The 60,948-nt window shown below is 47.7% G+C and overlaps 2 protein-coding genes across 4 annotated transcripts; one reads left to right on the top strand and one right to left on the bottom strand.

Moving 5' to 3' along the window:
• Positions 1-20,202: 20,202 nt before the first annotated feature.
• HGS (hepatocyte growth factor-regulated tyrosine kinase substrate) lies at positions 20,203-39,212 on the bottom strand. 3 transcript variants are annotated; one of them, XM_040438706.1, is made up of 21 exons: positions 39,087-39,212; positions 35,231-35,315; positions 34,286-34,361; positions 33,910-34,002; positions 31,443-31,560; positions 30,188-30,240; positions 30,025-30,093; positions 29,756-29,880; positions 29,586-29,664; positions 29,205-29,303; positions 28,707-28,802; positions 28,597-28,635; positions 28,370-28,516; positions 26,612-26,825; positions 26,321-26,493; positions 24,818-24,958; positions 24,555-24,732; positions 24,347-24,474; positions 22,570-22,680; positions 22,364-22,459; positions 20,203-22,001 (listed from the first exon to the last, which is right to left on the bottom strand). In XM_040438706.1, the coding sequence occupies exons 1-21, from the start codon at positions 39,121-39,123 to the stop codon at positions 21,900-21,902; spliced, it is 2,259 nt and encodes a 752-aa protein (XP_040294640.1). In that variant the 5' UTR covers positions 39,124-39,212; the 3' UTR covers positions 20,203-21,899. The 3 variants fall into 3 exon arrangements, with proteins under 3 accessions (XP_040294640.1, XP_040294639.1, XP_040294638.1); XM_040438705.1 differs by having other exon boundaries at positions 26,612-26,822; positions 31,443-31,566; XM_040438704.1 differs by having other exon boundaries at positions 31,443-31,566.
• A 21-nt stretch (positions 39,213-39,233) lies between these two features.
• ARL16 (ADP ribosylation factor like GTPase 16) lies at positions 39,234-60,290 on the top strand. Its single transcript, XM_040438707.1, has 6 exons — positions 39,234-39,360; positions 45,881-45,936; positions 57,206-57,322; positions 57,449-57,564; positions 59,717-59,912; positions 59,994-60,290. Exons 1-5 carry the CDS (start codon positions 39,300-39,302, stop codon positions 59,880-59,882), a joined length of 516 nt encoding a protein of 171 aa, XP_040294641.1. The 5' UTR covers positions 39,234-39,299; the 3' UTR covers positions 59,883-59,912; positions 59,994-60,290.
• Positions 60,291-60,948: the final 658 nt, after the last annotated feature.

Raw genomic sequence — 60,948 nt, forward strand, 5'->3', positions numbered from 1 at the left:
TGCAAAACTGACATATCTCACTTTATGTGGTAATAACTTTGGAACGCCTTTATTTATCCAAGTCATTCAGAGATTGTTTTCTCGTGACACATTGTACTTCATGATAGTCATAAATTTGAGTCAAAATATTTCACCTTTATTTATGAAAAAATCCCAAATTTACCCAAAAATTAGAAAAATTCGCAATTTTCTAAATTTCAATTTCTCTGCTTTTAAAACAGAAAGTGATACCTCATAAAATATTTATTATTTAACATTCCCCATATGTCTACTTTATGTTGGCATCATTTTGGAAATGTCATTTTATTTTTTTAGGACGTTAGAAGGCTTAGAAGTTTAGAAGCAATTCTACAAATTTATAAGAAAATTGCCAAAACCCACTTTATAAGGACCAGTTCAGGTCTGAAGTCACTTTGTGGGGCCTACATAGTGGATACCCCCATAAATGACCCCATTGTAGAAACTACACCCCTCAAGGTATTCAAAACCGATTTTACAAACTTTGTTAACCCTTTAGGCGTTCCACAAGAATTAAAGGAAAATGGAGATCAAATTTTTAAATTTCACTTTTTTGGCAGATTTTCCATTTTAATCAATTTTTTTCTTTAACACATCGATGGTTAACAGCCAAACAAAACTCAATATTTATTACCCAGATTCTGCGGTTTACAGAAACACCCCACATGTGGTCATAAACTGCTGTATGGGCACACGGCAGGGCGCAGAAGAAAAGGAACTCCACATGGTTTTTAGATGCCATGTCCCATTTGAAGCCCCCTGATGCACCCTTACAGTAGAAACTCCCAAGAAGTGACCCCATTTTGGAAACTAGGGGATAAGGTGCCAGTTTTATTAGTACTATTTTTGGGTACATATGATTTTTTGATCATTCATTATAACACTTTATGGGGCAAGGTGACCAAAAAATTGGTTGTTTTAGCACAGTTTCTATTTATTTATTTTTACAGCGTTCACCTGAGGGGTTCAGTCAAGTGACATTTTTATAGAGCAGATTGTTACGGACGTGGCGATACCTAATATGTATACTTTTTCTCATTTATTAAAGTTTTACACAATAATAGCATTTTTGAAACAAAAAAATTATGTTTTAATGTGTCCATGTTCTGAGAGCTATAGTTTTTTTATTTTTTGAGAGATTTTCTTATGTAGGGGCTCATTTTTTGCGGGATGAGGTGACGGTTTTATTGGTACTATTTTGTGGGACATACGCATTTTTGATCACTTGGTGTTGCACCTTTTGTGATGCAAGGTGACAAAAATTGCTTGTTTTGACACTGTTTTTTTTTTTTTTTTTTACGGTGTTCACCCGAGGGGTTAGGTCATGTGATATTTTTATAGAGCTGGTTTTTACGGACGCGGCAATACCTAATATGTATACTTTTTTTTATTTGTTTCACTTTAACACAATAATAGCATTTTTGAAACCAAAAAAATGATGTTTTAGTGTCTCCATGTTCTAAGAGCTATAGTTTTTTTATTTTTTGAGAGATTTTCTTATGTAGGGGCTCATTTTTTGTGGGATGAGGTGACGGTTTTATTGGTACTATTTTGTGGGACATACGCGTTTTTGATCACTTGGTGTTGCACCTTTCGTGATGCAAGGTGACAAAAATTGCTTGTTTTGACAGTTTTTTTTTTTTTTTTTTACGGTGTTCACCCGAGGGGTTAGGTCATGTGATATTTTTATAGAGCTGGTTTTTACGGACGCGGCAATACCAAATATGTCTATTTTATTTTATTTTTTCTGTTTTTAATTTTTTTTTTTTATTCCTAACTTGGGAACTTTTTTTTTTTTACATGTGAAACTTTATTTTATTTTATTTTTTCAACCCTTTATTTTTTTTATTTTTTTTATTTTTTTTTACACTTTTCGTCCCCCATAAGGTCATACAAGACCTCTGGGGGACATTTGCTTCACTTTTTCTTTTTTTTTTCACAGTTGATTTCTCCTGTAACTGGGGCTGACATAGTAGCCCCAGTTACAGGACAAATGCACCCCTATAGAGGCTGTACAGCAGCAATCCTGCGCTGTACAGCCTCACAGCAGGGCTGATCGAGGTCTCTGAGAGACCTCACACAGCTCCTGCACACTCCGGTCACGGCGGTCACATGACCACCGGGCCGGAACAGGAAGCGCACAGCGCTTCCTGCTCTGCAGACACAGCGCTCGGTGAGCGCTGTGTCTGCAGCGATCGTGAAGGCAGGGACACCTGGGAACTGTCCCTGCCTTGTCTTAGGGTTGCCCTGCTGTCACTGACAGCGGGCAACCCGATCAGCAGCTGCACGATTAGCGTGCAGCTGCTATTTCTGACAGGACGTTTTAAAACGTGCTGTCAGAAATAGACGTCCACCCATAGGACGTTTATATCCTATGGGCGGACGTGAGGCGGTTAAGGAAAGAGCAGAGACTGATTAACTTGCCTCTAACAAAAACCTTGTGAGCGTCCCACAGGACTTCAGGGGATATGTCTGGGGTGTTGTTGGTTGAAAGATATTCCTCCAGGTAGGAAGTTATTTGCTGTTTCTCATTGCCCAGCAGTGACTCATTGAACCTCCAACAGAAGCTCCTACCAGACCCGGAGACTGGGCGAATGTCGCAAAAGATAGGTAAGTGGTCAGAGAGGGTCATGTCAACAATCCAGGAGGGGGGGGGGGCAGAACTGCAGATACTCCCTTGACACAAAGATGTAGTCTATCCTACTATATGAGTTGTTCACTGCTGAATAAAAAGAGAAGTCAATTAGATCTGGGTTAAGACAGCGCCATACATCAACCAAACCCAGTTTGAACAGTTTGACTTGAATTGCCTTAAGGGCTTTAGATGAGTGAGAGGATCTTTTGGAGGAAGTATCCATAAGGGGGTTGAGGGTCACATTAAAATCCCCAGCCAATATAAGGATTCCTTCCCTATGGATTTTCACCAATGAGAGGAGGGATAGGAGCCAATGGGTTTGATCAGTGTTGGGAGCATAGGCATTAACAAAAGTATACAAGGTTTTTCCCACCTGGCCCTTCAAAATAATATAGCAACCCTCCGGGTCCTGTAAGTGATGCTTATAAATAAACGATAAGCCTCTACGAAAACCAATGCTAACTCCCCTCGAGGCAGCCCCTCCTGTGCCACAATGATACCAGGTGGGGAATCTAGAGAAAGAGAGATTGGGATACTTGCCATGTTTAAAATGAGTTTCCTGGAGGAAAATAATTGAGCTATTTTCTTTTCCCAAGAGAGAGAAAATTTGGCATCTCTTGGAGGGGGACCTCAAACCTTTGACGTTATAAGAAACAAATCTTAAGTCCGCCATAAGGGTTGACTAAATTGAGGGCTAGGAAAATTTGGAGCTAGGGTGGAGAAATACTTATACCAGATCGAAGAGGAGAAGGAGTAGGGTCTGCCTCTAGAAGGGAGCACCTCATATGGCCACCGGACGAAAGGACACAGTGATACCGTCCAAAGCAACCCATGCCTAATAACAGATAAAACAGTAACAAAAACAGAAACAGGATAATAAGTAATCTGAGCGATAAACATAGTGCAATTGAATAAGAAGTATGAGAACCTCTGAAGACCTTCTTAGGGGGGAGAGAAAAGTGATCAACGTAATAGACCTGCAGGTCAATAGAGATGGTTTAAGCCTCTTAACTTAACAGATAAGTATTATTATGCTCTAGTGAATGATAGGAATAGATAGAGAAGGAAATACCAGATGGTGAAAAATAAAGTAGATGAGGAAAAGTAGTCATAAGGGCATGATGAAGCAAAAGGATAGTAAGTGTGTAACATCCCAGAGTATGTCACTAAAACTCTTTCACCCTGCTTCATAATGTTAGGTGTACATGTGTATTTCCACCTTATGTAATCTAACCGTGCATTACCAATGTATGTATTTCTATGCCTGTATTTTATATATTTGCTGTAATTCTCAATGTACACCAGCAGGTGGCAGCAGACCATAGCTAGTTAATAGACCTAGACTGGAATATACCATTCCAGGCTAGCTCCCCCCTATCTGAGGAGGAGTGGAATGTTCCCACATCCTACTTCAGAGGGAGGAAAGAAAGTTCTAGGCGGTGTACCAGCCACCCCCTGTTGGGGTAGGCTGTGTGAATAGGAGCTCCCAGAAACAGGGACCCCAACCAAGGATCCAAGCCTCTGCTGAGGCCCAAGATCAACCTTCCCAGCCTGAGTCCCTTACCTCAGCTGGTGGACAAGGAAGCAGCCAACTACAGAACTATCAGATCTCCAGGAAGCCACCATCATACCCTGCGAACAGTCCTGTAAGTAAAGATCCCCAAACTAAAGAGAAGATAAGTACCTCACCAGCTAGTCAGACCCAAACTAAGCAGACTCAAGACAGAGCAGAAGATAGATACCTGCCAGTTTCTCTAGGCATATGACCAGATACAGAATATATGTAAATTCCTGCCACATAATGCCAAAACCTGCTGGGATCCTAGACTAAAGCTGTATACTTGTATAGATCAAGAGCTGCATATCATAACATCAAGTAAAGACAAGTTGGACCCTATTATCTGTGTGGAATTCCATCATTCCTCCATTACTCCTATTAACAGCACTCATTTTGTTGCATGTGAGCCGAGATACAGGAGTCCAGCCGTACCACAGGTAGGAGACACCGTTGACACTACACAGAGACAATATCCCCCTCTGGCATTCCTCATCTGGTACGTGAGCTCATTAACATCTTAAAGGGCCCTGCTACAGTACCTGCGCAAGCTGCAACTGGCGTCACGAACTTATACACACCTAAAATTGACCCACTGCATAGATGACCCACTGACCCAGTGTCCTGCTCATTGCAAGTGTTATGAAAAGAGAGGAGAAATAGGCAATACCCAGGTAGGGCTACCAAAAAGGTAATAGCATAGATCCGGCCCACGGCTTAGGACCAGGGGAGTCAAGTGTCATTCAGAGTCCAAGAGATCCTTTTAGGAGTCAGGACGTCGTTCTTCCTCTTGACTTCCTCTGCTGTTTAGGGGTGGCAGCTTGTTCCCAAGGTTGTAGACTAGGGAGGGCCAGTAAGGTGGTCAGATCCGAGACTCTGTCCCAGTACTCTATCTCCAGAGGTGGAGTGTCCAAGGCGTTGTATGCTTCAGGGAGGTCAGCAAAAGAAGAGATAATCACACGCTTGCCAGAAATTGTAAATGCTAAACCAAAAGGGAAGGTCCAGCGTTATAGGATCCTTTTCTCCCTGAGAAGGCTTGTGAGCGGTTTAAGGGCTCTCCTCTTCAGTAAAGTATGGGGGGAGAGGTCTTGGTAAATCGATATAGAAGCATCGCCCAGCATTACATTGTCTATTGACCTAGCAGCAGTGAGAATCATCTCCATGTCTTGAAATTTCAGGAATCGGCATATAATGTCCCTTGGTGGTTCAGAGTCTTTGGGGTGTTGGCGAAGTGCTCTGTGAGCCCTTTCAATTATAATGGCGGATGCTTTATCCTCACCCAGTACTGTTGTAGCAATCTGTATAATCGCAGCAGGAATATCATTTGCCGCCACTGTTTCAGGGAGACCCCTAAGTCGGGGATTATTTCTCCTGCTGCAGTTTTCTTGGTCTACCAGAGACGCATATAAGGAGTTAATGTGAGATTGGCACAAGGTGAGAGACTGGGAGAGACTGCTGTACTGTGCTCAATACAAGATGCCTGTACATTTTCTAAAGTGTCAACCCTGTGGCCGACATGTTGTATCTCTTGGGCCACCACCGTCATCTTATGTTTAATCGGCCCCAACGCCTCCTCAAGTGCCTGTTTGATAAAGCGGCATGATACCGGTAGGCTGCGAGGCTCGGTATTTTCCTCTCCCTCTCTTTCTCCATCCGACATACCGTCTGTAGCTGTTTCCTGGGAGCGGCACTTGAATAAGTAGCAGCGCCCGGTTGTTTCTTCAGGTATTTCGTCATACCAGACGGCTGGGATGCAGTTTTGGTGGTTGCCCCCGAGTCCCCTGGCCTGGGTCGTCCAATTTTGACAATCTCTGCTTCTGTGTGCTCAATATAGCTGCCTCCACAGCAGGTTGTGATCCGGAGCTCAGCAAGACGCGGCCGTCAAGCTTGAGTGCTGGCTCCGCCCCTCTCAAATGTGTAATTTTTTAACTTTTTTTGTATTAATCTCATGTAAAAGAGCATGTTTTTTTTGCCACAAAAGTCACCCTGTTTTATCTTTGACCCGGCCTTATGTTGGCCAGAACTAAGCTCACAAGAATGTACCTATTTTGCATGTGTGCATGAACTTCACTACAAGGAGACATTTTTGGTGGCCTCCTGTCTGACAGACTGGTGGGCCAGAAACATAAGATTATGTAGTGCTGCTGAGCTTGTTATCCTAATAGAACTTTTAGATATATTTCCATACACATATTCTAATTAATTGTGGGTTGCCATTTTAAATTGGATTTAATTTAATTTTAATTTAATTGGTTCCCACCTATGGCCTACAATATACACTCACCTAAAGAATTATTAGGAACACCATACTAATACGGTGTTGGACCCCCTTTTGCCTTCAGAACTGCCTTAATTCTACGTGGCATTGATTCCACAAGGTGCTGATAGCATTCTTTAGAAATGTTGGCCCATATTGATAGGATAGCATCTTGCAGTTGATGGAGATTTGAGGGATGCACATCCAGGGCACGAAGCTCCCGTTCCACCACATCCCAAAGATGCTCTATTGGGTTGAGATCTGGTGACTGTGGGGGCCATTTTAGTACAGTGAACTCATTGTCATGTTCAAGAAACCAATTTGAAATGATTCGAGCTTTGTGACATGGTGCATTATCCTGCTGGAAGTAGCCATCAGAGGATGGATACATGTTCTCATTCTGTTTACGCCAAATTCGGACTCTACCATTTGAATGTCTCAACAGAAATCGAGACTCATCAGACCAGGCAACATTTTTCCAGTCTTCAACAGTCCAATTTTGGTGAGCTCGTGCAAATTGTAGCCGCTTTTTCCTATTTGTAGTGGAGATGAGTGTTACCAGGTGGGGTCTTCTGCTGTTGTAGCCCATCTGCCTCAAGGTTGTGCGTGTTGTGGCTTCACAAATGCTTTGCTGCATACCTCGGTTGTAGCAAGTGCTTATTTCAGTCAACGTTGCTCTTCTATCAGCTTGAATCAGTCGGCCCATTCTCCTCTGACCTCTAGCATCCACAAGGCATTTTTGCCCACAGGACTGCCGCATACTGGATGTTTTTCCCTTTTCACACCATTCTTTGTAAACCCTAGAAATGGTTGTGCGTGAAAATCCCAGTAACTGAGCAGATTGTGAAATATTCAGACCGGCCCGTCTGGCACCAACAACCATGCCACGCTCAAAATTGCTTAAATCACCTTTCTTTCCCATTCTGACATTCAGTTTGGAGTTCAGGAGATTGTCTTGACCAGGACCACCCCCCTAAATGCATTGAAGCAACTGCCATGTGATTGGTTGACTAGATAATTGCATTAATGAGAAATAGAACAGGTGTTCCTAATAATTCTTTAGGTGAGTGTATATTACTTCAATGTACTTAAATAAATGACCAACAAGCTACACATTTTACATCCTTGCTGTTCTTAAACCCAAGCAAGGAAAAATGCTGTCTGAGCACATAAAGCAGAATGTACTGGATTTTTATGAAAATGATGACTTTTCTAGACTCTAGAAAAGTCATCATTTTCATAAAAATCCAGTACATTCTGCTTTATGTGCTGTCCAGGTAGAAAGGATTGTCTGTCTGTGAGGATAAATGGTAAAAAGCTATTGAAGCAGAAAAGGTGGATCTTGTGCAACTTGAAGGAATTGTACAACATCTATCGGGACAAGCATGGGCCTGAAATTGGGTTCTCCAAATTCTGTGAGTTTCGACTAAAATGGTGTGTTACGTTGGCTCATCAGGAACTCATTCAGTCTGTCTGCACAATCCATCAAAATATCAAACTTATGCTGTTGGCCACTACACTTTCAGATGACTACAAAATGCTGACCCTGATGATACTGTTGTGGATTCACACAGATCGGGATACCTTACAAACTCAGCAGTTATCCTTAGAGGATTTCACCTCAGAACTAATTGACAAAATTTGTAACTTGACTAGACACCATTTTATTTCTAAGGCTAAAAAAAGGTGAAAAAAATAAATGCCGGATCCGATTTGCCGGATGACATCGGAAAGACGGATCCGGCATTCCAATGCATTTTTCTGACTGATCAGGCATTTTTAAGATTGATCAGGATCCTGATCAGTCTGAAAAATGCCATCAACTGGCATACGTTTTGCCGAATCCGGCAGGCAGTTCCGGCGACGGAACTGCTTGCCAGATCACTCTGCCGCAAGTGTGAAAGTAGCCTAAGGCTACTTTCACACAAGCGTTTTTACTGGATCCAGCAGGGTTCAGCAAAAACACTTCTGTTACTGATAATACAACCATCTGCATCCATTATGAACGGATCCGTTTGTATTATCTGTAACATAGCCAAGACGGATCCGTTTTGAACTCCATTGAAAGTCAATGGAGGACGGATCTGTTTTCTATTGTGCCAGATTGTGTCAGAGGATCCGTCCCCATTGACTTGCATAGGGGGTCATGAGGGATCCGTTTTTCCCAGGACGGAAATCAAAATACAACATGTTGCGGTTTGCTCTCCGGTCTGGGAACTCAATGGAACGGAATGCATTTTGGAGTGTTCAGTTCAGTTCAGTTCAGTTGACAATGAATGGGGACAAAACTGAAGCGTTTTTTCTGGTATTGAGCCCCTATGGCAGAACTCAATACCGAAAAACTTTAACGCTAGTGTAAAAGTAGCCTAAGCGCCAAAGTGATTATCTAAATGAGCTGAAACAAAATCTGGAGGAGGGACATGTAATTGTCCTGATAGACTTTGCTGAAAACTACTGCGGAAATTAGCCAGGCAGCACTTCATCCTTTTGTCGGTTACTGTTGCAACCCTGACTTCCGATGCTCCAGCATTTGCATCATCAGTGACTGCCTGCGTCATGACACAATAGCTGTCCATACATTTTTGAAAAAGCCGATTGGGCATCTGAGGGGGCATTAGCCATTTTAAAGCATATTCTCTATTTTAGTGATGGATCTGCTGCTCAGTGCAAAAACTTCAAAAATTGGATTAATCTATGCAGTCAGAATAATGACTTTTGCATCACTGCTGAGTGGAACATGGAAAATCACCTTGTGATGGAATTGGAGGAACTGCCAAACGTTTGGCCGCCAGGGCTAGTTTACGGCGTCCAGTCAATAACCAAATTTTGACACCAAAAGATCTGTATGACTTCTGCAGCAAAAATGTTCCTGGTATAAAATTTTTCTTTGTCCCAAAGAAAGATGTTGATGTAAACAGACCAATTCAAGAAGAAACCCATTGATACAACTAATATTTGTGTTAGCCAAATTACGAATGATGCAACCTCATTTATTGCAAGTGTTCTGGAACCTGAATGTCCATCTGTCCTCAAAGTATCCTGTCTTTAACCTGGTCAGTACGTACCTATGATAACTCCTGGTGGATTGGCAATATATGTGGAGTTTCAATTGAGGAGCATGATGGTTTGATCAATTTCTTGAATCCCCATGGTCCTGCAAGGTCATTTTACTGGCCTTCCTGCAGAGACACTTGCTGGGTCCCAGAAGAGCATGTCATTGCTTCCCTTAAAGCACCCACTACATCATCTGGCAGGCAATATGTCTTCTCACAAGATGTTTTGGTGAACACTGACAGGAAATTCAAAACTTTGTGCAATTTGAGAAAGATTGAAAGAGAAGTCTTGTGAAATCTGTATTTTTAGCAATTTTAGTATGCATGTTGTGTTTTTACTTTCTTGTTTGTCTTCAATAAAACTTGGACACCCTGGCATTTTGTCTGGTTGTTGGAAATTGCTCCTTGGCAATAATTCTGTTGAACTGGCAGTAGCGGAGTCGTCCAATGCAAGATATTTGGTTCTGCTGGGGCAGTATGGTTCTGCTAGAGCTGTATTTTGTGCTGCCCTGTGGTATTTGGTTCTGCTGGGGCAGTATTTTGTGCTGCCCAGATATTTTGTTCTGCTGGGGCACTACAGTGTTGCCCTGTGGTATTTGCTGCTGCTGGGGTAGTATTTTGTGCTGCACTGTGGTATTTGGTTCTGATGGGGCAGTATTTTGTGCTGACCTGTGGTATTTGGTTCTGCTGGGGCAGTATTTTGTGTTGCCCTGTGGTATTTGGTTCTGCTGGGCCAGTATTTTGTGTTGCCCTGTGGTATTTGGTTCTGCTGGGGCAGTATTTTGTGTTGCCCTGTGGTATTTGGTTCTGCTGGGCCAGTATTTTGTGCTGCCCTGTGGTATTTCGTTCTGCTGGGCCAGTATTTTGTGCTGCCCTGTGGTATTTGGTTCTGCTGGGGCAGTATTTTGTGTTGCCCTGTGGTATTTGGTTCTGCTGGGGCAGTATTTTGTGCTGCCCTATGGTATTTGGTTCTACTGGAGCTGTATTTTGTGCTGCCCTGTGGTATTTGGTTCTGCTGGGGCGGTATTTTGTGCTGCCCTGTGGTATTTGGTTCTGCTGGGGCAGTATTTCGTGTTGCCCTGTGGTATTTTGTTTTGCTGGGGCAGTATTTTGTGTTGCCCTGTGGTATTTGGTTCTGCTGGGCCATATTTTGTGCTGCCCTGTGGTATTTGGTTCTGCTGGGGCGGTATTTTGTGCTGCCCTGTGGTATTTGGTTCTGCTGGGGCGGTATTTTGTGCTGCCCTGTGGTATTTGGTTCTGCTGGGGCAGTATTTTGTGTTGCCCTGTGGTATTTGGTTCTGCTGGGCCAGTGTTTTGTGCTGCCCTATGGTATTTGGTTCTGCTGCAGCTGAATTTTGTGTTGCCCTGTGGTATTTGGTTCTGCTGGGCCAGTATTTTGTGCTGCCCTGTGGTATTTGGTTCTGCTGGGGCAGTATTTTGTGTTGCCCTGTGGTATTTGGTTCTGCTGGGGCGGTATTTTGTGCTGCCCTGTGGTATTTGGTTCTGCTGGGGCAGTATTTTGTGTTACCCTGTGGTATTTGGTTCTGCCTGGCTAGTGTTTTGTGCTGCCCTGTGCTATTTGGTTCTGCTGGAGCTGTATTTTGTGCTGCCCTGTGGTATTTGGTTCTGCTGGGGCAGTTTTTTGTGTTGCCCTGTGGTATTTGGTTCTGTGGGGCAGTATTTTGTGCTGCCCTATGGTATTCAGTTCTGCTGCAGCTGTATTTTGTGTTGCCCTGTGGTATTTGGTTCTGCTGGGGCAGTTTTTTGTGTTGCCCTGTGGTATTTGGTTCTGCTGGGGCAGTATTTTGTGCGGCCCTATGGTATTTGGTTCTGCTGGGGCAGTATTTTGTGTTGCCCTGTGGTATTTGGTTCTGCTGGGCCAGTGTTTTGTGCTGCCCTATGGTATTTGGTTCTGCTGCAGCTGTATTTTGTGCTGCCCTGTGGTATTTGGTTCTGCTGGGGCAGTATTTTGTGTTGCCCTGTGGTATTTGGTTCTGCTGGGCCAGTGTTTTGTGCTGCCCTGTGGTATTTGGTTCTGCTAGGGCAGTATTTTGTGTTGCCCTGTGGTATTTGGTTCTGCTGGGACAGTATTTTGTGCTGCCCTATGGTGTTTGGTTCTGCTGGAGCTGTATTTTGTGTTGCCCTGTGGTATTTGGTTCGGCTGGGGCGGTATTTTGTGCTGCCCTGTGGTATTTGGTTCTGCTGGGCCAGTATTTTGTGCTGCCCTGTGGTATTTGGTTCTGCTGGGGCAGTATTTTGTGTTGCCCTGTGGTATTTGGTTCTGCTGGGGCGGTATTTTGTGCTGCCCTGTGGTATTTGGTTCTGCTGGAGCTGTATTTTGTGCTGCCCTGTGGTATTTGGTTTTGCTGGGGCAGTATTTTGTGTTGCCCTGTGGTATTTGGTTCTGCTGGGCCAGTATTTTGTGCTGCCCTGTGGTATTTGGTTTTGCTGGGCCAGTATTTTGTGCTGCCCTATGGTATTTGGTTCTGCTGGAGCTGTATTTTGTGCTGCCCTGTGGTATTTGGTTCTGCTGGGGCAGTATTTTGTGTTGCCCTGTGGTATTTGGTTCTGCTGGGGCAGTATTTTGTGCTGCCCTATGGTATTTGGTTCTGCTGGGGCAGTATTTTGTGCTGCCCTGTGGTATTTGGTTCTGCTGGGGCGGTATTTTGTGCTGCCCTGTGGTATTTGGTTCTGCTGGAGCTGTATTTTGTGCTGCGCTGTGGTATTTGGTTCTGCTGGGGCGGTATTTTGTGCTGCCCTGTGGTATTTGTTTCTGCTGGGGCGGTATTTTGTGCTGCCCTGTGGAATTTTGTTCTGCTGGGGCAGTATTTTGTGTTGCCCTGTGGTATTTGGTTCTGCTGGGCCAGTGTTTTGTGCTGCCCTATGGTATTTGGTTCTGCTGCAGCTGTATTTTGTGCTGCCCTGTGGTATTTGGTTCTGCTGGGGCAGTATTTTGTGTTGCCCTGTGGTATTTGGTTCTGCTGGGGCAGTATTTTGTGTTGCCCTGTGGTATTTGGTTCTGCTGGGCCAGTATTTTGTGCTGCCCTGTGGTATTTGGTTCTGCTGGAGCTATATTGTGTGCTGCCCTGTGGTATTTGGTTCTGCTGGGGCAGTATTTTGTGTTGCCCTGTGGTATTTGGTTCTGCTGGGCCAGTATTTTGTGCTGCCCTGTGGTATTTGGTTCTGCTAGGGCAGTATTTTGTGTTGCCCTGTGGTATTTGGTTCTGCTAGGGCAATATTTTGTGTTGCCCTGTGGTATTTGGTTCTGCTGGGCCAGTATTTTGTGTTGCCCTGTGGTATTTGGTTCTGCTGGGGCAGTATTTTGTGCTGCCCTGTGGTATTTGGTTCTGCTGGGGCAGTATTTTGTGTTGCCCTGTGGTATTTTGTTCTGCTGGGGCAGTATTTTGTGTTGCCCTGTGGTATTTGGTTCTGCTGGGGCAGTATTTTGTGCTGCCCTGTGGTATTTGGTTCTGCTGGGGCGGTATTTTGTGCTGCCCTATGGTATTTGGTTCTGCTGGAGCTGTATTTTGTGCTGCCCTGTGGTATTTGGTTCTGCTGGGACAGTATTTTGTCTTGCCCTGTGGTATTTGGTTCTGCTGGGCCAGTATTTTGTGCTGCCCTGTGGTATTTGGTTCTGCTAGGGCAGTATTTTGTGTTGCCCTGTGGTATTTGGTTCTGCTGGGACAGTATTTTGTGCTGCGCTATGGTGTTTGGTTCTGCTGGAGCTGTATTTTGTGTTGCCCTGTGGTATTTGGTTCTGCTGGGGCAGTATTTTGTGTTGCCCTGTGGTATTTTGTTCTGCTGGGGCAGTATTTTGTGTTGCCCTATGGTATTTGGTTCTGCTGGAGCTGTATTTTGTGCTGCCCTGTGGTATTTGGTTCTGCTGGGTGTCACCACCAGACATCTGAGAAGCTCTGACAGATGTCCTTCAGAACCTCCTCCTTGAGGTTCCTTTTGTTTTGCTTTCATTTTCTCATCTCGTTAGCCTCTCTCAGCTGTCATGTAGTTGCACTGATTGCATCCCTTTAAATCCCTTCCCATACTGCATCACTTTGCGGTTTATACAACTTCCTGGAGTATATGAATGCTGGATGCTACTACTGAGTCTTCTACAGATAAGTTTTGTCTATTCATTTGTATTTTCCTGTTTGCTGGATCCCAGGAGACCCTGACTCACTCCGTATCAAGTGTAGGGAGTCGGTGGTCGTGTCCCCTCACTATTATAGGGTGTTCAGGGGTTATTCAGTCGAGGTACGAGGATATGCGATCTTCTACCATTGAGAATTTTGCATAGGCTGAGCAGTTTAGGGAGAGAGCCAGGTCTGTTGCAGGGCTATCCCTTTGGTTCCTTAGTTTTGGATCCAGTCAGCCGGATCTTCCTTTTGTGTCTTCTAGTTTGCTGTACACCTTCCGTGACACTGGGCCAGTGTTTTGTGCTGCCCTGTGGTATTTGGTTCTGCTGGGGCAGTATTTTGTGTTGCCCTGTAGTATTTGGTTCTGCTGGGCCAGTATTTTGTGCTGCCCTATGGTATTCGGGTTCTGCTGGAGCTGTATTTTGTGCTGCCCTGTGGTATTTGGTTCTGCTGGGCCAGTATTTTGTGCGTCCCTGTGGTATTTGGTTCTGCTAGGGCAGTATTTTGTGCTGCTCTGTGGTATTTGGTTTTGCTGGGGCAGTATTTTGTATTGCCCTGTGGTATTTGGTTCTGCTGGGCCAGTATTTTGTGTTGCCCTGTGGTATTTGGTTCTGCTGGGGCAGTATTTTGTGTTGCCCTGTAGTATTTGGTTCTGCTGGGGCAGTATTTTGTGTTGCCCTGTAGTATTTGGTTCTGCTGGGCCAGTATTTTGTGCTGCCCTATGGTATTCGGGTTCTGCTGGAGCTGTATTTTGTGCTGCCCTGTGGTATTTGGTTCTGCTGGGCCAGTATTTTGTGCTGCCCTATGGTATTTGGTTCTGCTGGGGCAGTATTTTGTGCTGCCCTGTGGTATTTAGTTCTGCTGGGGCGGTATTTTGTGCGTCCCTGTGGTATTTGGTTCTGCTGGGGCGGTATTTTGTGCTGCCCTGTGGTATTTGGTTCTGCTGGGGCTGTATTTTGTGCTGCCCTGTTGTATTTGGTTCTGCTGGGGTGGTATTTTGTGCTGCCCTGTGGAATTTTGTTCTGCTGGGGCAGTATTTTGTGTTGCCCTGTGGTATTTGGTTCTGCTGGGCCAGTGTTTTGTGCTGCCCTATGGTATTTGGTTCTGCTGGAGCTGTATTTTGTGCTGCCCTGTGGTATTTGGTTCTGCTGGGGCAGTATTTTGTGTTGCCCTGTGGTATTTGGTTCTGCTGGGGCAGTATTTTGTGTTGCCCTGTGGTATTTGGTTCTGCTGGGCCAGTATTTTGTGCTGCCCTGTGGCATTTGGTTCTGCTGGGGCAGTATTTTGTGTTGCCCTGTGGTATTTGGTTCTGCTGGGCCAGTATTTTGTGCTGCCCTGTGGCATTTGGTTCTTCTAGGGCAGTATTTTGTGTTGCCCTGTGGTATTTGGTTCTGCCGGGTTCAGTATTTTGTGCTGCGCTATGGTGTTTGGTTCTGCTGGAGCTGTATTTTGTGCTGCCCTGAGGTATTTAGTTCTGCTGGGGCAGTATTTTGTGTTGCCCTGTGGTATTTTGTTCTGCTGGGGCAGTATTTTGTGTTGCCCTGTGGTATTTGGTTCTGCTGGGGCAATATTTTGTGCTGCCCTGTGGTATTTGGTTCTGCTGGAGCTGTATTTTGTGCTGCCCTGTGGTATTTGGTTCTGCTGGGGCGGTATTTTGTGCTGCCCTGTGGTATTTGGTTCTGCTGCGGGGGCGGTATTTTGTGCAGCCCTGTGGTATTTGGTTCTGCTGGGGCGGTATTTTGTGCTGCTCTGTGGTATTTGGTTCTGCTGGGCGGTATTTTGTGCTGCCCAGATATTTGGTTCTGCTGGGGCACTATAGTGTTGCCCTAAGGTATTTGGTTCTGCTGGGGAAGTATTTTGTGCTGCCCTACTGTATGGTATTTGGTTCTGCTGGGGCTGTATTTTGTGCTGCCCTGTGATATTTCACTCTTATTTTGTGCTGCCCTGTGGTATTTGGTTCTGTTGGGACAGTATTTTGTGTTGCACTGTGGTATTTGGTTCTGCTGGGCCAGTATTTTGTGCTGCCCTGTGGTATTTGGTTCTGCTAGGGCAGTATTTTGTGTTGCCTTGTGTTATTTGGTTTTGCTAGGGCAGTATTTTGTGTTGCCCTGTGGTATGTGGTTCTGCTGGGCCAGTATTTTGTGCTGCCCTATGGTATTTGGTTCTGCTGGAGCTGTATTTTGTGCTGCCTTGTGGTATTTGGCTCTGTTGGGGCTGTATTTTGTGCTGACCTGTGGTATTTGGTTCTGCTGGTGCAGTATTTTGTGCTACCCTACTGTTTGGTATTTGGTTCTGCTGGGGCTCTATTTTGTGTTGCCCTGTGGTATTTGGTTTTGCTGGGGTGGTATTTTGTGCTGCCCTGTGGTATTTGGTTCTCCTGGGGCAGTATTTTGTGCTGCCCAGATATTTGGTTCTGCTGGGGCACTATAGTGTTGCCCTATGGTATTTGGTTCTGCTGGGGAAGTATTTTGTGCTGCCCTACTGTATGGTATTTGGTTCTGCTGGGGCGTTATTTTGTGCTGCCCTATGGTATTTGGTTCTGCTGGAGCTGTATTTTGTGCTGCCCTGTGGTATTTGGTTCTGCTGGGGCAGAATTTTGTGTTGCCCTGTGGTATTTGATTCTGCTGGGCCAGTATTTTGTGCTGCCCTAAGGTATTTGGTTTGGCTGGAGCTGTATTTTGTGCTGCCCTGTGGTATTTGGTTCTGCTGGGGCAGTATTTTGTGTTGCCCTGTGGTATTTGGTTCTGCTGGAGCTGTATTTTGTGCTGCCCTGTGGTATTTGGTTCTGCTGGGGCAGTATTTTGTGTTACCCTCTGGTATTTGGTTCTGCTGGGCCAGTGTTTTGTGCTGCCCTGTGGTATTTGGTTCTGCTAGGGCAGTATTTGTGCTGCCCTATGGTATTTGGTTCTGCTGGGGCAGTATTTTGTGTTGCACTGTGGCATTTGGTTCTGCTGGGACAGTATTTTGTGCTGCCCTATGGTATTTGGTTCTGCTGGAGCTATATTTTGTGCTGCCCTTTGGTATTTGGTTCTGCTGGGGCAGTATTTTGTGTTGCCCTGTAGTATTTGGTTCTGCTTGACCAGTATTTTGTGCTGCCCTGTGGTATTTGGTTCTGCTAGGGCAGTATTTTGTGTTGCCCTGTGGTATTTGGTTTTGCTAGGGCAGTATTTTGTGTTGCCCTGTGGTATGTGGTTCTGCTGGGCCAGTATTTTGTGTTCCCCTATGGTATTTGATTTTGCTAGGGCAGTATTTTGTGTTGCCCTGTGGTATGTGGTTCTGCTGGGCCAGTATTTTGTGCTGCCCTGTGGTATTTTGTTCTGTTGGGGCAGTATTTTGTGCTGACCTGTGGTATTTGTTTCTGCTGGGCCAGTATTTTGTGCTGCCCTGTGGTATTTGGTTCTGCTAGGGCAGTATTTTGTGTTGCCCTGTATTTGGTTTTGCTAGGGCAGTATTTTGTGTTGCCCTGTGGTATGTGGTTCTGCTGGAGCTGTATTTTGTGCTGACCTGTGGTATTTGGTTCTGCTGGAGCTGTATTTTGTGCTGACCTGTGGTATTTGGTTCTGCTGGGCCAGTATTTTGTGCTGCCCTACTGTATGGTATTTGGTTCTGCTGGGCCAGTATTTTGTGCTGCCCTACTGTATGGTATTTGGTTCTGCTGGGGCGGTATTTTGTGCTGCCCTGTGGTATTTGGTTCTGCTGGGGCGTTATTTTGTGCTGCCCTATGGTATTTGGTTCTGCTGGAGCTGTATTTTGTGCTGCCCTGTGGTATTTGGTTCTGCTGGGGGGGGGGGGGGGTATTTTGTGCTGCCCTGTGGTATTTGGTTCTGCTGGGGCAGAATTTTGTGTTGCCCTGTGGTATTTGATTCTGCTGGGCCAGTATTTTGTGCTGCCCTAAGGTATTTGGTTCTGCTGGAGCTGTATTTTGTGCTGCCCTGTGGTATTTGGTTCTGCTGGGGCAGTATTTTGTGTTGCCCTGTGGTATTTGGTTCTGCTGGAGCTGTATTTTGTGCTGCCCTGTGGTATTTGGTTCTGCTGGGGCAGTATTTTGTGTTGCCCTGTGGTATTTAGTTCTGCTGGAGCTGTATTTTGTGCTGCCCTATGGTATGTGGTTCTGCTGGGGCAGTATTTTGTGTTGCCCTGTGGTATTTGGTTCTGCTGGGCCATATTTTGTGCTGCCCTGTGGTATTTGGTTCTGCTGGGGCTGTATTTTGTGCTACCCTGTGGTATTTGGTTCTGCTGGGGCGGTATTTTGTGCTGCCCAGATATTTGGTTCTGCTGGGGCACTATAGTGTTGCCCTATGGTATTTGGTTCTGCTGGGGCAGTATTTTGTGCTGCCCTACTGTATGGTATTTGGTTCTGCTGGGGCAATATTTTGTGCTGCCCTATGGTATTTGGTTCTGCTAGGGCAGTATTTTGTGTTGCGCTGTGGTATTTGATTTTGCTGGGGCAGTATTTTGTGCTGCTGTGTGGTATTTGGTTCTGCTGGAGCAGTATTTTGTGTTACCCTGTGGTATTTGGTTCTGCTGGGGCAGTATTTTGTGTTACCCTGTGGTATTTGGTTCTGCTGGGGCCGTATTTTGTGCTGCCCTATGGTATTTGGTTCTGCCGGGGCAGTATTTTGTGCTGCCCTATGGTATTTGGTTCTGCCGGGGCAGTATTTTGTGCTGCCCTGTGGTATTTGGTTCTAGTGGGGCGGTATTTTGTGCTGCCCTATGGTATTTGGTTCTGCCGGGGCAGTATTTTGTGCTGCCCTGTGGTATTTGGTTCTGCTGGGGCCGTATTTTGTGCTGCCCTGTGGTATTTGGTTCTGCTGGGGCAGTATTTTGTGCTGCCCGGGCAGTATTTTGTGCTGCCCTGTGGTACTTGGTTCTGCTGGGACGGTATTTTGTGCTGCCCTGTGGTATTTGGTTCTGCTGGGGCAGTATTTTGTGCTGCCCGGGCAGTATTTTGTGCTGCCCTGTGGTATTTGGTTCTGCCGGGGCAGTATTTTGTGCTGCCCTGTGGTATTTGGTTCTGCTGGGGCGGTATTTTGTGCTGCCCTGTGGTATTTGGTTCTGCTGGGGCGGTCTTTTGTGTTGCCCTGTGATATTTGGTTCTGCAGACTATTGCCTGCTATGGAGGCCAGTCTGTGGTGTGGCTCTCTGGGCAGCTGCCCTCCTTCATGTTCTGCAGTGCGGTGTGTGACATCATCTCATATGGAAATTGATTTGCAGGTGAATATAAAACTACGACCAGCGAGAATGATCCAAGTTTCATACATGTTTATTGTCACTAATCCAACAGATTACATCAAGCGAGAATATGGCGGTGCGAGGCCTACGACAGCTGGCCCAGACATTCACAGTTCACAAGCATGAAAAGCAGCAAAACACACAGGGAAACCTGGAATGGTAGGTCACCCGAACATACCTGTGCCCAAAATCAACACGTAGGGGACACACATTTGTCGTATAAATTTAGATAGCCTAAACTCTAACAGGAGCAATAAAAGCCACCGGCTTAAAGGGACACTAAATTTAAGGTGCAGGTTATCTCCATTTAATGTGAATGTATCATGTAGTCTTCTCTGTTATCAGCCCTGCTAGGGAGAGGCTGTCTGGCCGTAGTGTTACTCTACGAGACAACGTACAAGAAGTCCAGTAGGATGTCTGCTCAACGATCATTACTTCCCATGTTCCCCAGGAAGCAGAGAGAGGTATTTGAAGGGGTCCTCAAACTGCTGTGCAGACTGTGACAGGGGAGACACGGTGGTCGCAGTTCTGCAGGGGTTAAGTGGTCGTGTCAAGATTTCTAATTATCTACTCACAGGATATGTGATAAGTGTCTGATTGTTGGGGGTCCTGTGTCCCCCGTTTGCATGGAGCAGCAGGTAAGCATCCATTCCAATTCTATGGGATTGCTGAGCGCTGTACTGCCACTCCAAAGGGATGACACAGGACTCCCATTCATGTGATCAGACACTTGTCACCTAGCCTGTGGACAACCGCTTTAAGTGATCTTAATTTTTGATCGTTAATGGGTGAAAACCACTGGAACCTAGAGTGTAATGACCCCACCGAACCCTTTCTGGTCTCCACTGGACCCCGCTGATTACTGCACACACTCAAGTCTTTTGGTTCACACGTTAAAGGGGTGTTCTGATTAGATTAAGTCCTGTGGATAGGGGGATAGCTTTTATATTGGCAGGGGTACTACAGCTGGGAACCCCACCGATCACAAAAATGGGGCCCTGCGCAACCTGTAATGAACGTACATGCACGCAGAAGCTCCATCCATTTCTATGGAAGTTCTGGAGATAGGCGAGTACAGCGCTCGCAATTCCCGTAGAAATGAACGGAGTGGTCGCACACATGCTCAATCGGCTGCTCTATTTATTTGGGGGGGGGGGGGGGGGAGCTGCATAGTGTATGTGGCCCCTGTTCTCGTGATTGGTGGGGGTCCCAACGAAAGGGCCACCACCTCTCTAATAGTTACCCATCCTGTGGATAGGGGAGAACTTAAATTTAACAGGAATAATCCTTTAAGGACATTCTATTATTTGGCGAAAAAATTTCCAAGCAGCGACATTTTTATTTAAAACATAATAAAAGCAGCAAAATGAGCCACAATCTTCTATAGTAAGTGAGACTTGAGATGAAAAATGTTCTCTAATCAGAGCTTCAAATGTATTTTTATTGTTTGCAGGAAACAGCGGCCCTCTCCACTGGGCTGTGTCTGACATTGCAGCCTAGCCCCATCCAAGTGCAAGAACTTGATAATATATGCCCCACATATCCACTCCTTCTGGCTTTCATTGGGCCAATATATATCTTATATGTTATACTTTGTTTATTTGAGTCTGTGCCCAGCTAATCTTCCCGACATACACTGCCGCAAAAGGCTCCGTGCCCCGAACCTTCTGGTGTGTTAGAAAAGAACAAAAATGGACCCTCAAACACAAGGCCTTTAATAAGTAACGGTGGAACACACTTTGGCCTTTCTAGTTATTTCTTAATTCATGATCTCGCCTCAAAGTAAAACGTCATGTAGTTGAGCACAAAATGCCGAGGAGACGGATTCACACACGCAATCATAAAAGCCCAGACACGCCGGTGAAGGCAGCACAGGTCCCTTCTCCTACTGCTAAAACAAGGCCAACTACGGGGCTCCAAGTCACCAGCATGTCATTACACTGCCGTCATACGTGTCCATTTCAGTGCTCTGTTAAGTTACCAGAGAAGAGTCCAGATGTATCTGGCGCATGCGCAGCAAAGTGCGGTGTGCTGGACTCCTCTCCTGTAATTTACATAGCAGATGTTGGATTATGGCTTCTTTTTAGACACAGCGCTGAGCGGGATCGGTCTAGAATGCTAAACCCCAGCAGTGTAGTGACATGCCAGTGCCCTGAAGTCTAGTGTCAGGTTCCCTTGGAAGGGGCTGTCTGGGATTTTAATATTGATCATCTCACCTTAGGCTCTGTGCACTCACTGTTGGGGTCCTAGTACTACAGCCCCTCCAGGCAGCTGATCAGCAGGAGTGACAGGTGTTGGAAACCCACAGATCACATACTGATGACCCATCCGGAGGATAGGTCATCAATACTAAAACTCATAGAACCCCTTGGGAGCGGGAGCACAGGCTTTTTACATTTACCAGTAGATATTCCTCATTTCCAGTGGTCCTATAGTAAGAGAGCAGCATGAGATGTAAGACAAAATGGCATGTCTTCTGTCTCTACATGGGAGAAGAAGAGAATTATTAGCCTTGATTTTTAGGGGCTGCCAACTAGCTGATCCCTGGCACCTCCTCTCCTAGGATTCCTCACAGAACGGTCACTGACGGATCAGCAGCCATCTGTTCAATTCAAGGATGCCAGCGGTCCTCCAGAATGAGAAGGTCTCCCCCCTTTGTCCCTGTACACCATATTAAAGGGATTGTGACAATTCCTTTAAGCAAACAGCGGCACAGTTTAGATCTTTCCCATCAGCCGCCACTGGTACAATGATGTGCAGTTAGAGTGCAGGGTAAAAGACTTGGCCTCCATATAAAGCAATTCTAAGACACGGATAAGCTACAAGGAGTTTTTTGCAATGTTAGTGGAGAGCGGTGGTTTTCCGGCATCATGGATGGCAGGCAGATACAGAGAATGGCAGTTACAGAAATGTAGTGTTTTACTGCAGCAGTACTGGCAGAGTATGCATGCTACACAGGTCGGTAGGAATCGCCGGCACAGACAGGTTACGTGAACAAATAGCGTGTCTTCTGGAATCAATCGAAGCAGATCAACTGGGCCTCGCTCCCGCCTTGCACCTGCTGACCGTGCGCCGCCTGCTGCTGTGGAGGTTGCTGCTGGCCGGCACCTACTGGCATCTACAAGAGAAACAGCAATCAGCGGACACATGGCGACAGAGGAATCATGCTGCTGCCTCTTGTCCCATGAACCAAAGTGGCATATATTATATTCCTTATAGCAAACTAACATTTTCCGCATTTGCAACTGCTACTTAAAAAAATATATGGGTTCTAAGCTATTGTGCCTATTAGCTGTGATTGGCGCCCCCTGCTGTTCCTACTTGGCCATTTTGGCATTTCATGTCTGTTGAGCGGCAGCAAACACCATAAAAAGGGAAGAAAATTGGTGGATGAGAGTAATAGTAATTCTTCATGCCCCTCTGAGGCTGGACATCCCGTTTAATGCTCTACTATATATGTGGGATCAGGCTGGTACTTACAGGCTGGTACATAGGTTGCTGTCCAGGGTGGAAAGGCTGCTGGGAGGGCATGCTGCTCATCGCTGGGTCTTGTCCGGGGAGATTCGTCATGAGGTTCTGCAAAGAAAAAAACAAACGTGGTTTTGTCTACCAGGGAAAGGCCATTGAACAGGGCCGTTTTTTTTTAATTGTAAGAAATATATATGTTACATATAATTTGAACTGACCTGCATATTGTAAGGCTGATAACCCATGGGTACAGGCTGTCCACCCATGTAAGTCATCCCGCTGGCTGGAGGATTCTGGGACATGGAAGGGTGGCTCTGGGAGGGAACGCTCTTTGAAAGTAAGGGAAAATAGAAATTGTAGAATTATTATAAGGCACATCAGCCTGCTCCTGTGAGGCAATCCAGTTCCAATAAGACTGAGCCTGTAGGTCCAGGAGCAGTGATAACACCAGGATTCTCAGCACTACGGCTTCATTCATTTATAAAAAAACATTAACTGGGCTTTCATATCGTCTACTTTTTTAATCATTCATTTGGAAGGGTTTTAGTTGTCTCTCTTCAGCAAGTGACATTTATCATGTAGAGAAAGTTAATACAAGGCACTTACTAATGTATTGTTATTAACCATATTGCTTCCTTTGCTGGCAAGATTCATTTTTCCTTCAAGCTATACACTGCTCGTTTCCATGGTTACAACCACCCTGCAATCCATCAGTGGTGGTCTTGCTTGCATATTATAGGAAAAAGTCCCAGCCTCCTGGGTGGCAGGAACCGTGGGAGCACAAATGGGCTAGTGCTTTTTCCTTTAGTGTGCAAGCACGGCCACCGCTGCTGGACTGCAGAGTGGTCGTAACCATGGAAACAGGTAGTGGAAAAGGAGATAGAAAAATGAATCCAGCCAGCAAAGGAGGCAATATGGACAATCATAATACATTAGTAAGTGGCTTGCATTAACTTTCTCTACATATTTATGTAGATTGTAAGCCCTCTCTCCTTCTGTACCAGTTTGTAACTCGTCTTGTTCATGCTTAGTGCAATTGTCTGTATTATGTATGTGCTTCCCTTATCATATGTACAGCGCTATGGAATGAATGGCGCTTTAATAATAAATAATAATAATAAAAAATGATATTTGCTTAAATGAGACAACCCTTTTAAAAGGTGTGCAACTTTAAAACGTTTTTTAGCAGATCATACTTACCTGGTCCCACCACTGGGTTCTGACTTCATTGCTCCACGGCCGCCTCTGCGGGGCTCCCTTGTACCAAGATTACAACTTATTGTCTACCCACGGGGTAAGCCTGTGATCGCTGGAACCCCCACCGATCCAGATTCTCCCAAATGAATGAAGCGCTGGTCAAGACTCCCTGACTTCCAGTGATGAGAGCAGAGCCCTCCACCATCTCCAGCAGTCTCATATCGAATGAACGGTGTGGTAACATGTATGCTCGACAGGCGCTCCATTCATTCAGGGAAATTGGGATCCCCATTCTTGGTATTGGTGTCCCAAATGGTCAGACCCTAACCAATCAGATGCTTATCCCCCTAACCTATGAATAGTAGAGTACTTTCAATCTTGGTTAAAAAAATAAATTAAAAAAACACTTTAATAAAAATATGTTTCTGAACTGCAATGCTTACAGCAGCCCAATGTATTAGTTTACATAAGATTCAGGTACAAACGGCACCGCTTCACACGTACGGCTGCTCATAGAAAGTGCAGAAAGAAATTCACTCCAAAAACGCCAAATGCACAAGACTTATTAAAGGGGTTGGCTTATCTCAGACATTGATGGCACATTATTTGCAGGTCCCAGAGGTGGAACCCACACCTATTTCCAGAACGGGGCCCCTGAAGGGAAGGAGAGCACACCGCACATATGTGGCGCACTCTCCATTCATTGCTATGGGAGTTCCAAAAATAGCCGAGCAAGTACTCTCCAAAGAATTGTGTGAAGGGGCCTTAGGAAAGCTTTGAACAGGTGTAACTACTTACTTGGTAGGGCTGTGTAGGGGTGGGCTGGTAAGACGTATATGCTGGGTTGGTGGTTGGCACAGGCTGGCCCTGTTGAGCTGCTGGAGCAGATCCGGCTGGATACATGTATGCATTTACCATGCTGGGATCTGTAGTAAGACAATGCAGACACTGTAGATAGCTGGACTATACGAATGCACAACTCCCACTGAATATTAACTGTACTCACCGGTACCAGGCACCGGCATGCCAGGGTATGGAGCAGATGTCGGCTGTCCAGCTTGGTTCATGTATACCCCATGCATAGGGGACCCCTCCACTGACCCAGAAGGACTGAATGTGCCGGTATAAGCATTAGGGCCCGAGGGTGGGTACATGACACCACCGGATGATGGCAGGGACTGCAGCTGCAGGATAAGACAGTTGGAGTTAAAGCTTTATGGAAATCACATCTCCGACAAACACAAATCTGTTTTGGGAAGGGTGGCAAACCTGTGCATAGGGGAGCTGAAACGCTGGCATCTGGGCTCTCATCTGGATCGTCTGTTTCTGCTGCTCCAACCTCATTTGTCGCTCCTTTTCTTGTTCTTGCAGGCGCTGGATGGCAAGTTGACGCTGCATCTCCAAGTATTCCTACAGGATTAGGTTCTCTTATTTGTTATCTCTCAGCGGTTCATCTGCTTGGCCTTCTAGGCTGAATAACCTCATGATCATTTTAACATTATACCAGTCCCCTCGGCTGGGCCTGAGGTCCTCTGTGGCAGAACCTTGGTGATAATGTGATAACTACAGGCAAGAAATGCAGCCTACTTCTCTGGGCAGCTGATGTATGCATGCCAACGTCCGAGGTCCAGAAGAATTCTGCAGTCCCGGGTATGGGGTGTACACTCATGAAGCATTGCGTCAGGCCCAGAGACCCATAGTAATGTCTGACTGTACAGTTAAAGGGGTTCGTCACTTTCATGGCTATTGTTGACCAATGTGTATGCAAGATGATTATACAGCCTTTGCTGATATTCTGTGCAGTTTGCCATATTTCACAAGCCACGTCCCTTTTTTGGGCAAATTTTCTGTGCTGTCTGCAGAGGTCCTGTCCATAAGATGGCCACTGATGGAGGGTCATGAGACCAGACATCTCTCAGCCTCTTCCATTCAAACACACTGTATCTGCACTAAATGCCCAAGAGGGCAAGTTCAGATGGTAGGTGCAGTGTATTTGAATAGAGGAGACTGAGCGATTTGCCTGGTTACACAACCCTCCAGCAGCAACCATCTTATGGACAGGACTTCTACGAGGATCATAGAAAACTTGTTCAGCCATGAAGTAAATGGCATAGAATATTAAAGTGTTGTCTCACTTCAGCAAGTGACATTTATCATGTAGAGGAAGTTAATACAAGGCACGTACTAATGTATTGTGATTATCCATATTGGTTTCTTTGCTGGCTGCGTTAATTTTTCCATCATATTATACAATGCTCGTTACCATGGTTACAGACCACCCTGTAATCCATCAGTGGTGGTCGTGCTTGCACACTATAGGAAGCAGCGCTGGCCTCTCTGGTGGCTGGGACCACACATAGGCTGGTGCTTTTTCCTATAGTGAGCAAGCACGACCACCGCTGATAGACTGTAGGGTGGTCGTAACCATTGAAACAAACAGTGTATAATGTGATGGAAAAATTAATCCAACCAGCAAAGGAAGCAATATGGACAGTCACAATACATTAGTAAGTGCCTTGGTATTTACTTCCTCTAAATAATAAATACTATTTGCTGAAGTGAGACAACTCTTTTAACAAAGGCTATATATATTTGGAAGAATCATATAGTCAATATATGTACACACTGGTTAACAGTGGGCAACCTCTTTATACAGTGGTCACTGCAGAGGATCCGGACAAACAGGTCATTTTCCTGATAATCCAGCAGAGGACGACTGGATAAATGGATGCCAGAATAAAGGTGAAGATTTACAATGCACTGTCCACGCACCTGTTTCTTCTGTCTCATAATCTCTAGCTTCTGTGCCAGTTGAATCTGTCGCTGTCGCTCTGCGTCCTCTGCTGCTCGCCGCAGCTTTTCTCTGTGCTCCTCCCTCAGTGCATTCAGCGCCCCGCGAGCATCCCTGATTTGGGCCAGCTTGTCCTGCAGACCTTCATAGTACACTGCGGAGAACAGTTTCATTACGCATCGCCGAATTCTTTGTCTGTGACACACTGAGACCTCGAGCCGGTCTTTGTGCCATCCCGCACACATCAATTATAAATGCTCTGTAATACATACGTCGCCTCTCATCCAGCTGGTTGAGCAGCTCCAGGAGCTGTGGGTGCATGTTGTTGATAGACTGGAAGAGCGACAGAACGGCGGAATCATTTGTGATACTTCTGCCGCGCATGTGGTTGCTCTTCATCCGGTTTACAAAAGTGGTGACTGCGTTCTGCAAAGCCTTCAAGAACTGCTCGTGATTCTCCTCCGATTCCCCATTCTGGTATTGCTGCTGGAAGAAAGTAATAGTTCAGTCCAGAACTCATTGCATATCTGCATGGTGCCAGCCCTTAAGCCATTTGCACACAAAACATTCATGTTCTCCCAACCCTAAAACAGATGACGTCCGTGTGGATTACGTATTTTGCGGAACGGAACAGCTGGCCCCTGATAGAACAGTACTATTCTTGTCCGTAATGCAGACAATAATAGGACATGTTAAATTTTCTTGCGGAACGGAAATACGGACATACGGAAACGGAATGCACACGGAGTAACTTGTGTTTTTTTTGCGGATCCATTGAAATGAATGGTTAAAAAAAACAAAAAACGGAATGGACATGGAAAGAATATACGTTCGTGTGCATGACCCCTTAGAGTGGGCTCCACACTTTCCTTTGAGACCTTCAAGCAAACAGACCCCCTTCTTCTCTGCATTAAAACATGGGAGCAGAGCCCGTGAAACCTCAATGTTTATATGTGAGGTGCTTCCGGGTCCAACATTGCCTAAAGGATTCTCTCCCGGACCTAGCAGTCCCATTGTTCTAGTCAGCTTGCTTCTCATACTTCTACAAGCAGGAGAAAAATTGTGAAAAATCTTGTGAAGAAACTTGCAACAGAGGCACGGAGGTCTTCAGAGAATTAGATAAAGTTTCAGAAATAGGAGACTGAAGTGTCAGGAGAACCCATAGCAATTTATTTCAAGCATCACACTGTTCGGTTTTGGTACTTGAAAAAGCAGCATTAATACTTTAAGAAGTTGTTCAGGATTTTACAAGTGATGAGCTATCCTCCGAATAGGCCATCCATCAGCGGGGGCCCGACATCCAACAGCCCCATTGATCAGCTATTCTGCAATGGAGCTAGAATTAAACAGATCCATCCATAGTGTAGTGGACAAAGATGGTTACTGCCTCACCCCTAGTTCCATTGAATTAAATGGGAGCAGCGCTTAAATAACCAGCTCCGTCCACTACACTATGGATGAAGCTGTGTAGTTCTAGCACCAAAGCTAGTGAAGAACAGCTGATTAGCGAGGGTGTGGGGGTCCCGAATCCCCCTGCCAGAAGGGCTGCAGCCAGCATCACAATGTAACAAGCTAGAAGGACACAGGCATTTGCTGGGTGAATGGAACCCCATGGATATGCCTAGTGCAGTCATGCTCAACTTGTGGCCCTCCAGCTGTTGCAAAACTACAACTCCCAGCATGCCCGAACAGCCCACAGCTATCCACCTACAGCAGGGCATTGTGGGAGTTGTCGTTTTACAACAGCTGGAGGGCCACAGTTTGAGCATCCCTGGCCTAGCGGATACGCACGGTGCTTCTCCCATTGTATACACCAAGTGTACTTCACTAATGTGATATTAACAGGTCCTTCATTGCGACAGGTGGTGCAGCATGGAGGTCACTGCTCTGTCAGGACCAACAATACAGTCCACCCATACCATACACTGTAAGGCCTTATGGCTGGGCTGCAGTCCTGAACTGGAATTCTCTTTCCTTCAACGCAGCGACATAGAGCATGAATGGATACAGATCAGTGACCAGGTTCTTACCTCCATGACGCTCACCATGCTCACAGGAGGCACCTCAGCCACCTGCACTACAGGTTCGCTCACTGGCACAGGAGCAGAAGGAGTTGGACTTTTCCTGACTTCTTCCTGTTTCTTCTCCCAGTAATTTCGGTTCAGATACCGGGCCAGCTGCACAGAAAAGAATGGAGGTCAGCGGTGAGCAGAAACCTATAGGACTGCTGCGTCGGGTCATTTTCCAGCATATCTACCTCGGGGTCTACTTCTTCAGCAAACGGAGCAGATGAATTCTGGGAATGAAAAAGCGAACACTTGAGAATTGTATTTGTGGAATTGCATCTGCATTCAGGACGTGACTCACCACAGCAGAAGAGTACAGAGTACTGGCTGGTGGAGCGGAGGAGGTGACAGGGGTGGGCTCAGTTTTTGGATATATGCCATAGGTGTTTTTCTGCCTCTGAAGAGAAAAAAAAATACATTTTACAGACACTAAACCTAGCCAAATAGGTAATTCAAATGAACTAGGATATGCCATCATGATAGGATTGGGGAAGGGGGTCACGATCTGTATAATCAAAGGAACATCGTGCTAGCTGAGAACTACAACCCCCTCTGTGTTTTCCCTGCTCAGCTGTGCTTTCGGCCACCTAGGTGAACAGCCAACTGCAGAATGGATCCATTAATGTTAAATGGGCCTGAGGCAGTTACCTGGACAGCCAGGTGAGAGAAACTAATGATTCCTGACAATATAATGCAAGACTGCTTACTGCAATGTGACCATCCCGCATGTGCAATGGCAGGAAGTTTTCTTCCCCATTTATTAGGTTGTGGTGTAAAGCATGGACACAGGCTCACTTACCATCCTTTCCTTTTCTTCAGCCTCAGACTGTGATAGGGCTATAGCAAGCTGCAGCTCCTCTTCCTCTTGCAGCGCGGCTTCATCTCTCTTAGGAGGCACCTAGCAGAAAATACACAGGTCAGAGCACAGACGAGCAGAGAGCGCAAGAGCCATATGTCTTCGATTCAAGCTCCGTAGGTCCCACACATTTTCTGCATGCTGCGCACACGTCCGTCAACGATATATAAAAGGAAAAGACTGTAAAGGGTGCCTGCTGCAACGCTCAACACGGTTTTCAGTCAAAAGTGGAGCGTTTCAGAGAAATCTCAAGGACGTTTTAGGGACGTCCGCTAAAGCAGCGTTAGTAACCACAAAATAAGGACAGACGCCTTTTCCCCTCACCTGGGGCTGCTGGGACAGGGGACTGGTCAGGTACTCAGAAGGCAGTTCACCGGTAGCTGCAGGTTTACCTTCGCCTTTCCTGAAAAGGAGAATACGTCCGTTAGAAGCGGAGGCAGTGAAATGGACAGGCACGGCTGATAACCCTGGTGGTCTCCTGCACGGAGCCTTACTTGTTCAGCTGCTCAAAGCAGGGCTCACAAACACGCACTTCCTTCTCAATCCCGAACTTGGGGATGGTGGAATATTTAGAGGAGCATTTTCCACAGAAAATTTGCCCACAGGCTCGGCAGTGATGCTGCAAAGGAAGAGGAGACATGTTTCAAAGGGAAACTCTACCTTTGGTGTTCTATCCCAACTAGAGTGTAATGTGTCTCTACACAATGTAGAACAGCTGAAGGCGTGAGTACAAGGAATTAGTGGAGAACGGACAGCCTCTAACCTTGCGAGTAACCACACCAAACTGAACGCGGCAGCGGTGACACTCCTCAGCATCCACCCAGTCAGGGGCCTATGAAATAAGGAAACACATTTACTCCTCAAGGGCCAAAGCGACAATTTACTTCACTCCTTCCCCTCGGGTACTGACTCGTAACCATACTTACCCGCTCTGCTGCAAACATGGCATCGCTCTCCTTGAACTCAGGGAAATTGTGTCCTGAAATGTAAAAAAAAAAAAAAAAAGGCATAAAAGGGACTAGAAATATTGAGAAACAAAAACATTGTAGCATCTAAGACTGGAGTCAGGTCCCCATGTGATACACTAGCTGTAACGCGCTATTCTAGCACATGTGACCGGACCTCGCCACTTGCCGTCTGGCAGGGACGGAGTAAGAAGAGCTAGAACGATTTGAATGATGGAACAGATGAACGGTGTTTTCTTTTTCATGGGGCACATGTACTGGGCACAAGGCCAGAAAACCCCTTTACTTACTCAATGCACATCAGGTAAGACAACAAACAGCAAAGTCAATCGTCAAATAACAGTCTGTCCCCGAAAATAGTATATGGACACCAGATCCCTCAGTTTCCACCCATGTCGCATCCTTGCCTGGGCTATGGACGGGACCGGAACTATCCCCCTCCCTGGCACATGGGTAGACTCCTAAATCCACCTCATCTGCCCATACGCCAGGAAGAGGAATGATTCTGGCCCCATCCATAGCCCAGGCTGGAAACCTGGTAAAGGACGTGACACTAGCAGAAGATTTTCAGAAAAGGAGCACGACACGACCAGCTTCCTGGAAGTCAGATCATAAGTATGTTACATATCTTCTTCTACTGGTGTGTTCTGGCTTTGTGGGACCCTACGGGTCATGGAAAACCGCCCTTCTGAAGTAAATAACATTAACACAGCCGCTTCTATAAAGTGCTCGGTGCTAGCACCGGCCCAGTGACTCTAAACCAGGGATCAGCAACCTTCGGCACGCCAGCTGCTGTGAAACTACAACTCCCAGCATTCATGCTCTTGTAACTCCCACAGAAGTGAATGGAGAATTCTGGGAGTTGTAGTTTGAGAACAGGTGGGGTGCCGGAGGTTGCTGATCCCTGCTCTAAACTATACATATCCCATATCAAAATAAAAATTAAATAGTGGCAAATAAATATAAATTTAATTGTAGCTATATTACTCAAAAAAAAATTGCTAGACTATATATATATTTTTCCAATTATATAGCTGAATATTATGAAAAAATATAAAGTTAATAGTTTTACAGCTGTAACTAATGCCTGTGGTCGTAAAGGCCCAAAATACCCTGAACCTGTTAAAACAGAAGCACATATTTCAATAATCACTAACAATTAATTCAATAGCAAATGCTGCATAGCTAAAACGGACGATCGCAGATATAACCTTACCTTCCACTTTCATGATCTGGTAGGTGTCCTGCACAACTTTATACTTGGGTTCGTTCCGGAACGCGTGGGACCAGGCCTGGATCAGGTACAGAATCTTGTTCCGCACATTTGGTTCCACCTGATGCTGAACAAAAGCTCCATTAGTGGAACAGCAGATGTGACCCTGGGTTAGAAGAAACCACCAGGGACAGAAAGAGGCAGTGGATACGTCTGTACAGCACAAGAGAGAAGAGTGAGTCATGTGCTCAATGTCACTGCTCACCTGACAGGCAGGAAGTTGCAATACATGGTCACGTGAATGACATGGGCGCGTTTCATAGAGGACTGCACTGATAAGGAACTCTGCTCCATTGTACACAGCCCGCAGTGGGCAGGGAGAGCACAGTACATGGTACTGAGCTCCTGCTGATGTCAGGTGACGCGTTTTAAATCAACTGAGTGGAACCGATTAAGGAACAATTGTCATTTACCGCAGGCGGTGCAAGTCCCTAAAGCCAAGGTACCAGTATATCCTCAGTGCAGGGTTTAGTTGGCTGCCCGATCACTAGGGTCGGGGCCTCTTTTCTTACCTCTGAGGGACAGAGTATAAAATATAAAAGGAAAGAAAAGAAAAAAAAAAAACGCACAAAAAATAATCCGCCATAAAAATTGTTGTAGTATATCAAGAGAAAAGAAAAAAAAAAAAAGACAAAAGCAAATCAATGATATCAAATATGAAAAGAAGCCGTCACCGATTCTCTCCCCCACCCAAAAAAAAAAAAACATTATTGGTCCATCAAATAATATTAATAAAAATAAAAAAAAATCATAAATCAGGAACGGAGCCTCAGCGTTTTAATCAGGTGATCCCCAGCTATGTGTTGGATGGGGAGGCTGCTGGTGACAGATTCCCTTTAAACTAATGCATATGAAAAATGGTTAGTGTCTGGTGCTGAAAACTAAGATGACCCTGTACCTGAATGGGTTAAAGAGTACCTGATGATGGGGCTTTTCGATTGTTTACTGGCCGTCAAGAGGCGTATTGTATTCCTTGCCAATGTTTCTTTCAATACTTGCAATTTTTCGTGATTTTGTACACGTGGTGGTTTAGTGACCCCAACTTTATTTGTTTGACCACAAAAATAATTTTTGCGATGTTCTTTACTTGACACTCAGGACTTTTTAGTAACATGTTTTTTTTTTTTTTTAGAGATCCCCCCCCCCCTTTTAGGTTTAATTTGGGGGAAACCTGCTAATTCTTATTAAAAATATATATTTTTTTAATTATAGCTTTTTATTTCTTAAATATTAATGATTGCATTGGGTTCCCTATTTTGTCATGATGGTTTTGATATATAAAATGTATAGGATGGTTTCCGTTAGCAAGAACATTTTAGATTATTTTTTATTTTTTTTACTTATATTTTTGACAACTACCTGACCGTTTACAAAAGTTCGATCTGCAAAGGGTATGTGCAGATAGGACAGATATAGCCAGCGGGCAGTCGACAAGGGGTTAAGAAGTTGCGTGCCAGAGGGATGCTACTTTGCATTTCATAGTTTCAGGATATCTATGGTATATCAGATGCTGCTTAACAAATTTCTGGACCCAGATGCGTAAATGGGAACAAGAATTGGGCGACATCTCCCAGGAGCGATGGTCTGATACTTTGGAAGCGGCGCCTTTATCCTCTGAGTGAACGTGGGAAGCTTTCGCAGTTGTATATCACTCATAGAGTATACAAGGCACCGGTATCCTTACACCGGATAGGTGTCAGATCTGACACAAAACGCCTCTGATTGGTGGAAGCAGCAGATCGGATACATATGTTATGGCGCTGTGCGGCGTTAGATTCCTTCTGGAAAGGGACACAGAATGCTTTTTCAGTTCGGATACCGCAGGATCCCAAGGCGTGCATCTATGGGATATGTGACAGAGGTAGGGGCTGAAGCCAAGGCTCAGGTGGCCATAGGTCGACTGCTATACGCGACCAGGAAATTAATTGCCCTACATCGGATCCAAGTGGCTTCCCCAATGATCGAGGAATTTAAGATTAAAGATAACACTATGTCGGTTTATGAAAAGGCAGTCTTTGAAAAAGGGGATGTCCTCTTAAGTATGGGAAATCATGGGACCCGTGGCAAGCGTGCATGCGGATAGGTGCTAGCTCTGGGTAGGAATGTAGCAGATACCGGAATGGAAGGTGTGGGGGGTTGATTGGGGATATACAGCTGTCCCTGTGACACTGAGAGAACACTACCAGGCAGGGCCACACGTAGATGGTGGCACCGGTGAGTTCAGCAGGCCCAGTTTTACTATTTTCTCCAACACCAGGTTTTTCCCCTAATCGCCCATGTCCGGTATTCCATCCCGTTTCCTTTCAAGGGACTGGAGCTCAGCTACAATATCCCCGATACAGGAACATGACTCCATCCCTACCCATCTGATCTCATAGACCCCATATAAAAGCAAGGCATTCGCTACCACCTTCTGCAGCTCCTTTAGCTCCTCCATCGTCTGTTTATTGGCAACCTCGTCATGTACGGTGGAGCCACAGTTCTTCATCACAGACTCCAAAACCTGCCGAAAAAACACAGACGCCATGAGAACATGCAACCAGACCCACTGTAGACTTTACACGACATTTATCTCAGAGGTTTCTAACTTTCTCAGTGAATCAATCAAGTTTACAGCAAAATCCAACGGGCAGTTTTCAAGTGGTTAAAAAAATAAAATAAAAACCTATTCCCAGGGTGCAGAACCACATTAGCTTCTAGTGATTTCATCCCACCTACAGTGGTGGCCCCTGGTTCTTAGACCGCTCTACCCGCACGGGCGGAAGAACCCGTACCCCACGACTCACCTCCAGAGCAAACAGAGCGACATGCGGGTTCTTGTCATTGACTTTCTTCTTGATGGCACCGACAGCGTACTTGGCCCTAAACGTAAAAAATAACCGTGGAATCAGTCACATTCAAAGTAAAACGAAACTATAAAAAAAATGTCATTAAATGCATCCGTCTCCGTGCAGAGCTTATGCTTAAAGGGGTTTTAAACCCGGAATTAAAAGGGTTGTCCCATCTCAGACATTGGGGGCATATCACTAGGGTATGCCCCCAATGTCCGACAGGTGCTGGTCCCGAACGGAGCCTGATAAGTCCCGGAGCGCTGCACCGTCGCTCTCCATTCATTCCTAGGGAACGCCGAAAATAGTCCCATTGAAATGAATGGGAAGTGCACCGCACAAGCGCGGCCACTGACTTTTATGGGGCTGATGGAAATAGCCTGAATGGAGAGCGGCCGCGCAGGCGCTGTGCGCCCTCCTGGACTTTGCTGGCTCCGTTCTAAGTATAGGTGCGGGTCCCACCTCTATCAGACAATAGCGATATGCCCCCAATGACTGAGATGGGAATACCCCTTTAAGAGTTGAGGACCCATCAATTTTTAAATCCTGGACAACCACTTTTGATATGAAAATAATAGAGGGGCCCTCTGCTCGGGGCTCCCCTCTTCCAGCTCTAGCACTGAAGAACCCCACCTGTCACTTACTTACACGGACAGCCCATGGATTTCAATGGATGCTTAATGCTGTCAGGGGTCCCGGATGTGGCATAAGCTCATTTTTGGGCAAAGGAACCCCAGACAGGTGACAACCCGGTGGCACACCTTAGGATATTCTTGTCATGCTGGACCGTCACTGGATGACATCCAGCTCAAACTGCGTCAGGGCTATGGGGCTGTCAGCAAAGGGGAGCACTGTCAAAAACAGGCGTCACCGCCACAAATCTGAAGAGTGAATGAGACTTACTGAGTGTCGCCCTGGCGGATCATGTCACAGATCTGCAGAATGGACTCCCAGTCCGTCTCCAGGAGAAGCTGGCTGGTGGCTTTATCTAGAAAGAAAGAAGAATTCAGCAGAGAACAAAAGGGCCAGAAATGGTGTCTTCAGAGCGCCATTGGGTTTCTGCTCACATAGGATCCTGATATATAGGGGTCAATGGGCGACCTATCCCACCGTGTGCCAACACAGCCTTCAGTCAGAGGTACAATGGGAGAATACTCCCCAAGGAAGACCCCCAGACTGTGGAGAGAAGCGAGGGCCCAGATTTACTCATCTAAAGGACCGGTGCCTGGACCTCCACCAGATCTATCACAGGGGCTCAGGCTGGATCTGGTGCAGACGATGCTCTCCGACTCTGTGCCGACTATTGGTTGGCATATTTTGAGACCGAATTTTAGGCCAGAATGGTGCCTCTCAGGCGCAGTGTACCCTTCTAAAACCAGGCGCCAATGTGTCAGCGAGGCTTTCTGTTCTTCAACTTTGGCAAGAGACCCTGAGGCCTCTTCTACACGGGCAATACGGATTGTGTCAGGATCTGTTCACAAAAAAACGGATCGGTTTTGTGCACGTTCCGCTCTGTCTACGATGGCGCTCAGGTAGGGGTGGGCGATATAGACGATATAGGCGATATGCGATATAAATTTGTGCCACGATATGGATTTTGAGCATATCGCCTATATCGCCGGACCGCGATATGATCCTGAGCCGGCACAGTGGAGAAGGAGAGAGTCCCTCCCTCCCCACTGTGGCGGCTGCCGCTGACCACCAATGACAAGAGGAGGAGGGGAGGGACTGACAGTAAATCATTGAGTTTTCACGATCTCAGTGAGCGCGTGAAAACTCAAATCCGATGGTATGTTCTAACCCCCAGGCGTTCCCATGGTGACAGGGACGCTTGCCTGGGGGTTAGTTAGAACATACAGGGCCACGCCGCTGACAGTAGAACATTTAAAAACTAATCAGTAACTTTAACTTTACTAATTGCTGATCTCTTTACTGTATACCTTACTAGGTCTTAGCTCCGGTAACAGCAGGCAGTGCGGGGGGCGGCGCTCACTCACTGACGTCACGCGCCTGCTCCTCCCACTAGGCGGCGCAGGCGCGTGACGTCAGTGAGTGAGCGCCGCCCCCCCGCACTGCCTGCTGTTACCGAAGCTAAGACCTAGTAAGGTATACAGTAAAGAGATCACCAATTAATAAAGTTAAAGTTACTGATTAGTTTTTAAATGTATTCCTGTGAGCGTCGGGGGGGATGTGGATGGCACCGTTTAGGGGGGGGGGGGGTGATCTGTGGATGGCACCGTTTAGGGGAAGGGGGGGGGATGATCTGTGGATGGCACCGTTTAGGGGAGGGGGGGGATGATCTGTGGATGGCACCGTTTAGGGGAGGGGGGGGGAGATGATTTGTGGATGGCACCGTTTAGGGGAAGGGGGGATGATCTGTGGATGGCACCGTTTAGGGGAAGGGGGGGGGGGATGATCTGTGGATGGCACCGTTTAGGGGAAGGGGGGGGATGATCTGTGGATGGCACCGTTTAGGGGAGGGGGGGGGAGATGATCTGTGGATGGCACCGTTTAGGGGAAGGGGGGATGATCTGTGGATGGCACCGTTTAGGGGAAGGGGGGGGGGGGGATGATCTGTGGATGGCACCGTTTAGGGGAAGGGGGGGGATGATCTGTGGATGGCACCGTTTAGGGGAGGGGGGGGATGATCTGTGGATGGCACCGTTTAGGGGAGGGGGGGGGGGATGATCTGTAGATGGCACCGTTTAGGGGAGGGGGGGGATCTGGGGATGGCACCGTTTAGGGGAGGGGGGGATCTGGGGATGGCACCGTTTAGGGGGATCTGGGAATGGCACCGTTTAGGTGAGGGGGGGGGGATCTGTGGATGGCACCGTTTAGGGGAGGGGGGGGATCTGGGGATGGCACCGTTTAGGGGAGGGGAGGGATCTGGGGATGGCACCGTTTAGGGGAGGGGAGGGATCTGGGGATGGCACCGTTTAGGGGGATCTGGGAATGGCACCGTTTAGGTGAGGGGGGGGATCTGTGGATGGCACCGTTTAGGTGAGGGGGGGGATCTGTGGATGGCACCGTTTAGGTGAGGGGGGGGATCTGTGGATGGCACCATTTAGGTGAGGGGGGGGATCTGTGGATGGCACCATTTAGGGGAGGGGGGGGATCTGGGGATGGCACCATTTAGGGGGATCTGGGGATGGCACCGTTTAGGTGAGGGGGGGGATCTGTGGATGGCACCATTTAGGTGAGGGGGGGATCTGTGGATGGCACCATTTAGGGGAGGGGGATCAGCTCCCTGCTGTTATGTGCACAAAGCACAGGGCAGCAGGGAGAGTGTAAAGTCCTATCTATTCACCCTAATAGAGCTCTATTAGGGTGAATATGACAAGGGTTCTAGCCCTTAAGGAGACTAATAGTTATTAAATAAAAAGTAAAATAAAGTTTAAACACGCCCCCCCAAATATAGAAAACAATATATCGCAATATATATCGCATATCGCACATGCTTAAAATTATATCGCAATATAGATTTTAGGCCATATCGCCCCCCCCTACGCTCAGGGTTTGTGAATTTAAAAAAAATGAAGAATAACAATCTGCGTCTCCTAGCCACCGTCAGCGAAAACACATTGCGGCCGGATGCCTTCCGTTTTTCACGCAAGCCCCATTCGCTTCTATGGGGCAAAGGCTCACACACAGTAAAGTGAATTTTCCGTCCGGATGCGAAGTGTGTAGTAAACGCATTGCATCCTGACTAGTGTTGAGCGAACTTGTGTTTTAAGTTCGGCGTCTAAAGTTCGGGTTATCGAAGAATCGCGTTATGGATTCTAAATTCCGTTATGGTCCGTGGTAGTGGAATCCATAACGCGATTCTTCGATAACCCGAACTTTAGACGCCGAACTTAAAACACAAGTTCGCTCAACACTAATCCTGACCCATTCATTTCAATGGGTCCGTGCACGCGAGCGTTGTTTTTCACAAATCAGCTCCGCGGTCAGAAAAAAATTAAATAAAATCGCAGCATTTTCCATATTGTGCGTTTTTCCCCGCAGCTCTGGCTCCATAGAAGTGAATGGGGCTGGTGTGAAAAACGGAAGACAACTGGACGCAATGCGTTTTTTCTGACAGTTGCCAGGCGATACAGATTGAAGAAAAACTGAAGAACAACAATCGCGTGAAAAACGCCGGCAATGAATGAACACCGATCGCAACGGCAGACAGAATACGGACTGAACTTTTCAGGCAAAACTATCCGGTTTTTCCTGAACAGATCCTGACTAGGGCTAAGCGAACTTTGTGTTTCAAGTTTGGCGTACAAGTTTCGGGTTATGTAAGAATTCCGCTACCACGTTCCGTAACTGATGGTGGAATCCATAACGGAATTCTTAGATAACCCCGAACCCTGTATACGCCAAACTTGAAACACAAAGTTCGCTCAACCCTAGTCCTGGCACAATCCGTACCACCTTAGGGAGCAGCTACCAGGTGTCTCTGTCGCACCCCTATGCTCTACACTGCAGCCCTGCCAAAAGCCATATTCTGACCCCCCCCCCCCCCCCTTAATGGAAACCCCCTTTAAGCTCTTTTTTCCTTATATCCGCTATGCACTACGGTCTGATCACACTTCTGTGGAGAGAAAGCATCGGACGTCGCATGATGTACAAAGGTCGCATCACACGACTCAGGACGTCTGACAGGATCCACACACAATACACAGGCAGGGGTGAGGCAATGGCGGCCTCCGGAATGTCACTGCACCCGGAGATGAGCCCCCAGCTTCCTCCTGACTCCCCGGGGACTCCTTACCCAAAAGCCTCTCGAATGTACCGCCGCCTTTTCCCATCGTGACACCGGAGAGAACGAGAGCCTGACACCGTAGAAGCAAATACTCTTCCGCTTCCGGAAACAACTGGGCGGAGCCTGGGGAGAGGCGGAGGGCGGAAGTGACGTCACGGGAGGCAGGCGAGCGATTCCATGGTTACCTAGGAGAAGAGAGGCTGGTTTCTCAGCTGCCGGGTCATGTGTTTGGTTCTCGGGCCCTCCGGCGTCGGGAAGACTCTGCTGATGAAGAGGCTGCAGAATATCCTTCAGAGAGTGGCTTGGTTGTAGTGAGGACTACTACCCCCAGTCATACATGACTACTATCCTCAGTGTTGTCTGTCCAGGGCAGTTCCATTGTCTATACAGTGGCCTTGTAACATACCCCTTGGTAGCTTTCATATCATTGGTGAGCTGGGATGCACCATGCTTTTAAAAGAGGTTCTGCAGCAGCTGAGGTGTGCTATCATTTCTAAGCATATAGGAAGTCGCAACGAAATCCTGTGACCCATAAATACATTTAATGGTAACCAGGAAAACTTCCCATTTTTCATTTTCCTTTTTACTCGCAGCCCTCCAAAGCCATAACTTTTTTATTTTTCCATTCACATAGCCGTATGAGGGCTTTATTTATTTATTTGCGTGACAAGATGCACTTTCTAATGGCACCATATACGGTTGCCTAAAATGTGGTGGGAAATGGAGAAAAAAATCCAAATAGGATGGAATTATATATATATAAAAAAAAAAAAAAAACTCATTCCTCCAGTTTTATTGTTTTAGGTTTATTTTTCACACCATTTCCTAGGCGTAAAATTGACCTGTTACTTTTATTCTCCAGGTCAGTATGATTACAGCAATACCACATATGTATAGTTTTTTTTTTCTTGCATTTTTAATACTGAAAAAAAAAAAATATTTGAAAATTGTTTTTTTTCTTTTCATCGCCATATTCTGACCACTAACTTTTTTGTAGTTATGTGTATGGAGATGTGTGAGGGCTCATTTTTTTGTGGGGATCACTGAAGGCTGTACGGGAGGAGACGACATTTAGAAAAGCTGTATATCTTCCTGTGATCACTGGCTGTACGGGAGGTGATGACATGAAGTAAAGCTCCTGTATATCTCCCTGGGGTCACTGGAGGCTGTATGGGAGGAGGTGACATTTAGAAAAGATGTATATCTTCCTGTGATCACTGGCTGTACGGGAGGTGATGACATGAAGTAAAGCTCCTGTATATCTCCCTGGGGTCACTGGAGGCTGTATGGGAGGAGGTGACATTTAGAAAAGATGTATATCTTCCTGAGGTTACTGAAGGGTGTACTGGAGGAGATGACATGAAGAAAAGCCCCTGTGCAGTGGCGTAGGGATCGCCATAGCACTGGGGGCCCGTCTGGGCCGCCTTCTGTTGATTATTTTATTTTTTTATTTACACACAGGCAGCCAGGCCCGAGCCGCGGACCGCCCGCCCACTACACTAGACTAGTGTAGTGGGCGCGGGCGGTCCGCGGCTCGGGCCTGGCTGGGGAGAAGGAGTCAGGACTAGAGCAGGGCGCACGCAGGGCCGGGCAGACACAGAGGCTGGGGACGGGGAGGCTCCAGCCAGGCGACTGAATAACTCAAAAGATCCGATGGTATATTCTAACCCCCAGGCATTCCCATGGTGACGGGGATGCTTGCCTGGGGGTTAGAATATACCATCGGATCTGAGTTTTCACGCTCTCAGTGAGATCGTGAAAACTCAAATCCGATGGTATATTCTAACCCCCAGGCGTTCCCATGGTGACAGGGACGCCTGCCTGGGGGTTAGAATATACAGGGCCACGCCGCTCACAGGAGCACATTTATAAACTAATCAGTAACTTTAATCATTGACATTGCTGATCTCTTTACTTGGATACCTTACTTTGTCTTAGCTCCGGTAATAGCAGGCAGTGCGGGGGGCGGCGCTCACTCACTGACGTCACGCGCCTGCTCCTCCCACTAGGCGGTGCAGGCACGTGACGTCAGTGAGTGAGCGCCGCCCGCACTGCCTGCTGTTACCGGAGCTAAGACAGAGTAAGATATCCAATCCAAGTAAAGAGATCAGCAATGATTAAAGTTAAAGGGCTTCTGTCACTCCACTAAACAAATATTTTTTTTTTGTCTCCTTAAAATCCTTATGCTGCGATTTCTCAATATATAGGGCTATTACACAGTTTGGTTCAGTGGTTATATAAAAAAACGGACTTTTATAATATGCAAATTACCTCTCTAGCAGCAGGTAGGGCGGCTACCTGCTGCTAGCAGCCGCATCCTCCATTCATAATGACGCCCCCTCCTCATGTTGATTGACAGGACCAGCCAATGCGCTCGTCCTCTGACTGGCCCTGTCTGCGTCTTAAATCTCGCGCCGGTCTTCAGTTGGCGCAGGCACTGAGTGGAGGACGCTCGCTCAGCGCACTGAGGATGGAGCGGCCGAGCGAGCGTCCTCCCCTCAGTGCGCCTGAGCCGACTCAAGACAGGTACGGCGCCGGCGACAGATTTTGAATGCAGACAGGGCCAGCAGAGAACGAGCGCATCCGCTGGCCCTGTCAATCAACATGAGGAGGGGGCGTCATTATGAATGGAGGATGCGGCTGCTAGCAGCAGGTAGCCGCCCTACTTGCTGCTAGAGAGGTAATTTGCATATGATGTCAGTTTTTTTTATATAACTACTGAACCAAACTGAGTAATAGCCCTATATATTGATCGCAGCATAAGGATTTTAAGGAGACAAAAAAAAAAATGAGTTTAGTGGAGTGACAGAAGCCCTTTAAAGTTACTGATTAGTTTATAAATGTACTCTGAGCGTCGGGGAGGGGGATCTGTGGATGGCACTGTTTAGTGGAGGGGGATCTGTGGATGGCACTGTTTAGGGGAGGGGGGATCTGTGGATGGCACTGTTTAGGGGAGAGGGATCTGTGGATGGCACTGTTTAGGGGAGGGGGATCTGTGGATGGCACTGTTTAGGGGAGGGGGATCTGTGGATGGCACTGTTTAGGGGAGGGGGATCTGTGGATGGCACTGTTTAGGGGAGGGGGATCTGTGGATGGCACTGTTTAGGGGAGGGGGATCTGTGGATGGCACTGTTTAGGGGAGGGGGATCTGTGGATGGCACTGTTTAGGGGAGAGGGATCTGTGGATGGCACTGTTTAGGGGAGGGGGATCTGTGGATGGCACTGTTTAGGGGAGGGGGATCTGTGGATGGCACTGTTTAGGGGAGGGGGATCTGTGGATGGCACTGTTTAGGGGAGGGGGATCTGTGGATGGCACTGTTTAGGGGAGGGGGATCTGTGGATGGCACTGTTTAGGGGAGGGGGATCTGTGGATGGCACTGTTTAGGGGAGGGGGATCTGTGGATGGCACTGTTTAGGGGAGGGGGATCTGTGGATGGCACTGTTTAGGGGAGGGGGATCTGTGGATGGCACTGTTTAGGGGAGGGGGATCTGTGGATGGCACTGTTTAGGGGAGGGGGATCTGTGGATGGCACTGTTTAGGGGAGGGGGATCTGTGGATGGCACTGTTTAGGGGAGGGGGATCTGTGGATGGCACTGTTTAGGGGAGGGGGATCTGTGGATGGCACTGTTTAGGGGAGGGGGATCTGTGGATGGCACTGTTTAGGGGAGGGGGATCTGTGGATGGCACTGTTTAGGGGAGGGGGATCTGTGGATGGCACTGTTTAGGGGAGGGGGATCTGTGGATGGCACTGTTTAGGGGAGGGGGATCTGTGGATGGCACTGTTTAGGGGAGGGGGATCTGTGGATGGCACTGTTTAGGGGAGGGGGATCTGTGGATGGCACTGTTTAGGGGAGGGGGATCTGTGGATGGCACTGTTTAGGGGAGGGGGATCTGTGGATGGCACATAGGAAGGGGTGGGGTATCTGTGGATGGCACATAGGAAGGGGTGGGGTATCTGTGGATGGCACATAGGAAGGGGTGGGGTTTAGAGAGAAAGGGGTTTGGCCTTGACAGGAAGGGGTGGGTCAAATTTATATTAGGGTGGTGCCCGAGTTTAGTCTCGCCTAGGGCAGCACAAAACCAAGATACACCACTGCACTGACCACGTCGCTGCTGCCGGCCGCGCTGGAGGACGGAGGAAGTAGTGAGCACTTGGCACTGACTTACGTGCTCCCTCCCCGCTCCGCCTCCTGGCTCGGCTGCTCCGCTGCTGTGGTCTCTGCTCAGTCGCTTGCCTGACTGGGTGGGAGCTCTCTACATTTTTTTTTGCTATGGACCCCATGCATTTCTAGCTACGCCCCTGCCCCTGTGTGTCTCCGTGTGATCACTAGAGGCTGTATAGCTGGAGATGACATGAGGAGGGGCTCACTGGAGGCTTTACGGGAGGAGAAGACATGACGAAAAGCTCCTGTATATCTTGTTACCAGTGGGGTACCTCAGGGATCTGTTCTGGGACCCATATTGTTTAATATCTTTATCAGCGAAATTGCAGAAGGCCTCGATGGTAAGGTCTGTCTTTTTGCTGATGACACAAAGATTTGTAACAGGGTTGATGTTCCTGGAGGGATACACCAAATGGAAAAAGACTTAGGAAAACTAGAGGAATGGTCAAAAATATGGCAACTAAAATTTAATGTTGAATGTGCAAGATAATGCACCTGGGCCGTAAAAACCCAAGAGCAGAATATAAAATCAGTGATACAAAGGATGGTGGGCCTTGAGGAACTCGGTCATAAATGAAACTTGGAGGGACACACAGTTCAGGATAATGCACAATGCCATATATGCTTTCAATCTCCCGACGGCGCCTAACAGACCGGACAGGATCACTAGTTGTCCAAAGTGTAAGGTGAAGCACACTGATCTATATCATGGTTTATGGTCCTGCCCTCAAATTCAAAGCCTGTGGTCCCAGGTAGCCCAGATCTCAAAGGATAGTTGGAACCTGAAGGTCCCATTAAGCCCAATGATCTTTTTGTTTCATTATTGGGAGGAACTAAAGGATGGGGTCCTTGTGGAGCGTAGACTGCCTACCCTCTTCCATGCACTTTGCATGGTAGCTAAGAGGAGCATTTTGCAACGCTGGCTCCAGCCTCTGGTCCCTTCTAGGGATGACATTCTAGCTGGTCTTAAAGAACTGTTAGCTCTGGAGCGAGGAGATGTAATAAGACATAAGGAAGGGAAGGGAGGCAAGTTTCTTAAGAAATGGAGAGGTTTCCTAATCCAGTTCTTCACTGATTCCGAGATTGATAATATTATGAAACCTTTTGCATTAACAAAGTGGTATTTAGAGGAGTAATTGAAAGGGACGCTAGGTCGCTTGGCACAATGATATTCTTATTTTTTGATCGTTTGAGAATTTGCCCCTAAGTCGACATGATATCTCTGGCCCTTGTCTGTCAAGAGGCTTGGCAATTGTTCTGGCAGGACAAAAAGAAAAGAAAGTTAATTGGTTTTGATTTGGGGTTGGGAGGATGGGGGGGGGAGGGGATTTAGGTTTTTGGTTGGAGGGGGTGGGGGAAACACCTTAGGAGGTACTTGTCTCTTGGGGTCAATTTGTTGCGTATCTCTACTGCCTAACCAGGCATTAATGTATGCTATATGAAAAATGATATGTAACAGGCATGCTTTGCTTTGTTCTCTGTATTTTTGTATTTTATGTTATATCCTTTAAATGAAAATAAAAATTGTCTTTGGAAAAAAAAAATCAGTGATACAGTCCTAACCTTAGTATCTGAGGAAAGGGATTTAGGGGTCATTATTTCAGAAGACTTAAAGGTAGGCAGACCATGTCATAGAGCAGCAGGAAATGCTAGCAGAATGCTTGGGTGTATAGGGAGAGGCATTACCAGTAGACAGAGGGAGGTGCTCATGCCGCTCTACAGAGCACTAGTGAGACCTCATCTGGAGTATTGTGCTCAGTACTGGAGACCATATCTCCAGAAGGATATTGATACTTTGGAGAGAGTTCAGAGAAGAGCTACTAAACTGGTACATGGATTGCAGGATAAAACTTACCAGGAAAGATTAAAGGACGTTAACATGTATAGCTTGGAAGAAAGACGAGACAGAGGGGATATGATAGAAACTGCTAAATACATAAAGGAAATCAACAAGGTAAAAGAGGAGAGAATATTTAAAAGAAGAAAAACTGCTACAAGAGGACATAGTTTTAAATTAGAGGGGCAAAGGTTTAAGAGTAATATCAGGAAGTATTACTTTACTGAGAGAGTAGTGGATGCATGGAATAGCCTTCCTGCAGAAGTGGTAGCTGCAAATACAGTGAAGGAGCTTAATCATGCATGGGATAGGCATAAGGCCATCCTTCTTATAAGATAGGGCCAGGGGCTATCCATAGTACTCAGTATAGTGGGCAGACTAGATGGGCCAAATGGTTCTTATCTACCGACACATTCTATGTTTCCTGGGATCACTGGAGGCTGTACTGGAGGAGAGATGACAGTATCAGGCTGTGATTTTTCTTCTTGATGTCACTTGCAGGTTTCCCCCTTACACAGAACCACAAAGTAAACGTATCCTCCACCTCCCCCTCGTCTGCCCCCTGAATGTTGTACCTAGATCCTAGTGTAGCTTGAAGACTCTAAGTCTCTGTGCTTTGATGTGATGCCATGATCTAAGCTCTAGTCCTTATATTGTAGGATGGAAAGCCATGATGTTTTCCATATCTACCAGCAGTGAAAGGGTAATGCCTGAATTAGCAGGAGGACTACCTGACCTCCGTCACAATATGCGGCATTAGATGTGTTTCTATCTTTGAGCTTTTCTTAACCTTATCCTGTACAGCTATGTGCTAAAGAGTCAGCCGATCTAGGAGACGCGCCTCCCACCCAGCCCACTGTAAGTTACCAGCATCATCCAGATTCATTATGGGGGGAGGGACATGGACTTAAAGAGCACCATCAGCAGGATCAGCACCATTAAACCAGGCACCCTGATCCTGCTGATTTAAAATATCAGTCTTGCGGAAATCAGTTGTGATTAGAGATGAGCAAATTTCTTCAAAATTCGATTTGGCTGCTTCTCCGAATAAAAAAAAATAATAATTTGCTTCGTGACAATACATGATCACGGCATCTGAGTTTAAAAACAGTGTAAAATTAACAATAAAAAAATAATTACATCAAGCTTACCGCCTCCATTCGCGCCGCACGGGATTTCGGGTGAGATCTTCAAGCAAGATGGAGGCTGGCGCCCTGTCGCGAGCAAATGGAGGAGGTAAGTTTGAATGTTTTTTTTATTCTATTTCATGATCAAATTATTGGTGACATCCTCGGGCCCTATTAAACTAAACCCTTGACCTATACTTTTTTAACCTTTTTTTTTGTTGTTGTTTCCCCCCCCAGCAATAATAACACAGAGACTTGAGTCGGATTTAATCGGCCACAGCAGCCATTTTATTAACCAAAATTACATAATAATTTTATTTTAACAATAATTTAAACCAGACGAGGGAGGTCCTAGAAGCCCCAACATGTATAAATCCACAAACCAAAAACTGGACAATCCACCTTGCCTCCAGCCGTAGAACACCAGCCCGGAGCCACCAACTGATAGACGCCTCACCGAATAACCAAGTGCCCAATCCTGAGAGTCCAGCCCCACCATTGAGGCCCTCCCATTCTCGAGCAGCAACCCATTCCACCAGCTCCGAGGACCTCCCACCGCCAACAACGCTCAACTTGACCACTCTATAATCCTTAAGCTTGCGCGTTCCTCCAAACCCCTAAGGCCCTCCCTCCCTGGAGACCCAGCAACCACAGATCAATCCCCACCGCATTAAGGTGAACATCGTCTGCCCTTCAAAATTCCCCCACACCCGAATCAAGTTTCACATGCTTAACTGCCACCGCTCTTGGCCTCAATCTCCCTGTTCACCTTTTATACGGGCCCTGTTAACCCCTTGTACGGACCTTGCCTCCTGCCAGGTTTTCCTAAGAACAATGTCAGACCACACTGTTACCAACTGCGGAAACAATGACCAAAGCCTCAACAAATCAAATTTGATATCTCTGATCAGTTCCCTTACCGGTCTAACTCCCAAATCATTGCCCTAAACGTGAAGCACTAAAATGTCCAGAGACCTATATAACCTCACAAAACGATGAACCTCCTTCAACACACTCCCCCAAAACATGCCTTGCGACCCCAGCCACTTCACAACCGCGACTTCTCTCTTAAAACCCAATTGGCATCCGTTCGGCCAAACATCTGCCCTCAGCGATCCCCAGAAAACAAGAGTGCCCAAGGATCCAGACTAACGCCGGGGAAGAACCTGCAATTTAACCACAAAAATAACACGTTACTGTAAATCCTGCCATAACTACCCCTTATAAACTACCTAGCCGCACGTAGCAACGAAACCTGATGGATTCTCATCTTCCAATTCTTTTTATAAAATCGTCGCTCATCCCTAACCTAGCTGCCTCAGTTGTTGCCCCAATTCTGAAAGAGTGACCCGTAAAGTCCATTGGGCCCACCCCTAATAAACATTTCTTAAAAACAGCCACACATTGGAACCTTGAAAGAAACGACCCATCGCCATGTCTCAGAAGCAGACCACAATCGAAACTCACACCTTCCCTATAAACCTGCAGACACCTCACGGGACACAACGAACACTCCGGCACCGAAAATAAGGTAACATACCGCCCTCTGCTCTCTGTATCAGTCTTAGACGCCCGAAGCCTAATAACCACCCTGTCACAGAACAGGTCCACATCCTCCCCCTAAAGACCCCCAGTAACGCTAACACTCTTGGACACCAACTCACCCAAACGAAACGCCCCAAAAAAGGCCAGAGAAAAAGCCAACTGAAACAACCGAACTTCCCCTAAAAAAACTACATAATAATTCGGCCTGTCGACCAATTCTTAACAGCAAAGTGAACAACATGTTCGCTTACCCCTTCCTCCAACCCTTCAAAACCTGTCTCACCAGAAAAGCTTTAGTAACATCAGCCATGCCCCTTAACTTAAACCTGAATGCCAAGCCTACTACACATTTGTTTAATTGTGCCACTGTCCAACCCTGCTCCTTGCCATGACCCAGGAATAACAACAATGGTATTTCACCCTCGTCTACTCTCGCCCCTACTGTTTCACACCACTGCTCCCACTTCCTCCAAGCTCTCCCATACGCGGCCCAAGTGCCTGCACTCAAAGAAGCCTGCAAAAGCCATTCTACGGTACCTCCAAGAGCTCCCACAACGACCCCGGATATTCCAGCCCTTCGGATTCCGGTTCCGAAGCCAACTGTCGAAACCGCTCCCACTACAAACAAGAAAGAGCATCCGCAATGCAATTAGAAACCCCAGGCACATGAACCGCCACCACTCATGCATTAAACGATAAACAGAGCAACACCAGGTGCTGCAATAAACGAACCACTGGGGGAGACGATGCGGTCAAACCATTGATTGCCTGCACCACTCCCAGGTTATTGCAATGAAAACGCACCTTCCTGTTCCTGAATCTATCGCCCCACAGCACCATTGCAAGAACTATGGGAAAGAGCTCCAAGAGAGCCAAATTTCTGACCCACCCCCGTAAAACCCAGGATTCTGGACACCGATTCGCACACCACTGGCCATGACAATATGCCCCAAAACCAACCCCCGCCCCCCCCCCCCCCAGCTGCATCTGTAAAAAACTCTAAATCAAAACTATCTACCACATCCCCCATCACCAACGCTCTACCATAAAAAAAAAAAATTTAAACTGCCCAAACCTCCAAATCTTTCTTCAATTCCCGACCCAACCTGATGAAGTGATGGGGAGCAACAGCCGTAGCTGCCACCAACTGTTCGACCTATCGGCATAATTCTACAAGCAAAGTTTAACTTCCCTAAAAGAGACTGTAGGTCCCACAGACAAATTTTTTACGACCTCGCCTTGTCGACACCCTCTCGCAAATCATAAACCTTCTCCTCAGGAAGCCGACACTCCATTTTTCTCGCCCATTCCATTGGGGGACACAGACCATGGGTATAGCTTAGGCCATTACTAGGAGGAGACACTATGCAAATAAGAAAAAACAGCTCCTCCTCCACTGGCTATACCCCCATGCTCCAACAGGAGGACCTCAGTTTTAGCTTAGTGTCGGATTAGGAGGTGACACTCCTGCTCATGCAGGGTTGTCCCTGTAGTTTTTTCTTCTCCTGTTTGTTTTTTTTCTAAACAGAGGACGCAGGGTCGCATGGTGCGTCCATGGTCTCTCAGTGGAGCGAGCGCCGGGGTCGAATGGCCGTCCCCGGCTACCTCCCTTTCCCCCCAGAAGATAAGTGGAACCGGGCTCGACCTGCAGCTCCGGTGGCCTACCAGATCTGGGGTCACCTAGTCCTGCCCTCTATCCAGTGCACTGCCACTCCTTGTGCCAGATGACTGAAGAGGTGACCCCCTGCTGGTCCGGTACAGAGGGTGAAGACTGCAGGACTCAGACTCTTGCCTTGCTTCGGGACGGGATCATCCACCCCCTCCACCAAACCAGCCCAGTCCCTCCTCCACCCCTTTGGAGCCCGCGGAGCCCTCCTGGGCCTCTGCCATAGCTAGGGCGGCCGCGGACTTGGCCCAAGTCTCACGCAGGGCCATGGCCTTTATGGAACGCATGGCGGCCACTGATCCACCGCCTGTGGTGCCTGTGGTTAGCACTGCTCCACCTCCCGGTGCCCCCCCACAGAGGATGCTCGACCGTTAAGAGGCAGCGTACGCAGCAGCATCCCTCCTCGGATGACTCTGCTTCCCCCCATCGTCTGGAGGCGTGTACAGCCTCTCCCTCTCGCAGGGATTACAGGTCTGAAGGGGAAAGGTCCGGCTCGGACGAGGACACGGAGCCGGAACCCTCACCTAAGCTCTCTACCATGGTGGCAGACTTGGTCACGGCGGTACGTGACACCTTTGACATCCAGGGGGAACCTCCTTCTACTAGTAGCCAGGAATTCCCCCTCTTCCACTCCAGAAAACCGGAGGCAGTCACATTCCCCATTCATGGCGAGTTCGCCAAGGTCCTTTCTAAGGCTTGGGAACGCCCTAATCACAGTTTTTCTGCTACAAGGCGCATGGATACTCTTTATCCTTTCCCGGCAGATAACGTGCAGCAGTGGTCTTCTCCTCCTAAGGTCGACCCGCCGGTGGCCAGATTGGCTAAGAATACGGCAATACCAGTCCTGGACGGGTCCTCCCTACAGGACTCTGTTGATAGGCATTTGGACTCTCTTTCCAAAGCCACCTTCTCTCTGGCGGGCACAGGTCTGCGGCCCGTGTTCGCCTCGGCCTGGGTAGCCAGGGCGCTTTCGGTGTGGTTGCAGCGCCATCATCAGGACCTCGCGATGCAGGATGCCTCTGCGGACACCCTGAACTTCATCCTCCAGATGTCCCAGGCGACAACATTCCTCTGTGAGGCCTCATTGGATGTCAGCACTCTCTTTGCGCGGATTTCGGCCCTCTCGGTCACGCAGCGCAGGGAGGTCTGGTTGAAGGTCTGGGACGCCGACGCTTCCTCCAAGCGCTCCCTCATTAACCTCCCCTTTGCGGGCTCCAGGCTCTTCGGGGCTAAGCTGGATGAGACGCTACGGGGGGCAAGAGTACACACCTGCCCCAATCTAGATCCAAGCGTGCCTTCAGAGCTCGCCCCTCTAGAAACCAGTCCTTTCAGCGCTTTTCCTCCTCCAGGTCTGCGACAGCCCCCTCCTCCGGCGGCTCTCAGGACTCCCGCAAGAAGCCTTCCTTTAAGCCTCAACCTTCCTGGTGCCCGCGGGCACAGTTCCAGGGGAGTTCTGCCTGCCCCACGGTTCCCAAGCAGTCCCCCGCCTGAAGGGGCGCCCCCACCGCTTGCGGTGGGGGGCCGTCTGCTCTCCTTTCAGCATGTCTGGAGAGCTCACATTCAAGACGCCTGGGCCCTGGAAATTGTAACTTCCGGTTACAAGATAGAATTTGTTTCCAGACCTCCGGAATGTTTCTTTCCGTCTCGTGTTCCGGGGGATCCGGCCCGAGCCTCGGCCCTTTTACAAGCGGTTTCTTCCCTTCTGGTCAGGGGAGTAGTTGTCCCAGTTCCTCTGGAGGAACAGGGGGCAGGTTTCTACTCAAATCTCTTTTGTAGTGCCAAAGAAGGAGGGATCAGTGCATCCGGTCCTAGACCTGAAGCTGTTAAACAAGTCCCTGCGGGTGAGGAGGTTCCGGATGGAGTCCCTCCGCTCCGTTATTGCTTCTCTTCTTCCAGGGGAGTTCCTCGCGTCGATGGACATCCGGGACGCCTATCTGCATGTCCCTATCGCAGAATCTCACCACAGGTTCCTGTGCTTCGCCATTGGCGACCGTCATTATCAGTTCGTCGCCCTTCCCTTTGGGCTGGCGACAGCCCCTTGGGTATTCACAAAGATCTTGGCGCCGATCATGGCGCTTCTCCGTACCAGAGGGGCATATCTCTGCTGCCCTACCTGGACGACATTCTGATAAAGGCTCCCTCTCGTCCCCAGGCCGAAGACAGTGTCAGGATCACTGTTCAGACTCTGCAACAGTTCGGCTGGCTGATCAACTTCCCGAAGTCCTCTCTCCAACCTTCACAGAGGGTGACCTTCCTGGGGATAATTATGGACACTACTGCAGCCCGGGTATTTCTCCCGGATTGCAAGTTCTCACGGATACGGGAGTCGATGTCTTGCCTTCTGCATTCCCCGTGTCTCTCCATCCGGGAGTGCATGCAGGTTCTGGGGCTTATGGTGGCCTTTGCCCAGTTTCACACTCGGCCTCTGCAGCAGGCGATCCTGTCCTTCTGGGATGGAACATCGAGGGGTCTGGACTCTCGGATCCGCCTTCCTCCTCGGGTTCGCATGGACCTCCAGTGGTGGCTGTCCCCTCAGAATCTGACATCGGGGAAATCCTTCCTCCCAATCTCCTGGACAGTCGTCACCACCGATGCCAGTCTCCTGGGTTGGGACGGCGTTCTCCGGGCTCGGACGGTTCAGGGGGTGTGGTCAAAAGTGGAAGCCCGCCTTCCGATCAACATATTGGAGCTCAGAGCAATTTTCCTCTCTCTGTCTCATTGGACCCCCCTCCTAGCGGGTCTCCCAGTAAGGATCCAGTCGGACAATGCCACAGCCGTGGCCTACATCAATCATCAGGGCGGAACCCGCAGCCGGCCGGTGATGCAGGAGGTGAAGAGGATCCTTCAGTGGGCGGAGGCTCACGTTCCAATATTGTCTTCAGTGTACATCCCAGGGGTCGAGAACTGGACGGCGTACTTTCTCAGCCGCAACAGGGTGGATCCGGGAGAGTGGTCTCTGCATCCGGACGTATTCGAGGACGTCTGTCGCCGTTGGGGCCGCCCGGACGTGGACTTGATGGCGTCCAGGCTCAACAACAAGGTTCCCACGTTCCTGGCTCGGGTTTCGGAGGCATACGGGGTGGACGCTCTGGTGTCTCCGTGGCAAGACTTCGCACTCCTCTATGTCTTCCCACCACTACCTCTACTCCCAAAGGTTCTTCGCAGGGTCGCGGCAGAAGGAATCCCGATTGGCCTCTCCGCACCTGGTTCTCGGAGGTCACTCGGATGCTGGCAGACGTTCCGTGGCCTCTTCCTCTCAGGGAGGACCTGCTGTCTCAAGGACCTCTCTTCCACCAGAATTTACAGCCACTTCGTTTAACGGCGTGGCTGTTGAAACCGCCATCTTGAAGAGGAGGGGCTTCTCGGACTCGGTCGTGAAGACCATGATCAAAGCCAGGAAACCGGCTTCCTCCAGGATATACTATCGTACCTGGAAGGCCTTTCTTGCCTTTTGTGAGAAGATAGGCGTTTTTCCCCTTCATTTCTCCGTTCCGGTGGTCCTCTCTTTTCTCCAGTCGGGTCTCTAGATAGGAATGTCCCTGAGCTCTCTGAAGGGTCAGGTCTCTGGCTCTGCTAGGTCTGGTGAGGACCTTCCTGCAGGGGGTGGCGCATTCGGTCCCTCCGTATGTCCCTCCTCTGCCCCCCTGGGATCTGAACCTGGTTCTGTCTTCTCTCCAGACGGCTCCTTTTGAGCCCCTGAGGGACATTTCCCTGAGTCTTCTCACCTGGTGGCCATCACCTCTATCAGGAGGGTATCTGAGCTGGCCGTCCCTTTCCTCAAAAGAGCCCTTTTTGGTCTTCCACAAGGACAAGGTGGTACTGCGCCCAGTCCCTTCTTTTTTGCCCAAGGTGGTCTCCGCCTTCCACCTTAACGAGGACATAGTCCTGCCATCCTTTTGCCCCGCCCCGGCGAACCCCAAGGAGCGCGCTCTCCATTCTCTGGATGTTGTCCGTGCTTTACGGGTGTACCTATCGGTTACTGCCCCATTTCGCCGATTGGACTCCCTTTTTGTGGTTCCCGAGGGGCCTCGTAGGGTCTGGCGGCCTCCAAGGCCACTGTGGCTCGGTGGATTCGGTCCACTATTGCCATGGCCTATAGGTCCCGGGGTAGGGTTCCCCCAGCGGGGGTTACCGCGCACTCCACCGGGGCCTCCTGGGTTAGGCGCAATCGAGCCTCTACATCACAGCTTTGTAAGGCGGCCACCTGGTCGTCCTTACATACCTTTACAAAGTTCTACCAGCTGAACTCTCTGGCCTCGGCTGATGCTGCCCTAGGGCGCAAGGTATTGCAGGCTGTGGTTCCTGTTTAACCGTTGGACGTTTCCCTCTGGAGGTGCTGGTCTTTCCCACCCCATGGACTCCTCTAGGACGTCCCATGGTCTGTGTCCCCCAATGGAATGGGCGAGAAAAGGAGATTTTTTGTGAAACTCACCTGTAAAATCTTTTTCTCGTCTTTTCCATTGGGGGACACAGCTCCCACCCATTCTTGTCTGTTACAGGAGGGGTTGGTTCTATTCTATTAGGACCTTATGGTTAACGGCCTGAAAGCGGTATTCCTAGGTTCTGTTGTTCTTTGTTAATATTTGGTCTTTGGTCTCCTTCTCCTACTGCTTTTGCACGCACTGAGGTCCTCCTGTTGGAGCATGGGGGTATAGCCAGTGGAGGAGGAGCTGTTTTTTCTTATTTGCATAGTGTCTCCTCCTAGTAATGGCCTAAGCTATACCCATGGTCTGTGTCCCCCAATGGAAAAGACGAGAAAAAGATCTTACAGGTGAGTTTCACAAAAAATCTCCTTTTTTCCGTATTTATCACTATACCTAAAAAACTCAATTCGGTCATTGGACCCACAGTCTAATCTGCAGCAAACGGCACACCAAAGTACGCAAAAATTGACTAACGTAGACAACAAGAGAAAACAAACCCTCGAACCCGCCGGTCCTAAACACAGAAAATCATCCAAGTAATGGATAATGGATGAACACCCCGCCACGTCAGCCACTACCCATTCCAAGAAAGAACTAAACGCTTCAAAATATGCACACGACGCGGAACAACCCATCGGTAAACATCTATCCACAATACAACCCAACAGATGTAAACTATCGGGGTTAACCGGGAGTAACCGAAAGACCGCCTCAATATCGGTCTTATCCAACAGGGTCCCTGGGCCCAATTTCTTAACCCATGCCGCAGCCGCATTAAATGACGTATAGACCACCGAACAAAGTTCAGGATTGATACCGTCATTGACCGACACTCCTTTTGGAAAAGACAGATGGTGTATAAGCCGAAACTTGTTCGGCTTCTTTTTGGGCACTAACCCCAGCGGCGACACCCTCAAGTTGACATACGGTGGTTCCTCAAAAGGCCCATCCATCCTGCCCAAAGAAACCTCTTTTGCCAACTTTTCCGACACTATTTTCGGATACACTATAGCCGAGCGCAAATGTTTTCGCGATAAAACCACCGGCAATGGGTTCGACAGAATACTAAACCTCCCAAAAAAAAACTTTCCTTCACAATTCCACCTTCTCCTGATTGGGATACCTATTTAAGTACCACTCCATTCTTTCCACCTGTACTAGAGTCAGACCCTTTTGCAGCGGTGTCCGACCCTCTTTGCCTGTTACCTTTGAAGCAACGATTGGCTCCGTGATTACCCCCGCAAGCTGTACACTCATGCTTAAACTTGCATTTTGCCCTGAACTTGCAGCTTCCTTCGTTAAAAAGAAAGCACAATCCTTTGGCGGACGCCACTTAAAGAGTGAACTGCCCTGACCCTCCTGTATCTCCCCCGAAAGGACAGCCCCTGCCGCCCCAGCGCCATCACCCTTAACCATAAACTAATATCTTTATGGTCCCGCCTTTCTCTGCCGGAATTGCTCATCATACCTGAGCCACCCTGAACCCCCGTACACCCTGTACGCCTCCCCAATCGCGTCCAGGTCACAAAAAAGAGCCAAGCAACACTCTGGTGTCTTTTCCCCAATGACACTCGCCAATATAGCAAACGCCTGTAACCAATTGGCGAAAGTGCGCGAGATGAGTCTATACCGGCGCTTTTCATCTTCTTCCTTTTTTCCTTCGACTATCCTTGACCTATCTAAGTTAAAAAGCTCCAGGGGGAGAAACGACAAAATATCAACGTACTCCCCCCCCCCCCTTCCATATACGCTCACATACTTCCTGCTTTAAGTGCTCCCCTAACGGACCCTCAAAACACACGTAAACCTGCCACATCATCCACCCTAGGCCTGTCCTCTTCACCCCCAACCTGGGTCTCCACCGACACTGATCCCCCCCCCCCCCGAGGCTGCGAGCCCTCCACGGCCCCACTGAAACCCGCACCTACCCCCCAAGCCGGTAACAGGGACGAACCTGATCCTCGTAAGCGACTCCACGGATTCTCCCTCTTTAAACGAACCGCTGGCAGCCTGCACCCCAGACACGTCCATGCTGGGTGCGCTCTCCCCATCTTCAGACACCACTTCATCTTCCTGTTGTCCCAGGTCAGGAAACTCCTGTCCGTGAACTCTTGGAGCCCTGCGCCCTCTAGTGGCCACTCCTGGCACAGGCTCTGTCCTCATGCTGAACTCTCTCCCTCTCCAAGAGGGAGTTCCTGCCAGGAACCCGCAGCTCCAGCTCCTGATCCCTGCCTCCTACTGGACTCCGCTGCGCAGATGGATTCCTCCCACACCGGGAGGACTATGTTAAAAGGCGCCCATCGTCCCCCTTTGTGGAGGGTCCCTAGAGGGGCTCCTGTGCCGAAGTTTCACTGGGGCTAAGGCGCACCGGCGGGCGAACCCACCGCTGCCGTCTCGCACATGGAGGTGGGCCTGCTGTACCCGGTGCCTCCCCCTGCAGTAAGCCTGACATCTGCTGATGAAGCCACTCCGGGCTCTAGGCCTCCACTGCCGCCCGCAACCTCCAAATCATCTCGTCGACGGACATCATGGTGAAATCACTGCTGCGCTTTTCTAACAGTTATTAAAATGGCCACCGGACACTGCCACTCAATATAAAGACCCCCAACCACTCCCCTATTACCACACCCCTCCACCCCCTTACTGCCCATTAACCCCATGCTTCCCAGGCCCTTACACCAAAATTTCTCATGATGGCCTACCCTTAGGGTAAACCTCTAGTCCGGCCTTACTGGATAAATCAATTCGCTTGAGGCGCCTTCTAGGCAAATCGAATTTATCCTGAAATTCGGATCGAATTCCACTTCGTGGGATTCGATTCGCTCATCTCTAGTTGTGATGTTCCTGAGAAAGAGGAAAAAAAAGGTTTATTATCCGTTATGCAAACAAGGTCTTCAGTGCACCAAGGGGCGGGGCCTAGCCATATAGTGCACCTCAGCTTTCCAGTGCTGACTCCACCCCTTTATGCATTGAAGTGAAACTGGATTACATACAAGAAAATGAGAACTTAGATTGTGAGCTCCATTGGGGACAGTTTGATGCTAATTAGGGATGAGCGAATTGACTTCGGATGCTTCATCCGCAGTCGATTCGCAAAAAACTTTGTTCTAATACTGTACGGAGTTCCCGCTCCGTACAGTATTAGAATGTATTGGCTCCAATGAGCCGAAGTTATTACTTTGCGAAGTCGCGTGAGACTTCGTGTGATAACTTCGGGAATTAATTATTACTGTAAAAAACCTTGGTACCGAACCTGGGTTTGGTACAAAGGTTTTCACTGAACATAGTGAATATACATCATCTTCTTAATATTATAATTTTTTATATTTTTTATCACCTTCTCAATAATGGGCGATGTTCTGAAGGTTGGCACCAACTTGACGGATCTGACAATACAGAGAACGCGTGTGACTGTGCGAGAGGTGGGGGGCTCCATGGTGCCTATCTGGCCCAGTTATTACGAGGACTGTCGGACCGTAGTGGTAAGACTGCATTGATGTGGCACCTCCTCGCCGGCTGGCAATGTCATTGTCTTCGTTGGTGACTTTCTGCAGAATCTGCTCCCTGTATATTTAATGTACATTTCTGATTTGTTTCCTCAATTCTAGTTCATTGTGGACGCTGCTAACCCGTATCAGGTATCTGCCTCTTGTATCCAGCTCCTGTCTATGCTGTCTGCCCCGGCTCTCTCCACAGTGTCGGTCCTCCTCGTCTTCAACAAAACGTAAGGAACACTCACCTTTAGCGCATGGCCCCAGAGTTAGGGTCCATTCACACATCCGTGTGTGTTTTGCGCAAAACATGGACACCGACAATGTGCATTCCGCATTTCCAGATCTGGGCAGCACATCGTGCGGCCCCATAGAAATGAATGGGTCCGCAATTCCGTTCCGCAAAATGCGGAACAGAATTGCAGACGTGTGAATGAAGCCTTAAAGGCGGTTTCCATTTTTAGTACCCAGACCCCACCCCGGACGTGTATGCTGTCTCTATGTATGATCTTACAGAGGATTACGAAGTACATTGCAGTCACCTTTTAGCTGTGAGAAAATGTAAAAAAATAAATAAATAAATGTTTCCATTTACTGACGGCAAACAAAATTCTTGAAAATGGTGATGAAATGAAGGAATACCAGAAAGTTCCTGTTGTTTTTACTCTGCGTTGCACTTTATTTTTTACCCATTCACTCGGCTCTTTCCGTAACTAGCATGGCGCCTATATGGAGCGTCAGGACTCCATTGAAGCCTCTCTTCATAGTGGTCATATTGATCGAAGGGATAGGGGATCAGGTTTTTAGTGGACGATTCAGAATAGAGACGTGACCCAGAGCTCTTGGATCTTCAATATAAAATCCAACTTTATTAAATACAATGAAAAGAAGTCTTTACACCGCCCTACTGGCATGTTCACTTACACGTTTCAGATATCATACCGACTATGAGTAAGGATATAGACATCCGAAACACGTTAACGAACATTCTAGTAGGGCGGTGTAAAGGCGTCTTTTCATTGTATTTTATATTGAAGATCTAGGAGCACTGGACTACTATCTCTACTCTAATCATCCTTCTAGCTAGCGCGCGCCGCTATTAACGTTGCATGCTACGTAGAATGGCGCAGTACAGTAATGGCAAGGTGTGTTGTGGCGCTCTGCATTAATAGCATAGAACACTGGTTGTAAAGGCTCATTCCCACGACTGGGCGTGGTGCCCGTATTGCGGACCGCAAACAGTGGTCCGCAATAGACGTGCACTGGCCGTGTGAACTCATTGTGAACCCATTGACATGTCCTATCTTTTGCGGAGCGGAGGCACGGATCCGAAGCCCACGGAAACACTTGGAAGCACTCCAGTGTGCTTTAGGGTCCGTGCTTCCGCACTGCAAAAGGTAGGACATGTCCTATCTTTTTGCCATATTTTGCGGATTGTGGACCCAAGTCAATGGGTCTGCACCGCAGTATGGGATTCACACAGCCGGTGCCCATGCATTGCAGACCGCTATTTGAATGAGCCCTTAAGATAATAATTGCTACATCTGTAGATGATAAATATGGCAGGTGGAATACCCCTTTAAGCCCTAAAGCTGTCAAGCCTCAGTAACCACACAAGGTTTACTACTTATTCCAGTAGCGGTAATTCGCTTGTCCATAAACTGTCCAGTCCGTCCATAAACAACAATTAAAGGGGTTGTGTCACCTCCAACACTGGTAGCATATCGCTAGGATAGGTGCAGGTCCCAACTCTGTGACCTGTCTCTATTTAGAACGGGGTCCCCAAAGTGAGCGAGAGTGCGAGGTATGCTCTCTATTTACTTCTATGGGACTTCCCAAAATAGCTGACCAAGCATGTTCGACTAATTTCGGAAGTCCTATAGAAACGAATAGAGAGTGCATGGCGCAAACAGTCACCGCTCTATTCACCTCTATGGCACTGCCGGAGAAAGCCAAGCCAGCGCTCAGCTATTTTGCACTACTTCTGTAGAAATGAATTGCGGGCGGATGCGCACACACAGCTGTCTGTTCTCTCGGCGGCCCTGTTGTAGATAGGTGTGTATCTGTCCAGAGATATCTGACATACTCTAGCGATATGCCACCAATGTTTTTGGGTGAGAATACCCCTTTAGCAACTGGGCAGTGTGCCCTTCACAACCTTCAGGGGTCCGTTCTCGATGTATCAGACAATGGGGGCATATTCTAGCAATGTGCCCTAATTGCCTTAGATAAAAATACCCCTTTAATGGAAATCACAGTAATTACTTTTGTCTATTTTGCAATGATGGGAACCACTTATAAAGAGAACGCTGCCCCCAGCCTAGAGGTGCACCTTCACCAGCACGGCATGCCGGAGACTAATGCGTATATTCTGTTCACTTGTAGGGATCTGCCATGCTGTATGTTATTGGCGGAGATGAAATCGCTGTTCCGATTGGATGACATCATAGCCTGCGCCAAGCAGCCAATCACTGTCATGGAAACTAGCGCCCTGGAGGGCACAGGACTTCAGGAGGTTTTGCAGTGGCTGCATTCATCGGCCAGTCACTAAGTAGAAGATATAATATTTTATATTTCTAATGTAAAAATATATCTCTGCACACACAGTCTACAGAAATGATTCTGGGTCCCTTAATAGTGTTTTTGTTGCTTGGTCGCTCAGTCTTTCAAGACGCAGCCTTTGTCTAATCAGACTCTATCCGTTCTTGTATTGTGAAGGATAGTCACTGACCTGGAACTTTTCTTGTACCCATCCCCTGACTGGTACTTTTCATTAAAGGGCATTCGTCAGCAGATTTGTACCTATGATACTGGCTGACCTGCAGCATTTGCGGAAGTTTCCATACATGCAAATGAGCCTCTAGGAGCAACGGGGGCGTTGCCGTTAAACCTAGAGGCTCTGCTTTCTCTGCACCTGCCGCACCCTCTCCACTTTGATTGACAGGGCCAGGTGTGATGATGTTTGTCAATCAAAGTGCAGAGGGCGCAGCAGTTGCAGAGAGAGCAGAGCTTCTAGGAGTAACAACAACGCCCCCGTTGCTCCTAGAGGCTAATTTGCACATATTAAAACTTCAGTTTTCTCAGCAATGCGGACACATATGAACATGGGACCAACACAGATGCCTTCAGCTGCCAAACGCACATGTAACATGTCAGCCAGTGTCATAGGTACAAATCTGATGACAAATGCCCTTTAATCTTGCCACTTAGACTATGGACTCCTTTGACATGGAAAAATGATTTAACATATGTAAGTGGTTACCATGTCTACAGTCTTCATTTATTTTGAGACCCCCAGATATTCAGTTGACTACCTGCTTCCTGTTACAGGTTTCTCATGTGGACGTGTCCCGCCTAGTAGTACATACTGGATGTGAGGTCTGTGTGTCCAGGATGCTGCTGTCTCCCCCCCGCAAACTGCCTTGTATGTGTTTTCCTCCCTGTCTGCAGCCTGTATGAGCTTTGATGCTTTCCCTATTCTCCAAACTCTGATCTGTCGTTTACAAGCTCCTCCCTGCTGTTATCTCTAATACTGAGAGAAGGGAGGGCAAGAGCAGAGAGACCTGTCCGAAACAGGAGCAGTGCTCTGACGGATTTATGTTCGATTCTGCAGCACC

Source organism: Bufo bufo, chromosome 6, assembly GCF_905171765.1.
Source record: "Bufo bufo chromosome 6, aBufBuf1.1, whole genome shotgun sequence".
Lineage (NCBI taxonomy): Eukaryota > Metazoa > Chordata > Amphibia > Anura > Bufonidae > Bufo > Bufo bufo.

Coding starts and splice junctions, on each gene's coding strand:
- ARL16 (XM_040438707.1), top strand. CDS start 39,300: ATGTGTTTGGTTCTCGGGCCCTCCGGCGTCGGGAAGACTCTGCTGATG. Junction 39,361..45,880: donor GCTGATGAAGAGGCTGCAGA/ATATCCTTCAGA, acceptor CTTATCCTGTAC/AGCTATGTGCTAAAGAGTCA. Junction 57,565..59,716: donor CTCCTCGTCTTCAACAAAAC/GTAAGGAACACT, acceptor GTTCACTTGTAG/GGATCTGCCATGCTGTATGT.
- HGS (XM_040438704.1), bottom strand. CDS start 39,123: ATGGGAAAAGGCGGCGGTACATTCGAGAGGCTTTTGG. Junction 34,003..34,285: donor TCGCTCTGTTTGCTCTGGAG/GTGAGTCGTGGG, acceptor TTTTTTCGGCAG/GTTTTGGAGTCTGTGATGAA. Junction 24,959..26,320: donor TTATGAGACAGAAGAAACAG/GTGCGTGGACAG, acceptor CTAATCCTGTAG/GAATACTTGGAGATGCAGCG.